The sequence below is a fragment of the Coenobita brevimanus genome, chromosome 4, assembly GCF_032717465.1.
Source record: "Coenobita brevimanus isolate Jiangsu-jjx chromosome 4, ASM3271746v2, whole genome shotgun sequence".
Taxonomy (NCBI): Eukaryota; Metazoa; Arthropoda; class Malacostraca; order Decapoda; family Coenobitidae; genus Coenobita; species Coenobita brevimanus.
The window spans coordinates 27,709,507-27,781,595 of NC_136957.1; the positions used below are offsets into that span (position 1 = coordinate 27,709,507).

A 72,089-nucleotide genomic window follows, 5' to 3' on the forward strand; every position below is an offset into this window, starting at 1 on the left:
ACTGACGCTCCAGTAGTCCGTTGCTCAAATGAAGAAGGTCCCATTGACTCCAGTAGCTCTTGGTAGCAGGGCTTAACCTGGAAACTTCTTCTCAAGATGGTCGCACTGTACTCCGCTGCAGCCACTCCACCATTGGTTGGAATTCTGCATGCTCCATCGGCATCCTTTCCTCTACTGACATCTAGTCCAGAATTTCCTCTGCAGCACCCGTGTGGCTAGTAGCAATCTGCACTGCCCTCTAATACTTCTGCTGCTCTAGCTTGGCATCTACTTCCTCCTTAAGCTGTTGCTGTTCTTCCTTCATTTCCCCCATGAAATAATCAAGCAGTCCTTGCATCCTCATTTGTAATTCCCTCTGTTTTTTTTTTTTTTTTAATGTGAGGAAGAAGGAACCAAAGGCCATGAGTTCGCAATAAGAGTTCCCTCCAAGAGAAAAACAAATTACTAGAAAGAGCCAAATTCAAGATCCATTCATTTCGAGATGCCTGGACACACTGCGTTTGAAAGACTGGAGAAAATAGGCAGCAAGAAATACAGACAGCGGGAGACAGTTCCAGAGTTGACCTGTTGCATAAATGAAGGACTGGGAGTAACGGTTAACTCTTGCATTAGAGAGTTGGACAGAAAAAGGATGAGAGTTTACTGGTAAACGGGTGCAATGCACCCGTCGTAGAGGTGGAGGGATGCAAGCAGACAGTTCAGAGGAGCAGTGACCATTAAAGTAGCGATAGAGAAGAGATAAAGATGCAACAGTACGGCGAAGAGACAGAGGGTGAAGGGAGCCAGTAAGAGGAGTAGAGTTAATGAGACAAAAAGCCTTTGACTCCACCCTATTAAGAAGAGCTGTATGTGGGGAGCCTTCCCACACATGAGAATTGTACTCCACACAGGGGTGGATAAAACCCCTGTATAGAGTCAACAATTGTGCAGGGATAAAGAAAGAATGGACTCGGCTTAGCACACCAAATCTCTTGCAAGCAGATTTTACAAGAGATGTAATATGATCTTTCCAAGATAAGTCCCGAGTAAATGAAACCCCAAGCATGTTCAAGGATGATCCAGGATTAAGCTAAATATTATTATACATTAGTGGGTATACCTGTGGAAGATTTTTACGGGTTCATAGGTGTAAAAACTAAGTCTTAAATGCATTAAAAACAACAAGATTATTTTTACCCCAGTCAGAGATACGAGCCAAGTCAGACATTAGGTGTGCCATAGCCTCATCCCTTGTTTGTTGAAGTAACTGCTGAGATGGGCGTTGCGGGAACCGAATGGAAAGGTGAAGGGTGGAGTTATCAGTGTATGAGTGGATAGGGTTAGATGTACAGCTTAGAAGGTCATTGATGTGTAAAAGAAAGAGAGTTGGTGCTAAGTCAGAGCCCTGAGGAACACCAATGTTGATAGATCTAGGAGAAGAACGATGGCCGTCTACAACAGAGGCTATAGAACGACCAGAAAGCAAGCTAGTGATGAAGGCACAGATAGAAGGATAGAAACCGTAAGGGGGCAGTTTGGAAATTAAAGATTTATGCCAGACTCGATCGAAAGCCTTTGGATTGTCAAGGGCAATGGCAAAGCTTTTGCCAAAGGCTCAAAAGGAGGATGACCAGGAGTGTGAAAGGTAGGTGAGAAGATCAGCAGTGGAGCGTCCCTGACGGAACCCTTACTGACGATCAGAAAGAAGGTTGTGATAGGAAAGATGCCTTATAATTTTTATATTGGGAATAGCCTTGAAAGCTTTTGAAATACAGGACGCTAAAGCAATTGGACGATAGTTGGAGGGTTGGGAGTGGTCACCCTTCTTTGGGACTTGCTGAATGAGACCAAACTTCCAGCATGAAGAAAAGGTACAAGTTGACAGACAAAGGCGATAGAGTTTGCCTAGGCAGGGTGTAAGCACAGAAGCAAAGTTCTTGAGAACAACAGGAGGGACTCCATCAGGCCCATATCCCTTGTTAGTATTGAGGCCAGTGATGGCAGAAATTACATTAGCTGAAGAAATTTTAATGTCAGCCATGAGGAAGTCAGAGATGGGAAGTGATGGAGGAACAGCACTGGAATCGTCTAAGGTGGAACTGGAGGAGAAAGTCTGTGCGAAGAGATCTGCTTTATCAGTAGAAGAAATAGCTTCTGAACCATCAGAGTAGAAAAGAGGAGGGAAGGATGATGAGGTAAACTTGTTAGAAAGGTTTTTGGCAAGGTGCCAGAAGGAACGGGAAGAATTCGAGTTGAAGAGTTAAGAGCATTTAGTACGGATGAAATTATTTTTAGCAGAGTGAAGAACAGACTTAGCACGATTCCGGGCAGAAATGTAAAGATGACATGATTCAGGGGTGGGTTGGCTCCGGTACCTTTTTTAGGCCCTCTTCTTCTTGTGGAGAGCATTAGAACAAGCGTGATTAAACTAAGGCTTTCTTGCTTTAGTCAAAGGATATGAGAAAGGAATGTATGCTTCCATGCCCGAGAGAATAACTTCCATAATGCGCAAGGCACACTCAGATGGCTCCTGGCCATGGAAGCAATAATCATTCCACGGAAAATCTAAGAAGTACTGCGTGAGGGCCTCCCAATCCGTGGCTCCAAAATGCCACAAGCGACGTTTCCCTTGAGGGTCCACAGGCCGTACCAGAGTGATAGGACAGGTTAAGGTGATAAGGTTGTGTTCGGAGGAGCCCAATGAAGAGAAAAGATTAACAGTGTAAGCAGAAGGATTAGTTGTAAGGAAGAGGTCAAGTATGTTGGAGCTCTCTCCAAGGCAGTCTGGGATACGGGTAGGGTGCTGTACAAGCTACTCTAGGTCAATAAGGATAGAAAAGATGTAGGCTTGTTCACCAGGTGGATCAGTGATAGGAGAGAAGAGCCAAAGGTGGTGGTGAACATTGAAATCTCCTAAAATGGAGATCTCAGAGAAAGGAGAAATTGATAGAATGTGTTCCATCGTAGAAGTAAGATAGTCGAAGAAATTTTGATAGTCAGTAGAATTAGGGGATAAGTAAATAGCACAGATATATTTAGTCAGAGAATGACATGAAAGCAGAAGCCAGAGTGTAGAGAATTCAGAAGAATCGAGTTCAGGAACATGAGAGCAAGATAAGTCGTTGCATATACAGTATAAACACAACAGCCACCTTTGGGTTTGAAATGAGTATAGAGAAAATAGAAGGATACAGAAAAGGGTTTGCTGTCAGTTGCCTGAGACAGCTGAGTCTTAGATAGAAAAAGAAGGTGAGGTTTAGAGGAGGAGAAGTGGCACTCAACAGAGTGAAAGTTAGAGGAATGGCTGCGAATGTTGCAGAATGAAGAAGAAGAGAGTCAGACAGTGGTTCCAGGTACCTCGAGTCGTCACCGGGAGAGAGGCGGAAGGTGGGGACATTTATGGTCCCCCCTTCCCTCGGAACTCCGAGGCTGGGTGATAAGACGCCTTTGATGCCTCTTGAAGTTGCTCATATCGTTCTTTTTGTTTTTCACATTGTGCCTCTAGTTGTACCCAATTTGCCTTCAATAGTACACCTCGTGCCTGTACTAGTAGTTATTTTTGTCCTTCATTCAGTGCTTGTAGTTGGACACTTTGTGCTTGTAACTCTTATTTAAGTTCTTTCTTTTCTGCCTGTAATTGTCCACTTTGGGCCTGTATAAGCTTCACAATTGTCTCCAGGGACAATTCCTCATCCTGCCCAGCTTGAGACCTTGTCTGCAAACCATCTCCTTCCACGTCAAAGGTTAGCCTCACTGCACCCTTTAATAATTATCCCACTCCTGACACCAGTGTCAAATCCGCGTCCCCACACTGCCACAGGCTCCAACAGCACTAGTACAGTACAGGAAGGATGTTGCCCAGTGAGTTGTTCTTCCTATGGTCAGCCTTTAGGTGTACAGTACACAAGATCAGCAGAGGCGTTGTAAATAAATACTGGCTTCTAAAGTTCACTGTATTTTCCAAATAATTCCACTTAATGCTTTCCAACTTCACTTGACTGTTCTTACAAGCACTGGAGCTAAACAAACTTTACTAACTGCTATTACACTTAATGCGTGAAAACACATCACTGTTAATACACTTAATGCTTGACAACACTTCACTGTTATTACACTTCATGCTTGACAACATTTCACTGTTATTACACTTAATGCTTGACAACACTTCACTGTTTTCACAAGTACGGTAAATATAGGCTACAAACTGACACTACACTACACTCAAACTGAACTGAAAACCGACTGAACTTGAAATAGTCCTTATCCATCCTTATATAACCTTCCTTGCTTCTCCAGCATTCTAGAACGTGCTGGACTTGCACTTGTCCCTAGCAACACCAGTTACCAACTCGGAGACAATCAAAACACCCTCCTGTCTCACCCATGTATACTTATAATATCTTTCTTCTCAAACAAGGTATTTCCAATCACTATCTCTCGCTCAACCCACATCCCTATCATTTGTTCCCTATTTTCACTTCTTCCAGGCACACCATGCATACCAACTACACCTTCAACTGCTACATTTCCCACTCTAGCATTCAGATCTCCTATCATTTCCATATTCACATTTGCTCCAAAACTCTGCAGACACTCATCAACATCATTCCAGAAAGACTCCCTCTCTTCTGCATCCCTTTCGCTACCAGGCCCATATGCTCTCACAAATACACTTTCACTCACATCAGTCTCGATGACACCTCCTTCCATTCAATCACACACTACTGCATTTCAGGGCTCACTAACAAAGCCATATTCTTGCCCTTCCTTTATCAACACCTGACAATCTTTCATTCACACTTCCAAAATTAGCCTCACCTTTCCCTTTCATCTTTGTGTCACTCAAAGCTAACACATCCAACTTCCTTCTCACAAACATTCTCCCAATCTCCTCCCTTTTAGCCTCAATCGTACTACATCATAGACCCAATCTTCAGGGTACGGGGATAAGTTAATCCCCCATCCCTTTCTATGGCCTGTCTCATTTTAGGAACTAAAAAAAAAAAGGAGAAGGGGCTCCCTAGTCCCCTCACCCTCCCTCATTTAGTCGCCTTTTACGACACACAGGGAATACGGTGGCAGAATTCATCCTCACAACCTGGCTGCAGAGTAGTAGTACCACCTCACAGTGCGGCCAAATTGTGTCCCTTCTGCCACAGTCTAGCTTTCTGAAAATACTTTCTTGGCATGCTGTAAAAAAAAAAAAAAAAAAAAAAAAAAAGTCAAATTTTCTCTCCCTGAAGAACACCCTCTTCAATCTTATTTTTTTCCATATCATTGTCCAGTTTCTCTGTAGCAGTTCCCTCTTTATATAAAATTATTTTTTCGAGAAGTTTTACATTGATCTCATTTATTCCTCGTTCTCGCAAAGAATTTAAAATTGCCATGTGCTCCACTGAGTCGAAACCCTTTCGTAATCAACAAAACCTATGGACAGTGGTTTATTATACTCTGTAGTTTTCTTAATTACCTGATTCATTGTCTGTAGGTGATCAGTAGTCGAATACCCGCTTCGGAATCCTGCTTTTTCACGAGGTTACTTTTCTTACATAATTTTGGTTATTGTGTTCGTAAGGACTTTAGCAAAGAGTTTGTAAATAACTGCTAATTACCTAATGGGTCGATAGTAGCTAAGATCGTGTGTCACCTTTTTGGAAAAGTAAATAATTATTGCATTACACCATGCTTTGGGAATCTTTTTTTTTTTTTTTTTTTTTAAACACTGAGCCGACTTTGTTCTTCTACTCTTGCATCTGACAGTAAATCTGGTACTATTCCATCATCTCCTGGAGTTTTCCCTCTATTCATATTCTTAAGAGATATGTTTACTTCGTCTGGTTTTACCTCAGGCATTTCACTTGTGTCAGCTGAAAAGTTAGCTATTGGTATTATTGTCTTTGATGCATATACTTCTTTGTAAAATTCTTCAACTCTGCTCACCATCTTATCTCTTCATTTAGTGGCTTCACCCTTCTTGTCATTCAGTGGTATAATTTGTTGCTTTACTAGAGCCATTTTCCTTTGAACCTGTTTCAGACTTCTTCCTTTCTTGATTTTATTTTCTGATCCATGTTTCTTTTTCTTTTTTCTTCTTTCTGTCTCTTGTCCATGAGCTTATTCAACTTCGCTCGTTCTATTTAATCTTTCTTTGCTTTTCCTTTCATTTCCTTTTTTTTTTTTTTTTCATTAGCTCGAGTGTCTTTCCTGAAGATTTCTTGGCGCTGGTAGTATTAGCTTTCCCTACTACCTCCGCTGATTCTCTTGGCACTTCTGTTAGTGTATCATTCATGTCATCAATGTCACACTAAGCATAACTTAGAACCTGAAATCTGTTCGTATTTCTAACTGAAAGGCTCCTTTGTTTCTGCTTAATTTTATTAGGCATATACTTAATTTTTTAATCAACTTCTTTCTTTCACTTTTGAAAGTGAATCTGGCTGTGCAACCCACCATTCTATGGTCACTTCCTATGTTTACTTTGCTGATAGCCATGGCATTCATGATCGTGTTATTCTTGTTTATAATGAAGCCGATTTCTTTCTTTGTTTCTCCATTTGGGCTTCTCTAGGTTCATTTTCTCCATGTTCTTTTGTGAAAAAATGTGTTCATTGTCTCCTGTCATACATTTCAGCAATATTTTCCACCATTTCTCCTCTTTCATTCGATTCTCTCACTCGAAATTTTCCCATACATGTTTCTCCATTTTTCTATTTCCCAACTTTTGCATTGAAGTCTCCCATGAGTATAGTATTTGTGGTCTTTTCATCTTCCATAATCTGAGAGATGTCATACAATGTTTCTATTTCTTCATCTGAGCTTTGAGAAGTCGGTGCATATACTTGTATTACTTTCAGGGTGTACTTTTTGCATATTCTAATTATAATTACAATTTATGCTACCGTCTGTCAGACATACTGCTGAATTTAACAATGTTGACTACAAGATTTTTGTTAATTAGAAATCCTACACCACTAACTCTTGCAGTTTGTCTTCCTCTGTTGTAAAATTGGTGGTTGCTGTCTTGGAGCTGGACTAAATTTTCTTCTTTTTTGTGGATCTAACTCCAACCAACAATATCCCAACTAATGTCTTCTAATTCAGCTATTAAGTTATCATTTATTTTTAACGAGGCTCCTTACATTGTACGTATATATCTTTTTGGATTTCGATTTGTTTAATATCCTGGTCTTTAATTTGCCAACACAGTGCCTACTCACTTTCGGTGGCACACTGCTCTTAAGCACAGGAGGCAGTGCGAATGGGCCTTTAATAGAAAATGATCAAACGGGAACGCCCATCAAATCATTTACAATAGAATTCATGTTTGGTTGGGAGGATTATGGCAAATAATCTCAACTCCCTGACAGTTTCTGATGAGTTGTAAAGTTTGCTCCACCTTCTTCAGTATATTCTGTGAAGCCCTATCTATCTGCCTGTCCATCTATCTCTCTGTCTATATATACAGTATAAATATATATATATATATATATATATATATATATATATATATATATATATATATATATATATATATATATATATATATATATATATATATCTGAGCCTCTGTGGTACAGTGGTAAAGTGTGTGTTTTCGTACACTGAAGAACGAGGGTTTGCGCTCCGCCAGGGTAATAAACTTTGGAAGCTTTCTTCAGGCCACGTACTGCATTGGCGGACACAAGGGATGCTGTGGTTGAACCAGTGTCGCATACTCTAAAGTATGCTTGCACCCAGTCAGCTTGCGCAGGCCGATTACACTTGGTTCACAGACTACATACACATCCAAAGCCACACCAACACTACAATTACACTTTCAAGCAATTCTCACCCTACATACAATCTCTATTAGACAGCCTAAGCCACTTGGTAGAAATACATTGGCTGTATTATCCCCACTTCGGTCGGGATGGGCCGGTCCTGCAGTGGACACACAAAAAGGCTGATGAGATGAAATGATATATATATATATATATATATATATATATATATATATATATATATATATATATATATATATATATATATATATATATATATATATACAGTATATATATCACGGAGTGCGGTAGCATTTCATAAGTAGGAATGGCGCAGGGTCAAATTGGCGTCCTGTCCAAAATGGTATAGAAGCATTCGCGCGAAAACGTTTGCAGAATCCAGTTCTAAGCATATGAACCAAAAGACCTTCGCTATTCAAGTGCATAACTACTCGCAAAGTTTTGCCAACCTTCGTAGGAGTCGCAAAGTCGAAGCTCAAAAAATCGATTTTGTCCTTTTTTTCTTCCTTATCAGCCATAACTCCAACACAAAAAGCATATGCCAGCCTACTATACCCCCAAACGCTGCTTGTCAAGTGTATATGTTTCTGTTCATGTTTAGGAAAGCATTCAGGCTACGTTTCGCAAGTTACGGCCTGAAATACGCATTTCGGTCACCCGTAAGTACGCCATTTTGAGCAATATTGGTTAGCTACAGCTCGCCTACAGTACGAAAAAGAAAACACTTGTTTTTTACGGTATGACACTCTCGTTATAGTATTTCAGCATGCTGTGCATGTACTAATCCAAATCTAACACTTGTTTCATGCATAATTATATTTCCACAAAAAAACCGTAAGCTAGAAAACAAAAATTTTCTTCTAAAATCATTAAGAAGATGGAATGGCAAAAGTGTACAGGTAAGAGATGAAAAAAGCACAGAAACAAGAGCGTTCCAAATACATGTTTGTGGCTAAGGTGTGCAGTGTAGCAATGGGTATAGGTCTCCAAATCTGCAAAGGGCAACAGTGCTGAGATAAGAAGTGAAAAAGCCATAGAAACATGAGAGCATTCAGGATAGGAGGAGATTTGGAGACCTATACCCATTATTACATTCCACCGGCCATTCTCCATCATATGTATATCAGTCTTTTCCATCCACCGCATCTATCCTTCATGTAGTCTAAGCCATCTGATTTTTAATAACGTCGTTACTATCACACTAATACGCCCTCCCTCAAGTTTGTTTCTGCTTTATCTCTTCAATTGATTTTGGTCATCCTCGAACCTCTTCATTTACGCCTCCCCTTTATGCATCTACCCTGTTCTCAGTCTTCCTCTCCTTCACTCCTCATATATGCCTTTATTTCATCAGATCTTTCTCAGTTTCTCTCGTTTGGTCCTCATACAGTTATTCTAGCTTCTCTGTCACTTTTTATCTCCAATCTTTTTTGCTGTTCCAAGCTGTCCCCACTCATGTATGTTTTCACCTTATAAAATCTCGTTCTTAGTCTTCCTTTCCTTGTTCACCAATCACACACACACACACACACACACACACACACACACACACACGTATAAATATATATATATATATATATATATATATATATATATATATATATATATATATATATATATATATATATATATATATATATATATATATATATATATATGGAGCCTCCATGCTCCAGTGGTAAAGTGTGCGTTTTCGTACACTGCAGAACTAGGGTTCACGCCCCGCCAGGGTAATAAACTTTGAGAGCGTTCTTTTGGCCACGCACTGCATTGGCGGACATCAGGGGTGCTGTGGTTGAACCAGTGTCGCATACTATAGAGTATGCTTCCACCCAGTCGGCTTGCGCGGGCCGATTACACTTGGTTCACAGACTACACACACATCCGAAGCCACTCCAACACTATAGTACACTTACAAGCACTTCTCACCCTACATACAATCTCTGCCAGACGGCCTAAGCTACTTGGTAGAGATACATTGGCTGTATCGTCCTTGCTTCGGTTGGGATAGGCTGGTCCTGCAGTGGACACTCAAACGGCTGATGAGATGAGATGATATATACTGTATATATATATATATATATATATATATATATATATATATATATATATATATATATATATATATATATAGATAGATAGATAGATAGATAGATATCACTCATGTATGTTTTCTCCTTATAAAATACCTTTCTCAGTCTTTTTTTCCTTATTCACCAATCCTATATATATATATATATATATATATATATATATATATATATATATATATATATATATATATATAGATAGATAGATAGACAGATAGATATATGCATACATACATACGTACATACCTATATCTAGGCTGCTTCCCCCAAGGAAAGGGAGGTAGCCGAAACAGGACGACACACTCCCCATTTACTCATCCATTCAAACACATTCATTTGCATCTTAGCCCCAAAGGGCAGAAGAGACAGATCCTCACGGCACCACACCGCACGAGGGTCAACTGCGCAGTGTAATCAGTGACATCTGCAGCAGGGCCTGACAGCACAGCTGGTTTACCCCTGCCACATCATAATATACTCATCCCCTTACTCGCACCTGACCTGATTAGCTTATCAGACCAAATGCAGGAGAAGATCCCCTTAGGGCCGTGTCATCATTTATTCATTCACAATTTCTCTTCCATTTATTTCTGTCATGCACAGCCACTCTTCCTTGCTCAACAGACATCCCTCTCGCATCCAGCACTCTCTTCACACAGTCCATCCATCCTATTCGTGGTCTCCCTCTCAGCCTTACACATCTCACATCAAATCTAGTTATCTTTTTCACCAATCGCTCATTATCCATTCTCTCCATATGCCCAAACCATCACAACACCCTCTGCTCAACTCGATCAGTCATCTCCTGAACAACTCCAGTTCTCCTTCGCGCTTCATGATTTCGCACTCAATCCAGACACGTCACTCCACACATACTCCTCAGACACCTCATCTCCATTACATTCAAACTTTTCCTCTCTGCTACACCCATATTCCATGTTTCAGCTCCACATAACGCAGTCGGTACCGCAACACCCTCATACAGCCTTCTCTTTACATCCATTCTAAGTAAACAACATCTAACCACGTTTTTCATTCCTCCCAGCACCTTTCCTACTTCATTCATTTTAAACTTCACTTCTGCATCTATTCTTCCATCCACAGCAACATGTGTCCCTAAATGCTTAAAACACTCTATCTCCGCAAGCAACTCACCATTCAAAACTATATTCATCCCCCTACCATCTACCGACCTCGTACACTTCAATACTTTACTCTTATTCTCATTTACTTTCAATTTCCTCCTTTCACATACCCTTCCAAACTCCTTTACCAACTGTCTCAATTTCTCCTCTGAATCAGCCATCAGTGCAGTATCATCTGCAAAGAGCAGCTGCTTCACATTCCACTCTCTACCATCAATATTCACCAGACTCAGACCTCCATCTAAAACTCTTGCATTCACCTCCCTTACAACACCATCCAAATAAATATTAAACAACGAAGGCGACATCACACATCCCTGCCGCAGCCCCACTCTCATGGGACACCAATCACTCACAGTATTTCCCACTCTTTCACACGCACTGCTATTTACATAAAAACATTTCACCCCTTTTAACAACCTACCATCAAGTCCATACAATCTTAAAACAGTCCACAAAGCCTCCCTATCAATTCTATCATACGCTTTCTCTAAATCCATGAATACCTAAAACACATCTTGCCTCTCGCTAAATACTTTTCACACGCTTGTCTCACAGCAAACACCTGATCTATGCATCCCCTCCCTCTCCTAAAGCCACACTGCTCATCACCAATCACTCCCTCTGTACCCTCTCTAACTCTCATAATTATCACTCTACCATACACCTTACCTACAACACTCAATAGACTTATACCTCTAAAGCTAGTACATTCATACCCTTGCCTTTATACAACGGGACCACACAAGCACTTGTCCAGTCAATTGGCACCATACCTTTCACAAAACACACATTCAACAATCTTACTAACCAGTCAACAATAGTCACTCCACCACCCTTCAGGCATTCCACAGCACACCCATCCATACCTGCAACTTTCCCTTTTTTTATCTCCTTTACTGCCTCCTGCATTTCCTCCTTCGTGATCAAAGAATCATTACACATTTATTCCTTGCACCCTTCCATCTGCCACAATCTCAGCCACCCTTTCCTCCTCTACATTTAACAATCTTTCAAAATACTCTGCCCATCTCTTCCTTACTACATCCATCTCAATTAACATCCTTCTATCCTCTGCTCTTACTCGCTCTTCCTTCCCAGACTCTCCTTTTTGCACCCTTTTCACCTCCTTCCAGAACATGTCTTTATTCTGTTGAAAATTCTCAGTCAGCCGCCTACCCCACCTCTCATCTGCTGTCACTTTAGCATCATGCACACACACACACACACACACACACACACACACACATATATATATATATATATATATATATATATATATATATATATATATATATATTGTTCATTACGAAAAGGCTTTTGATTCAGTGGAGCACATAGCAATTATAAATTCACTGCAAGAACAAGGAGTGAATAAGAACATTGTAAAACTGCCAGAAAACATATATAAAGAGGGAACTGCTACAGTTAAATTACATAAGGACTCGGAAAAAATTAAGATTGAGAAGGGCGTGCATCAGGAAGAAACAATTTCACCAAAAATTTTTACGGCATGCCTAGAAAGTATTTTCAGAAAGTTAGACTGGGAAAACAAAGGAGTGAACATAGGTGGAGAAAAGCTAAACCATTTAACCCGGCGCGTGCCGTCTATTTTTAGCCCTCTGAGTCACTCCCAGTGCCAGACATTTTTCAACTTTTTTTTTTTTTTGGCTAAAATGATAGATTTTGATGTGGAAACAAAGACTTTTGCCATTAAAATGCTCACTGAGGCTCGAAAATGAGTTTTATTGAGTCCTGCATACTCGTGTACAGGTATAGCTGCTCTCTCAAGCTCACCACGTACGTGAGAGAAAGCCGTTTTCTATGTAAGCTATACTCAGGTATTTATGCTGGGAAGGTATAGCAATGTTCAGTACACTTTTCTGGGCACTTATTACTTCAGTATCTATCACATTTTGTATGTCTTTCTCACTGTGAATGCATTATCTTACACTTACTTGAAGATAGGTACAACCTGACTTCATTATGTACAGTCCTGGCACTTACAAGAAAGTATTTACAACTTGACTTAGCTACATAGTCCTTATACTTATAAAAAAAATATTTACAACTTATACTTACATGAAAATATTTACAAAATGCCTTCACTATGTACAGCACTGGGTGAGGCACACAGGCAGAGTGAGGCAGAGCGAGCGTGAGGGGGGGAGCGAGTGAGTGTATGGCCTTGACAGCCTGGGGATTGGTAGAGGAACAGTTACCTTACATGTCTGCCAATTTTTACCCGCGAATCTTGAAAAATGTGGTTACAGTGAAGTTTTTTATTTTAGACCATTTTAAAATGGCACTGGCACTGACCGCAGCATTATGTCAGACCATTTTAAAATGGCACTGGCATGTGGCGGGTTAAGATTTGCAGATGACATTGTCCTAATCTCAGAAACAGTGGAGGCATTGCAAGAAATGTTAAATGACCTGAACAGAGAAAGTCTGAAAGTAGGACTGAAGATGAACCGGAGTAAAACTAATGTTTATTCCACAAACACCAAACAGCTTCGTCAGAATAAGCAATGAAATTCTTTAAGAAGTTGAGGGGTACAACTACTTGGGACAAATACTAAAATTATCGAAAGATGATCTATCTATCTATCTATTGCCAGACGCCATAATCCCGTAAGGGGTGGCCATTTGACTTTGAGTTATTTGTTTTATGGGGAGGGGCACTAACCCTCCACTAACCCACTTGTTGACACGTTGGGAGCACATATGGTTTGGTTATATGGTTACCACCCAGCATTGAAAATGGTTTCTTGGCTTACAGGATACCATTTGGCTTGTCACTCAATGTAAAACCACCTGTAAAGGAAAGAAAAACAATAAGAAGTGACAGGAAAGATGGGAGAAATAGGAGGAGAGGAGGGCAGACACAGAAAAAGAATAATAAAGGCTAAGGAAGAATTAGGCAGCACTACATCAAGTGAGCGGATGATGGATGCCACCACATACTTCTATTAAAGATCATGATAGAGAAATAAAAAGACGCATTACAATTGGATGGAAAGCTTTCGGTAAACATAGAGACATTATGAAAAGTAGCTTGCCAGTTTGTATGAAACGAAAAGTATATAACGAATGTATAATTCCATCTACGACATATGGTTGTGAGACCTGGACTCTAATAGAATCAATGAAAAATAAATTAATCTGTTCTCAAGAGAGCAATGGAAAGGTCAATGTTGGGAATATCTTTAAGAGACAGGAAAATATCAACCTGGGTGAGAGAACAGACAAAAGTCAAAGATATCATTGAAGTTATAAAAGAACAGAAATGGAGGTGGGCAGGCCATATAGCAAGAATATGGGATAACCGATGGAGCAAGAGGCTGACTGACTGGACACCAAGAGATTGTATGCATAGCAGAAAAAGGCCAGACAGGAGATGGAGAGATGAGATAGAGAAATTTGCGGGGAAAACGTGGCAAAGATTGGCCCAGTCAAGGAATTCGTGGAAAAGGTTGGGGGAGGGCTTTGTTCAGCAGTGGACTAGTTATGGCTGATGTTGGTGTTGATACATATATCTATATCTATCTATCTATCTATCTATCTATCTATATCTATATCTATATCTATCTATCTATCTATCTATCTATATATATATATATATATACATATATCTATATCTATCTATCTATCTATCTATCTATCTATATCTTCTCATCTCATCTCATCAGCCATTTGTGTGTCCACTGGAGGACCGGCCTATCCCGACAGAAGTGGGTACGATACAGCCAATGTATCTCTACCAAGTGGCTTAGGCTGTCTAGTAGAGATTGTATGTAGGGTGAGAAGTACTTGTAAGTTTAATTGTAGTGTTGGAGTGGCTTCGGATGTGTGTGTAGTCTGTGAACCAAGTGTAATCAACCCACGCAAGCCGACTGGGTGCAAGCATACTTTATAGTATGCGACACTAGTTCAACCACAGCACCCCTTTGTGTCCACTAATGCAGTACATGGCATGAAGAATGCACCCAAAGTTTATTACCCTGGCGGGGCGCTAACCCTCATTCTGCAGTGTATGAAAATGCACACTTTACCACTGTACAACAAAGGCTCCATATATCATCATCATCATCATCATCATCATCATCATCATCATCAGCCATAACTAGTCCACTGCTGAACAAAGGCCTCCCCCAACGATTTCCACGAATTCCTTGACTGAGCCAATCTTTGCCACGTTTTCCCTGCAAATTTCTCTATCTCATCTCTCCATATCCTGTCTGGCCTTTTTCTGCTACGCTTACATTCTCTTGGTCTCCAGTCAGTCAGGCTCTTGCTCCATCGGTTATCCTTTATTCTTGCTATATGGCCTGCCCACCTCCATTTCTGTTTCTTTATAACCCCCACAATATCTTTGACTTTAGTCTGCTCTCTCACCCAAGTTGATCTTTTCCTGTCACTTAAAGATATTCCCAACATTGACCTTTCCATTGCTCTCTGAGAACGGATTAATTTATTTTCCATTGATTTTGTTAGTTTCCAGGTCTCACAACCATACGTCATAGCTGGAATTATGCATTCGTTATATACTTTTCGTTTCATACAAACTGGCAAGCTACTTTTCATAATGTCTCTATGTTTACCAAAAGCTTTCCATCCAATTGTAATGCGTCTTTTTATTTCGCTATCATGATCTTTCGATAATTTTAGTACTTGTCCCAAGTAGTTGTACTCCTCAACTTCTTCAAGAATTTCATCGCTTATTCTGATGATGCTCTTTGGTGTTTCTGGATTAAACATTACTTTAGTTTTATATCGGTTCATCTTCAGTCCTACTTTCAGACTTTCTCTGTTCAGGTCATTTAACATTTCTTTCACTGCCTCCACTGTTTCTGAGATTAGGACAATGTCATCTGCAAATCTTAAATGGTTTAGCTTTTCTCCATCAATGTTCACTCCTTAGTTTTCCAAGTTTAGCTTTCTGAAAATACTTTCTAGGGATGCTATAAATAATTATGGTGAAACTGTATCTCCTAGACGCACACCCTTCTCAATCTTAATTTCTTCCGAGTCCTTATGTAATTTAACTGTAGCAGTTCCCTCTTTATATACCGTATGTTTTCGAGCAGGTTTACGATGTTCTCATTCACTCCTTGTTCTCGCAATGAATTTGTAATTGCTATGTGTTCCACTAAGTCGAAAGCCTTCTCGTAATCAACAAAACTAAGCACGGTGGTTTATTATATTCTATAGTTTTCTCAATTAGCTGGTTCATTGTATGTAGATGATCAATGGTTGAATACCCGCTTCGGAATCCTGCCTGTTCACGAGGTTGGTTTTCCTCCAAAATTGTTGTAATTCTGTTCGTAAGGACTTTAATGAAGTGTTTGTAAATGACTGATAATAAGCTAATGGGTCGATAGTTACTGAGATCTTTTGAGTCACCTTCTTTGTAGAGTAAAATAACTATTGCATTACACCATGTTTTGGGAATTTTCTTCTGTCTTATACAGTGGGTAAATAAGTGAGCAAGCCTATTTTGTAATTCTACTCCGGCATCCAAAAGTAAATCTGTTACTATTCCATCTTCTCCTGGAGCCTTTCCTTGTTTCATATTTTTAAGACAAATATTTACTTCGTCTGGTGTTACCTCAGGTATTTCAATTGTGTCAACTGAAAAGTTAGCTATTGGTACTACTGTCTTTGATGCATACAGTTCTTTGTAAAATTCTTCAACTCTCTTCACCATCTTATCTCTGCATTTAATGATTTCACCTTTTTTTTCTTTCAGTGATGTCATTTGTTGCCTTCCTAGTGCCATTTTGCTTTGAACCTGTTTCAGACTTTTTCCATTTTTGATGGTTTCTTTGATCTGATCCATATGTCTCTTCTTTTTTCTTCTCTTTGTCTTTTGTTGATAAGCTTATTTAATTCTGCTAGTTCTATTTCGTTTTCTTTGTTTTTACTTTCATTTCCTTTCGGTTTTTCATAAGCTCGAGTGTCTTTTCTGAATAATTCTTGGCTTTGGTTATTTTAGGTTTTCCTACTACCTCTGCTGATTCTCTTAGCACTTTTGTTAGTCTGTCATTCAGCTCATCAGTGTCACATTCAACATTACTTAGAGCCTGAAATCTGTTCCTTATTTCCAACTGAAAGGCTGCTTTGTTTTCATTTAGTATTATTGGGCATATCTTTTTATCTTTAATCATCTTCTTTCTTTCATTTCTGAAACTGAATCTGGGTGTGCAACACACCATTCTATGATCACTACCTATATTTACTTTGTTGATAACTGTGACATTTGTGATCGTGTTATTCTTATCTGCTATAATGAAGTCGATTTCATTCTTTGTTTCTCCATTTGGGCTTCTCCAGGTCCACTTTCTTTCTGTTCTTTTGTGGAAGAATGTGTTCATTATTCTCATGTTAAACATTTCAGCAAAATTTACCAGCATTTCTCCTCTTTCATTCTTTTCTCCCACGCCAAATTTTCCCATACATGCTTCTCCATTTATCGACTTCTTAACTTTTGCATTGAAGTCTCCCATGAGTATAGTATATGTTGTCTTTTCTTCTTCCATAATCTGGGAGATGTCATCATAGAATGTTTCTATTTCTTCATCTGGACTTTGAGAAGTTGGTGCATATACTTGTATGACTTTCATGGTATATTTTCTGCATAGTCTGATGACAACAAATGCTGCTCTGTCAGATACACCGCTGAATTTAACAATGTTGTCGCAAGATTTCTGTTAATTAGAAATCCTACACCACTAACTCTTTCATTTTCCTTTCCTCTGTAGTAAAATAGGTGTTTGCTGTCTTCAAGCTGATTTACTTTTTCTTCTTTTCTGCGGATCTCACTCAAACCTACAATATCCCAACTAATGTTTTCCAGTTCAGTCATCAGGTTATCATGTTTGTAATCTTCTGCGAGGCTTCTTACATTGTATGCATAGATCTTCATCGATTTCAGTTTCTTTAACATCCAAGAGTCTAATTTTCCAACACAGTGCCTACTCACTTTCGGTGGCACACTGCCCGTAAGCACAGGAGGCAGTGCGGTTGGACCTTTAGTAGACGATGATCCAACAGGAACGCCCGTCAAATCATTTGCAATAGAACTCATGTTTGGTTGGGAGGATTGTGGCAAATAATCTCACCTCCCTGCCACATAGTTTCTGGTGAGATGTAATTTTTTTGCCACCTTATTCGTTATATTCGGTGGAGCCCTATATATCTATAGGGGGTCCCATGGTCCATGCCGTCTAAGACGGTACCTTGTATATCTACAAGGCCTTCCCCTATCCGTCACCCGGGGACGCGCCAGGTAGCAGTGGGATCCTGCCCCTGGTCCATATATATATATATATATATATATATATATATATATATATATATATATATATATATATATATATATATATATATATATATATATATATATATATATATATATATATATATATATATATATATATATATATATATATATATATATATATATATATATATATATATATATATATATATATATTCGTCCTCATTTTTTATACACCCACATTATTCTGTTACATTTTGCACCGTCTTCCTCCCCTATCTCTCATCAGCTTCAGTTCTTTGTAATTTCTTATTAATCCCTTCAGTCAGATGACAAATTTATTTATATTCATGTGACCATCTCCGGACGAATTTATCTGCCTGCGGGTGGACCACTTTTGGTGGTAAGCTGAACTAATGTCCACCAATTGGAAAGTCTCTCGCAACGTTAATAAAATCGTCTGAATATAATAAAAACAGTAAAAAAATACTTGTTAATAAATTAATGCTGCATACACTATGCGTAATCTTGTTCTCAGTCTGTTTTCAGCCTTTATTAATGGGCTCCTTTACTCTATCCAGCAACATCGTCCTTCGCCTTTTGTTCTTTATCATATCATAAATGCGACTCCATTTCTTTATTTATCAGTAATGGGCTTTTGCCTAATCAGTTCTTGTCGAGTACCGTCTTCCTCTTCGCTCAATTTCCAATACCTCTACGCCATATCCGTGTACCTGATTTTCGTTTTTTTTTTTTTCTCCTTGTCGTCTCAATGGTATCGCTTCACTTGCAGTATTTTTCATTAATAACGGTTTGTTTCATTGGTTTCTCCCATTCTTGGTGTACTTTTCCTCCACGCTCCTTCATGTACTATTTCGATTCATCATTTAAATGATTGTTAGTCTTCCACTCTTCTTCATCTCACAAATATCTCTTACTTTACCTACTTTACATTATAATTACTCAGTCCATTCTTGTCCTCCACATGTCTTTCTTTCTTTCTTCCATTTTCAGTCTTGGATTCTTGAACCTAATTACACCCGCTCTCGGTTGTACTCAGAAAGAGCGCGAGCGTGTGTGTGTATGTGAAAAAAAAAAAAAAGTGTACCTCTATCCAATTGTGTTAGGGTTTAGGGATTGTTTTTTAGGGACTGGTCAAAATTTGGCCTAGCAAGATCAGCTTCAACAGTTTTTTATTCATATTTTACATTTTTTACCAGTCGTGGTGGGAAAGTTGAGAGTAAGGCTAGAACAAAGGCATCAATTTGAGAACAGTCAAAGGTGAAGGTCACTGGGGAAGATCAAGTTAGACCAACTGTGTCTGAGTTGTTGGTTGTTGAGTAACCCTAGTGTGTCTTGTCGAGCAAGCCTACCAACTGCAAGCAAGCAATAGCTCCTGCAAGACAGTGAAGTGCAGTGATACTTCCCTGCAGCAGACAGCTTCTCGGTACAGCGAGGCGTGAGGAAGAATGTGGTTCCTAGTTGAACGCTGCATTTGCTTCTGTTCACACACTAAACAGGGGCACCATAGTAAACTCCATATGGTTACCATTCAGCTCTGTGATGCTTTTCTTTATTACAGGAAACCATTAAGCTTGTCTCTCAGTGTAGAGTCCTTTAAACTGGAAAGAAGAGTAATAAGATGTAGGAAGATTGGGAAAGATAATGAAGAAGGGCAGACACAGGGAAAAGAATGATAAAAGTGAAGGAAGAAGCAGGCATCACTACATCTAGTGAATGGATGATGGCCTCCACAACCTATCATCCTGTGTCTTGGAGTCATAAATATAACTAATGTTATATTGATATATAATCTAATTAAGACCAAACTTGGTAAGATGTGTTAAGGATCATCCAGATGGTTTAACTACTGTTTGAAAACAATTAAGTTTAATGTCCAGGTAACATAGCAAGGCCAATTTAATGTTTTTATCCAATTTAAAACAAACTTTAAGGAAGGATTCAGGATAAGGTGAAAATAAAGGGATTCGATTTTGAAAACAAAATCCAGAGGCAGAAGAAATGGTCAAAAATCAAAGTCACAAGCAGGTCGAGTGAAGCACTCATGATCCAATTTGGACAACATTTGGTGGAAGGATAAAGAGTCAGATATGAATGAAGTAAACTCATTTTTGAGAGCAATCGGTCGAAGGCAAAGGTCTTACAACAATATTTAGCTTTCGGACCTTAGACCAACTGGTGTGCACGGATGTTGCAGTCTCTTTTAATATTCTTCTTTATTTTCCTCTCCTCGGTTTCTAATAATTATCACTTACAGTAACTATTGCACTGTATGTTTATTTTCCATCAAGGACCTCTTACCTAACCTCGCTCGTGGTCGCTCTCGGTCTTTGTCTCTATTACCCAGTTTATGTCACATCTTTCCGTTTACTTTGAGCTAACCTCTTATTTAAGATTACTTTTTTCTTCACTTCATTCTTGCTAACTTTGGGCAGTATTATTCAGCTTATGCCAAGCGAGGTCCATCACAGAGGATGGCTAAGAACGGTGTCCACTACTCCCTTTACTATTCGTGGCCCTTCCTAAGATTAACAGAATGACTTACTTATGACAAGAATACATCAAACATGGTGTCACCATTTCTCTTTCATCATTAATATTTTTTTTCATTCTTTGTTCACCATGCTTTCTGGTGCTGCTTGGGGAGGACTCCGCAATGCGGCACTAATATAATCAGATGGCTGCACTGCCCGGCCATAGCCGACAAATATCCCTCACCTCCCACCTCATCTCTCTAAAAGAGATTGGTGACCTGAACAAGAGCAATTTGGCCTTACAGTTTACCGCCTACACGTCCACACAAGCCTGCGGACAGAGAGAGAGAGAGAGAGAAGCCTTATACTCTGTCGCTTTCCTTTCCGTTTATGGTCAGTTTCATTTTACTTTTCATTGACGGTCTTTTATATAACCCATTCTTCTTGTTTTTGATCTTCCTTGCTAATATGCTTCATTCATGGAATCGAGTGCTTATCCACTTATCTTGATCTCCCAATAGTCCTTTATTCTCCCATTTAATTTTACTTCCTGGATTGCAGTTCTGTTAATGTCAAAGCTAATTAGGACGATAATTAAACGGAAATATATTTTCCTCCTTAAGAAATTTTTTGTTACTTTTAATTTTAAACACTCATTCATTCTCACATATCTTCTCACTTTCACAGTAACTTCCACTGACACATGCTTTAGCAATTTCATTCATTCTCATTCGTATTTATTTTCACTCACTCTGTTTCTCAGTTTCCCATTCTCATTCATATTCATTCTTACTCATTCTGCTCTTCACTTCCTCACTCAGTATCTAACTTAGTCATTCTGTATTCCTCCATACCTTACTGCATTTTAACTCATTCTCTCACACTTCGTGTCGAGTTTCTTTTGCTCCTTATATATATATATATATATATATATATATATATATATATATATATATATATGTTTATGTGTGTGTGTGTGTGTGTGTGTGTGTGTGTGTGTGTGTGTGTGTACTATATTCCCATTTTCACGCATTTTATAGATCATTTTCATATTCTTTCTCAGTTCACACTCTCTCTGTCAGCTTCTATCTTATTTTCGCTCACTCACTCTCACGAATTATCCCTTTCATTTCTCTCTCATTCTCAAACTCTTTTCATTGCTTTATATTCTTTATTGCAAGCGAAATGAGAATGCATGACGGTTTTTACTAAGTGACTTGACCTTGAGAGAGAGAGGGAGAGAGAGAGAGAGAGGGGGGGGAGGGGGTTAGACGTAAATGAGTAATATGAGGGAAATGACATATTAATGGAGGCGACAGGGGGAGAAAAATGTGAGAGATAAAAGGCACTGGGGCAGGACTGACAGGAGGAAATGACCGGAAATGGAGAGTCTGGGAAAATGGAGGTTATACATTATGGTTCATCATCATCATAACCATCATTATTATTTTCACCATCATCATATTAATCATAATAATTAGTACCACCATCATATCATCATCATCATCATCATTATCATTAACACTGTCATCATCATCATCTATACTTGTACCATGATCGTCACCATCATCATCATTGTCATCACCACCACCACCACCACCACCACCACCACCACCACTATCGTCATTGCAAGTATCACCACACAATCATCATCTCAGTAACCATCATCATAATTATAACAACTACAACCAACCACACCCACATCAAATCTCCACTACCGCACCGTCATTATCTTCATCGTGACTAACTACAGCAATGACACCATCATTGTCGCAACCACCACCACCACCAACACTAGCATCATAACAACCACCTACACCAACACCATTATGATCATCAAAACCACCATCATCGACACCATCACCAACACTACCACACCACAACCATTATCATCACAAACTCCACCACCATCATCATAACCACGTCCACCACCAAAATTACAATCGCCAGCATCAATATTTTTGCATACATCGTCGTCGTCGTCGTCGTCGTCCTCCTCCTTTCCTCATCGTCACCATCATCTTCATCATCATCAACAACAGCAGCGGCAGTATCTTCCTCCTCCTCCTGATCATTATCATGAACATCATCATCATCGTCATTAATTTTCCATACCAATTTTCATCTGTACCATCGGAGTCTGATTCTTATAAACTGACTGGAGGTTTCTGAGGTACCGGTATGTGTGATATGTTTACCTGTGACTCCCCGTCTCTCTCTCTCTCTCTCTCTCTCTCTCTCTCTCTCTCTCTCCTGCAGTATAATTATTCCCGGCAAACTGTTCTATTCAGTGAGGCATGTCTTCGGTGAAAGGAGGGAAAGCGGGGAGGATAGTGGTGAGAGCAGTAGGCGAAGGGGAGTTGAGAGGGGAGATAAAAGGAGACGAGGGAGAAGAACTGAAGGAGGGGAAAGGAAGGGGAGAAAGAGTGAAGGTATGTGGAGGAGGAAATGGAGTAGAGGTGGAGAAGAGGAGAGTAGGGAAGCAAGAGGAATATGAGGGGTGGGAGTAGACTGGAGAAAAACAGGGCAAGGGAACATAGGAGAAGAGGAAGGGAGTAGGTTTCCAGAGAAGAGACGAGAGACGAACAGCAGGATTGTAGTGGTGAAGAAAGGAGGGTAGAAACGGAGGGAAGTACAGGAAAGGAGAAAGGGAGAAGGTAGGAGGGATGGTATTGAGAGGAAAAATAGGAAAGAGATAATGGGCAGGAGGTAATGGAAGGAAAGGAAAACGTGGGAAGGAAAGGAGGGGAAAAGTTAGAGAGAGCGGAGGGGAGGGGAAATGAAAGGAGAAATGAAGGACTGGGGGAGAAGGAGGGTAGACAGAGGCAAGGGGGAAGGGGAGAATCAAAGAAATAAGAGACGTGGTGTGAGAGGAACAAAGCGGTGGTGGTATAGAACAGTAAAGTGAAGGGAAGGAAGCATGAGTGGCTCAAAGGGAAGAAGAGTGATGGCGGGGAAGGTGTGAAGAGGAAATGGCGAGATGTAATGAGATACCGAGGAGACAGAAGAAAATAAGGATGACTGAAACATAGAGGGAAAAAAGGAAAAGGGGGAGGGGATGGAGAAGGAAGAGAAGACGGTACGACTGACTGATGAAAGGAAAAGAAGGGAAAGGAAAGAGAAGATGACAAGATCATATAACGTGAAAGGAAAAGGAAATGGAATACAGGAAGGGAAGAAAGAAGAGATGAAAGGAGGGAAATATGAACAGGTTAAGTAAGTGAGACAATCTGTGAGGAAAGCAGGAGGATTTAGGATAACTGGAGAGATGAGAAGCAGTTAGAGAGGAAGAAAAATGAAGAAATAAAAGGGCAGAGAGATGGACTGGGAGAAGATAGGATGCCAGGGAAAGAAAACTCTTAGTAAGTGGAAGGGAGGAGTGGGGGGAGATGGACAAGGGGGTGGAGGAAACATATGGACGGCAAAAAGAGTGGACCGAAATGCTGGATAGACACAAGAGAGAGGCGAGGAAAATTTCAAGGAAGAGAGGTAGAAGCATATGGGGAGTAGGAGCCATGAAGAATAGGGTGATTAAAGAGGAAACAAGAAAGGAAAGGGTTTAGAAGAAACCAAAAGTGAACAGAGGAAAGGAAAGAGAGATACGGAAAAGGGACTGACAGGAGATGGAGGAAAAGAAGAAGGATTAGGAGGCTGAAGAAGATGGGAGGGATAAATGGAAAGAGGGGTAATTAAGATGGGTCAGAGAACAGGAAGAAAATTATTTATGGCAGGAGGAAGAGTATCACCTGGGCCTACAAGGATACCTAACATTACTTCCTGAACAATATAATTATTGTCCATAGAATTGCTCTCCAAATATAGTTTGTAAGGACAGAGGGATGGAGGGAATGAAGGATGACAGGGAGAGAATGAGGGTGATGGATGAAGGAGGGAGGGAGAGAGAGGAGGATGAAGGAAGGAAGAGGGAAGCGGGATGGAGAAGGAGGGATGAAAGTAGAAAGCTTAGGAGAAAGGGAGAGAGAGGGAGGAATGTCAGAAGAAAAGGAAAATTTAAAACACAAGTATGAGGAAGAGGGAATGAAGGGTGAAGGCATATAGTGAAAGAGACAGTGGGTAGAGGAGGGATACAGAGAGTAAGAGAGGGGTTAGTAGGTGTGTTGGGAAAGAAAATGGTGAGGAGGGAGAGGGAATGATGTAGGAATCATGTAAGAGGAGGGATATAGGGGGGGAAGGAAGAAGAGGGAAGGAGAGATGAGGGAGAGAGGGAGGACGAGGTATACGAATATTATGAGGGAGACAGAAAGAGTAAGAAGGGGAGGAAGAAGGAGGGATGTAGAAAAGTAAATATGTAAGCAATAAGCGTGAGAGTGAAATGGGAATGGAGTGTGCTGATATGAGGGGGAGAACATGAGGAAAAATGAGTGCGAAAAGAAGGAACTGTGAGTGGAAGGAATAAAATTAGGAACGAGAAGAAAATCTAGAGTAAAATGGAGAGTGGAATGAAATAAAAGAGAAGGAAAAGCGGGGAAAAACAGAATCAGAGGGAAAAAGGAAGGAGCAGAGAGGAAGAGAAAGCAGAGATGGAGGGGAGAGCGTAAGGTAAGGAAATGGAAGTGGAAGATAGCAAATGGTGCGAGAAGGAGTAAAAACAGAGGGTAAGGGAGACAGACAAGAGAAGGGGAAGAAACATGAGATATGAAAGAAAGTGGGGGGAGGGGAAAGGGAGAGACGAGGAAGGAAAGGAAGAGAAAGATTGAGAAATAAGGAATGTGGAAAAAAGTTTGAGACGGAGAGAAAGAGGCAGAGAGAGAAAAGAGAGACAGCGGGGGGGTGGGGTGGAATAGAGGGAGAGGGAGAGAGAATTAAGAGGCTAAGGAACGAGTGGGGCTCTAATACTTCGTAATCCTGGCAAAATTTCTTCCCTCTCTCCTTCACTCTTCCTCTCCTTCCTATCTCCACGCTTTTTTTACGTTACTTTTTGCATAATGTGTAGTGCTTTAGTTCTTATCAAGGTATTCCCAAGAAAGAAAAATAAGCTAGACCACTGTAACTGTCCTCCAGGCAGTCACTAGTCTCCACCTATTGTTTCTTAAATGACTCTGACCCCACTGGGAAAATATATATATATATATATATATATATATATATATATATTTGTTTCTATCAACAATGGCCCGCAACACATTACCTCGGCAATTCAGATTATTTGCGCAGGTTCCATTGAAATCTCTAGTAGAGAAGACCGCCTTATCTTGTTCACGTCATAATGCTGATATGACACTTCTGACACGCCCTTCCATTGCGCATAAAGGATTTGGAATTGTTTTTATCGATCAGCAATGGCCTGTGCCAGGACATTTTTCCTGGGACCTTCAGATTCCTCACTCAGGCCCGGTTTTCTTGGAATCGTCGCCAGACTTTAAAGTCGGAATGAAAATAATTTCTGCAGGCTATTGATTATACAGCGCTGGTTGGCAACTCTATTTATAAAACAGAAAGGAATATTTAAGGCATATAGGATGAAATCTGGTTAACTTGTCAACGGGAAGATTACGAGGAGATCTGATTGACGTGCTAACAGTTGCCAAAGTACTTTACAGTATTGCAGTTGATGATGCCGAGCTACTGACTAGTTGAGATACACTAAAGAGATTGGCCATACTTTATTAGGCAGGCATTGCAGCTCAAATCTTATTTTCTTCAGCTGAGTTATGAGTAAATATAATTCATGGGTGAGTTTTACTTAGTATAATGTGATGTTTGTGTCACAGTTTAAAGTGTATTAGTGTGGCCAACACTGTGATACTGTAGTGCATTTTAAATAGGCGACAAGCAACCTTAAAATAAAAAATATATAAAAGAAGTCGAAAAAATAACCAAAGAAGACCCTAAACTTTGAATATAAAAATACTTTGAAGCCGCTTCCGAAGAATATTAATTACTTTTTGTAACTGTAAGAGGAATAAACGACAACAAATTTAATTCCAATCCAATCCAAGCCCTCAATCACGAAAAAGATGAAATAGAAAGCAAAGTCCCTAAAACCAAAGTAGAAGAAAAACAACATATTAGGAAAAGAAAAATAAAGTCAATAGAGAAAACTCTTCAATTAAACAAAAATTAATCTTATTTGTTTCTTTTGTAAAGGTATAGGTAATATACCTTTTATCAGCATCAACCTGCCTTAGAACTATACCAATCCTAAACTTTTAAAAAGAGGCAAATATGCCCATAAATGGGGTATGAACCCACCATATTAACCTTAGCTTATCTTTTTACCTATTCACCAGAAGTAATTATACTAAAAGGTTTAAAAGACCCACACTTAAATTTCAGTCATCTGGTGAAATTAAAAGTCTCATCAGAATATGTGACTCATGATAAAAAAAGACTTAACGGAAACTCTTTCCACTACAATTGGCATAAAACTATGATTAGCACCGCAAATTTCTGAACGCTGACCATAGAATAAACCAGGACGAGAAATTAAAAACCTAATTTGATTTAAACGACCAGGAATAGCATCAACTTTCACTCCAGCAGGCACTCTTCAAGAATGAATAACATCTGCAGCCCTTACCAACACGGGAATTTGAGTGTTAAAAGGCAGAACAGCTCGATTATCGACATCCAAAAGTCGGAATCCAGCTTCCCCCAACTCATCAGTAGGAACCATAAACGAATCGAATTCTGAGAAAAATCATAATATTCATAACTTCAATATCACTGATGTCCAATACTCTTTAAAGTTACACTTGGATTATTAACTTCATCCAACAAGTAAAGAAGTAGCAATGAAGGTAAAGCAATGAAAATCAAAATCAAAGCACGAAGAGCAGTTCAAATCACCACAATTCTTTGATTCTCTAATAAAAAAACGGTTAATAAACCTATTAAAAAATAATCTAGATATTATATACCCCACAAGAGTCGTAATAAGAATGAGAATTACTATTGCATGATCATGAAAAAAACTTTAATTGCTCTATAAGAGAAGCCCTATCATGCAATCCTATGTACCCTCAAGTTGCCATTACTAATTCTAAAAGAGAATAATATTCTCATTCATAGGTCCTAAGCCTACTGCATTAATCTGACATTTTAAAATTAGAAACTAAAGGAATTACTGTATATCTATGATTTGTAGGAGGATATACATGCTTTCATTCAATAGAAGTAGGGAAATACATTGAAAACACAACAACACGATAAGACACTAATCTTTCTCAAATAAAAATAATGAACCCCAGCACAGCCACCAAAGAAATTGTAGATCCAAGAGATGATAAAACATTTCAAGCTTCATAAGCATCAGGATAATCAGAATATCGTCGAGGCATCCCATTTAACCCTAAGAAATGCTGAGAGGAAAAAAGTAATATTAACCCCTAAAAACAGTACAAAAATGAATTTTAAGCCATTTAGGATTTAATGCTAGCCCAGTAAACAAAGGATATCAGTGTGCTATTCCTGCAATAATTCCAAAAACATCACCCATTGAAAGCACATAATGGAAATGTACTACAACATAATAAGTGTCATGTAAAATAATATCAATTGAAGAATTAGCTAATACGACTCCTGTTAATCCACCTACTGTAAATAAAAAAATAAATCCTAACCCCCAACACATAGAAGGTCTATAAGTAATTTGTGTTCCATGAAGGGTTCCTAAACACCTAAAAATTTTAATTCCAGTTGGAACTGCAATAAGTATTGTGGCCGACGTAAAATAAGCTCGAGTATCCACGTCCATCCCCACAGTAAACATATGATGAGCTTGCACTACAAAACCGAGATTTCCAATGGCTAGCATAGCATAAATCGTACCTAATCTTCCCAAAACTTTTTTTTTTTTCCCTGATTCTTGGCTAACAATATGTGAAATTATTCCAAACGCAGGTAAAATCAAAATATAAACTTCAGATGCCCAAAAAATCTAAATAAATGCTGATAAAGAACTGGGTCCCCTCCTCCCGCTGGATAAAGAAACAAGCATTCAAATTACGATCTGTCAATAACATAGTAATTGCCCCAGCCAAAACAGGCAAAGAAATTAAGGGTAAAATAGCAGTAATAAATACTGATCAAGCAAACAAGGGCATACGGTCTATCGTCATCCCTCGCGGTCGCATATTAATAACTGTAGTTATAAAATAAATAGCTTCCAATATAGAAGAAATCCCAGCCAAATGTACAGAAAAAATTCCTAAGTCAACAGACGCCCCAGCATGAGCAATAGCTGCCGATAAAGTAGGATACACAGTTCAGCCTGTTCTGACCCCTTTTTATACCATTTCCCTTATTAAAAACAAAGTTAAAGAAGGAGGTAATAATCAAAACCTTGTGTTATTTATACGAGGAAATGCTATATCCGGTGCACCTAATATTAAAGGAGCCAATCAGTTCCTAAACCCACCAATTATAATAGGCATAACTATAAAGAAAATCATAATAAAAGCATAAGCAGTGACTACTACATCATAAATTTGATAATCCCCAATCAACCTTCCTGGCTGACCCAAATCAGCCCGAATTACTAGTCTTATAGAAGTTCCAACCATCCCAGATCAACCTCCTAAAACAAAATATGAAGTTCCAGTATCTTTATGATCTGCTGAAAAGTTCACGTTGCCACAGGCAAATATTTTTGAGAGGGGGTAGTATGATGTTTGTCCTAAAGACTGAAGTGAGCCGGTGCTTCCCCAGAAAATTTGACAACGAAAGCTAACTCTTCCTCATCGAAATCACCAGCAGGTCAAAATGTATTCAGGATAGTACACAGAAGGAAAAAACTGATATGGATTTTTATTGTTTTGTTTGTTTGTTTGTTTGTTTGTTTGTTTTTTGTGACAGCAGGCGATACAGACCTGAATTTTGAGTAATTTGAGCAGGTTCCAAGACACAAACTCCCATTTTAACATGCTCACTGAAAAATCCTTTTTTTTTTTTTTCTTCCTGCTGCAAGAAAGAAACTGGTATTGTTTTCAATTTGTCTGTCTGTGAGTCTGTCTGTGTGTGTATATATCTGTGTGTCTGTTAGGACGATACCTTCACAACCGCTCAAGATATCATCAGAAAATTTTCCAGGAACGTAGGAGGGAAAAATTCGATCACGAGTTCGAAATTGGTGAAAGTAGGTCCAATTCTGTTTGTCTGTTACCATGATAACTTTGCAAATGCTCAAGATATCATTACAAAACTTTAGAGGTATGTAGTAGGGATAAAAACCTCCTACGAGTTAGAAATTGGTGAAAGTAGGTCAAGGTCAAGAGGGGCCTCTAGTTTTACATGATTTTAAAAATATATTCGTTTATACAGATTACGAAGGATCTAGCCACAGCTCGATATCGTATTTCAGTAGTAGGTCCTTTCTCTTACAGATTAATATAGTTAATGATGCTTTCCACTCATCACATCCTACTGATTTTCCATGACTTTCATTCTGTAATGCATGATGATGATTTTCCCTAATTTTCCCGTCCGCTTCGGCTGGACGGGCTGGTGAGCGCCTAATGAACTTGGATTCTTCGGCTGTGCTATTATATTCATTACTGGATTCTTTGGACCAGATATATTTTGGCAATCTAGGGAATGGATATCTGATCCAAAGAATGTGGGTTGAATTAGAGTTGATATGAACAGGTTGAGCATTTGAATTTCGTAAAAAAAAGGCTTCACGGCTCCTTCACGAAACATAGACACATAATCAAAATACCCTTCCACTGCCACCACACCACCCTTGAAGAGGATAGCCTCAGGACATCACACTAAAAACGGCTTGATATTAGTTTCGATATTAGTGCCCAAGTGGTGACGTATGCAGGTGCATGGCAGGATTGCTTGGCCTCAGGGAACGGACCATAAAGAATATGCACAGAGATGGAAACATACAATGTAAGAAGTCAGAACAAACCAACATAGCAAAGAGACTCACAAAAACCAGTAGCCGTGTAGTTTTGGTTTTGTACTTTCCGGCACTTCATTCTCCCCTCACGTTCTCCCATTCTCACTCTTTCCCCTCTTTCATTTTTTTCCAGGGTCCCTCTTACATAGTTCTCTTTCTCTTTCGCCCACCTTCCCTCATTCACTGCTTAGCCGTTTTTTCAAAACGTCCAGTTCTGATTTTTCACTTTTTCTTATTTTTTTTCTCTATCTCCCTCACCTTCTACATTTTCGTCCCTCCTGTCCTCCTCACTTTATCCAGCTCTGAGTATTATTCATCTCTCTTCTTCTCCCTCCAGTCCTCTTAGTATCATTTCCGTTCGTAAATTAATTCTTATTTTCCTTTATTTCCCTCGATTCTTCTCTCAACACATTCTCTCTCTCTCTCTCTCTCTCTCTCTCTCTCTCTCTCTCTCTCTCTCTCTCTCTCTCTCTCTCTCTCTCTCTCTCTTTCACCATCCTCCTCTTCTCTATCCCTGCCCCTCCATCCTCCCATGATCATTAAATATTCCTTAAGTTTATGAAGGAAATTGTCAAGAAATTATGGCTTGTTGTGGCCATCTCGTGATTGCCGTAGTTATGACGTGTTTATAATAATTCTCGCAACGTGGGCGATATTTATTTATTTATTTTTTTTTAATAATTGGAGTAACCCCGTGAAGTTATATAGAATAAATAAATATACTCTGATTAGCTCAGCTGATAATTATGATGATGGTTGTGATGATGATAGTGAATTATAAATCTGAACGATTGATGATGCCTAAATGATGATTGATTTATTATATAAGTGATGATAATGGTACTGATGGTTTTCAGTTGAATTTATTTTGTCTTTCACTTGACTTGTACTTAAGTTTCAGGTGGTCTTGGTATAATGGTAAGCATCGCCTAGTCTCTTATTTGGAATTCTCACAGGAAGACTAAATTATACGTAATACTCAGGAAACAGATGAGACGACATGGTTGTTTACAAAATGTAGGACGAGGATCAAGTCAAGGGAAAGTCATGTGTACGACAAAACATCTCTAGAAATGTTTTTGAGCAGATGAAAAATTAATTTACTATATGTTTAGTTTACTTCCCGATCCACAGCAAACGGAATTTCAGGACAATAGTAAATATGGTGTAAAGTTTAATAGAACCAAGTGACATAAATTTTAATGAAAACATAGCTATACTCATAGTCTCATACCTCATTAACAGGAAAATGTCATCAAGTCATATAAAACTTAATATTCCATGGGTTCTCCTAAACCGACGAGAATAGGGCCTTGGGTTGGCAGCTTATAATCAGACAGAGGATTCTTCATCTCTATCCCTTAATTAAGATTAAACATCCCTATCTTGCATGCTGAGGTGATGAAGAAAGGATCTGCATATTCCTCATCTCTCCATTTATTTCTTTTTTCTTGTTTCGCCTGCATCCATTCACAGCTTTTTCTTTCTCTCACTCCTTTGCCTTTCCATCATTCACTTCCATTTATGTCTCTCTCATTCGTCGTTTCCTCCCCATTGTTCTTTTTCTCTCTCGTTGCACTTGCCCGCTCCTCTCCCCACTCCCCTCCCTTTTCCAACACATAATTCCACACGGTCCTTTCCCACTCTCATCTCTCTCTCCCTCTCTCTCTCTCTCTCTCTCTCTGGCTCAAACATATTGCTCTACCCCTATCATTTCTCATTCTCCTACCTTTCTCCTATTCCCTCCTTTCCCTCCTTTCGCTGGCCTCTTACCCTTTTCCCTCCCTCCCCACTCCCTTCATGCTCTTCCCCTCTCCCCTCTTCACCTCCCTCCTCCTTCTCCCCCCTTCTCCCCTCAGTATGGACAGGAGGATCATTAATAGTTACGGCCTATCTATTCCAACCAAGCCCTGGAATTTGCGTGGGAAAGGTGCAGCTGGGAAGAGAGAGAAGGGGAGAGTTGGGTAAGGAGCGGAGAAGAGGAAAGGGGAGAGGATAAGAAGGAGAGGAAGGAAGGAAGAGATGGAGTGGAAGAGAGGCAAAGTGAAGGGGAAGAGGAGAAGGAAATGAAGGGGACGACAGAATAGAGAAGAAAAGAGTAGGGAAAGAGGATTGGATGTAGGAGAGACGGCAGTGCAGACTATACGGCAAAATGTGTGAAGAGAGATGGTGAAGGAGGAAACGACTAGACAGGGAGCAGAGAAGAGGAGAAGGAAAGAGGAGTGATGGGAAGAAGAAGGAATGCATGGAATAAACAGAGACAAAGAGAAGGAGAAGGAAACAGGAGAAAAGAGAGAAGTGGAGGTATGATGTCATGAGGAGAGATGGGAAGATGAAAGCGAATAACGTTTGAAGAAGATGTGGGGAAGATTATGAAATAGAATAAGACTAAAGAAGAAGAAAATTGGAGTGGGGAAAGGAAAGAAGAGAAGAGAAGAGAAGAGAAAAGGGAGAGGAGGGAGAGGGACGACGGAAAATCTATGAGTGGATATGGGGTAGAAATTGAGGTAAGAAGGAGAGTAGAAGAGAGAGATCATGTGAGAAAGGAGATGAGATGATTGAACGGAAGAGGAGACGAAAGAAAAAGAGTGAGGCGGAGATGAGAGGAGGGAGGAGGAGGAGAGGGTAGAGAAACCCGATGGAGAAATGTGAGAAAAAATGGGATGGGAAAAGTAAGGTGCTCACAAGAGACGGGAGTAAAGGGGAAAGGTGCGAGAAGGGGAAAGGAAAGAAGGGAAGAATTGGAAATGGAGTGAGAAAGGAAAGGGACAGGTAATGAGAGGGTACAGGAAACAAACGGAGAGAAGAGCAGATGAGAGAGCAGAGATGATGACAAGAAGGATGAGGTGTGGAAAGAAAAAGTGAAAAAAAAATAAAAGAGAGGAATAAGAAAGGGACTGGTAAATGAACAGAGAGAGAGAGAGAGAGAGAGAGAGATGAAGTGGAAGATTAATCCCTTCAAACCCTCAACGTTATGGTGTACTCGTTCTGTTGTACCAGAAGGGATATTGAGGTTATATATCAAACACCTACAGTTCGAAAACTGTCTTGAGATGAATAAAATTACTCAGAGATATACAAGAATAAGCTGAAGAAGTAATCGTAGTGAACAGGATAAGTATATTATAAGAAGTTAACAGATAACAAAAACAATTATAAGAGAAGGAAACATTTTAATATTAAAAGAAATTCTGTGTGTGTGTGTGTGTGTGTGTGTGTGTGTGTGTGTGTGTGTGTGTGTGTGTGTGTGTGTGTGTGTGTGTGTGTGTGTGTGTGTGTGTGTGTGTGTGTGTGTGTGTGTGTGTAAAGTCAAACTTTCTCAACTCCTATACAAACTTTTCTCATCTTTCACTGAAAAATAGCCAACACACACACACACACACACACACACACACACACACACACACACACACAATAAAAAGATTATTATACTCCTACATCAGGAGAGAGAGAGAGAGAGAGAGAGAGAGAGAGAGAGAGAGAGAGAGAGAGAGATATGAAAACTAAGAAAAGAAGAAAATTAAGATAATCGCAATGACACGATGTTACACATGCCTGAAATACGTATGATAATAAATCTAAATAAGTGACAGGATTTTGAATGTGACATAAAAACATCAAAAATGATCAGAAAACAATACTTACAGTCAATATTTATAGTCCATTGTGTTCCACGCAATCGGTGTCAGTGTACCCTTCATCAGTGGAAAAGAAGATAATGCTGCTGCTGCTGCTGCTGCACATGATGATGATGATGATTATGATGATTATGATGATAATGAGGAGGAGGAAGAGGAAGATGAAAAAGAAGAAAAAGAAGGTTTTCGACTACTTGTATATGAGGGTTGTTAAGGCAAAGATTATTTTTTAAAATTTTCTTGCTCCTAAAACAAGACCCGCGTCATTGGGTAGCACACACACGTTCCCGGTTGTGCATCGGGGTGAACAGAGACAAAAAGGTGTCAGAACTGCTTGCAACGGACGGAGAAGCCAACATATGGTCTGACTCCTCTCCACCATCGAGAACCTAGGCAAGTAGCATACTATAGTTTTCCTTCTGTCGGATCAGGGAACGATGATAACCTCATGAGGGAGTCGGTTATGTACAATAGTTAACACATCCAATTTGTAACAGGAAACATTTGAGTTTGATTCCAGGGACGCTTAAATTGTTAGTCACACTTTGTTTCCCAGATGTCCTATTTTACCTGGCAGTACAACGAGTGACCTTCATATAACAATGTTGCAAGTTAAGTTCCGGAATATTAGAATTTAGTAGTAACTGCTTTTCTGCTATACTGACCTCTGTGTCATGTAATATTTCGTGTGAATTCAAGTTTCTCTTTGTTCGGCTCTGGAAATATTATGGTACAAATGTAGTACAGGCAAGCGCGTCGCAGCTTCCCTGTTATGATCAGCTTATACAATAAGTAACGACATAACTGTTAAATAAAAGATGCTCGTTATTGTTCCTGTGATATTGTACGCCACCTGCTCAAAGTAATTTTGATACCTTCGATGGTTACTTAAATGCATCTGCGTGAATAAAGTTTATACTGGAAAGGTAGTTGAATTCGTTAAGCCTCAGTTTATAACGTTTCAGTGATGAAGCAGAAAATAATCCTTGAAGTTTTCAATTTATAGCTATTTTTATAAACACATGTTTTTACAAGGCTATAAGGTTTAGAGATAAAAAGAAAGAAGAATAGCGAAGAGGAAAAGGAAGAGGGACACGACCTGAAAGAAAGCAAGAGAATTTGAGGGTCAGGAGAGGGACAAAAAGGGCACGAAAAAAAGAGACAATGGAGGAAATGAGAGAGAAGAGATAAGAGAAAAGAAGGTGAAAGGAAAGAAAGATATATTATTGACGTAAACGGGAACAGTTTCCAAAAACAAGAAATTTCCCGCTGGGGCTTTCAGTTTCCTTGAAGGGGATGGAGGGAGGTGGGTGGGGATGGTGGCAGAAGAGGCGTGGGGAGAAGAGGTGGGGAGCGAGTGGCAGGGAAAGGAATGGGATAGGGTAATGAGTGTAGGAAGGAAACTGGGAGAAAAAGATAGGAGGGAGGAGGAAGAGGGGGAGAGGTAAGGAGGTAGGGAACAAAAAATATGAAGGGGAGAGTGAACGAGAACATGAAGAGTAAGTATGAAGAAAGGGGAAAAGAGTCGAAACTGAACTCGGCCAAGGGAAGGAAGTGGACAGCCAGGAAAAATGTTGAGGGGATGAGGGTGACGGAATGAGGGAAACATTCGTGATGAGAGGGAGAATGGGAGGGGGAGGTGGAAAGACATGGGAAAGTGGTTAAGACGGAAGAGGAAGAGACAGAGATGAGAGGAACTTAGGGAGGAAGTAGGGGAAAGAGAAGAAATAGTTAGAAAGGGAGGAAGAAATGGTGGGAATAGAGGAGAGAAGGGGAAGACGGGTGGGGAGAAAAGTGGGTAGAAAATTATAGGGAAACGAGAGTATAAGGGAGAAGGAAAAGGAGGATAATAGATAAGGGAAGAAGAGGAAGAAGCGTACTAGAGGGGGATAATGGAAAAATGGTTTATGGGGAGGGTCAGAAAGCAAGGGTGAGAGATGACTTGTCAAGGCGAAGAAGGAATAGTAGGGGTAAAATGAGATAAGGATGAAGATAAGGGTGAGGAGGAGTGTTTGAGAATGGTTCGAGGAGAAGGGAGGGAAGAAAGATAAAGTAAAAAATGATGCGAAAGGAAGGGGAATACTAGGAAGAAAGACGACAAGGACGGAACAAGAATATTGGTGACACTAAAAGACCTTATTCGCTAACGTACTTTCTTTGCTGTGTATGTCTAACTCAGCAAAAGTTCATAACAGTCCCGTTTCCTGAGGCCCAGCAGTCTGACATGCCGCATTCACACGTCACTGTACATGGTTAATACCCATTATCCACTAGTACATGGTAAAACTGGCTCACTGAGGACAGGCGTATTGGTATTAGTGAGGGTGTTTTCATGACATGGTGATAGTTCTTCCAGATCAACCTGGGATCGAACCATGGTGCTTTCGAACAGCCAACTACGTCTTTAATCACCGTAATCAATTTACTTTAGATCCTCTCTCTCTCTCTCTCTCTCTCTCTCTCTCTCGCTGATTTAGTCGTTGGAAGGTACCAGTGGTAGTGACGCCGGCTTAGCTATACCCATACTGTAGGTTCGATCATTACAAAGTGACTGCACGACTGGAGTTCTTCTTTTCTTCTCTCTCTCTCTCTCTCTCTCTCTCTCTCTCTCTCTCTCTCTCTCTCTCTCTCTCTCTCTCTCTCTCGCTTCATTTTCCCCATTTTCTTCCTGCAGCCTTGCTGTCTCCCTGTCGTCATTCTCCCTCTTTTCTTTCATTCTTTTCTTTCTTTCTCCCTACCAACTCATTCCTTTCACGCCTTCTACCTTCTTCTTTCTTCTTTCCTCTTTCATTCCATTATCTTCTCTCCTATGTTTCCACCTTTTATTGTACCTTTTTTTTTCCTTTTATATCCCCATGTACTTGCACTCTTTTTCACCCGTTTTCTTACTTCCCTCTTACTTCAGTTTTCTCCTTTTTTCCCTCCTCGTGTTCCTTCCACTTCTTCCCTCCCTCCTCTTTGTTCCCCTCCACTTTACCTCTTCTTTCTCCCCTAGTTCTTTCCATTTTCCTTCGAGTGTTCTCGCCCAGTCTTCCTTTCCTCCACAGATTTTCCCTTAATGAATTTAGGACACGAACCAATTCCATCCACACATTCCATCACAGGCCAACCACACCTACCACTACCACCATCCCTTCCCCCAGAACTAACGTAACTGACAGTTATCTTCAGCACTATTATTGCCACAACTACCACGCTTACCGCCAAATTTACTACAAACTCCACCACTAATACAACCGCCATAAGTACAATTCTCACCAAAAAGTACTTCATATACCACAGCTACCACCATTAGCCCTGTCGCAGAACTGCCACCTCATACAACAAAAGTTCATCATCTACTCCAACGACAACAAATAGTAGCCTATGACTTGCACAAATACAGTCCCTAACAAATAACTAATACTGTTACTAATATTAGTATCGTAACTAAACTAGCAGTCATTACCACAGCTGCCAATATTGCTACAACTACCACTACAACTACAACTAGCAGAGCAACTTCACCCACCACAACAAATAAAATGACCACAACAACTTCCAACACTACCAGTGCTGCCTGCATAATCACCACCACTCCTGCAACTCTTATTTTATTTTTTCATGTGCTCGACTCTGGGCATACGCTTCACAGCCTGCTCCCGAGGCCCAGTAGTCCTCCTACACAATATATACCTCTACATGTCACCACTTCGGCGCTAACAACCACCGTTCATATTCAATAAATCCTAGGACTGTCTCATACAGGACTGGTGTATTGGTATTAGCGGAGGTATTTTTACGACATGTCGGCGGGTCTACTGGTAGATCGGTGAAGTCTGGTTTGCATGAAATTCAAATCCTTAAACTGTTCCCTGCCCCAGCGGGGCTTGGAACCTGGGTCCGTTAGGACAGCAGGCCACCTCTCTACCGATTGAGCCACCGCCTCCCCCGATTGAGCCACAGCCACCCCCATTAGTGGCAAGGCTAGCCGTCTGGTCATGGGGAAGAGGGTGGGGGGGTCGATGTAGGGGGGTGGGGAAGGAGCGTGGTGCATGAATGCAATATACAACCTTTGTTTATACAGTATATATATATATATATATATATATATATATATATATATATATATATATATATATATATATATATATATATATATATATATATATATATATTGCCAGATGCCTTCATCTCGTAAGGGATAGTCACAAACAAATCGCCTCCATGTCGCCCTGTCCGCGTCCGTTTCACTGCCCTGCTCCCAGCTCACACCCCCCTCTCTCATATACCTCTCCACTCCAACCTTCCATCTTACCTTTGGCCTCCCCCTCCCACCCCCCTCCACCTCACTCACATACACTCTCCTCATCAGTCTCTCACTCTCCTTCCTCCCCACATGGTCAAACTACCTCATTATGTTTCTGCTAACGCTTCTTATCACATCCACATCCACACCACAACGCTCCTTCACTTCCTTACATGTCAGTCTGTCTCTCATGTGACTCCACATGCTCCTCTCAAATAACTCATTTCCACTACTCTCACTCTTGCCTTCTGTCCCTCTAACAAGGTCCAAATTTCACTTCCATACGTTAGAGTTGATATCACAATACGTTCATTTAGTAGCATTTTCACTTCCATGCTCACTTCCCTGTTTCTTATCACTGGTTTCATATGTAAATAAATAAATAAATAAATAAATCTATCTATCTATCTGTCTGTCTGTCTATCTATCTATCTATCCATTTACATATATATATATATATATATATATATATATATATATATATATATATATATATATATATATATATAACTAGATTGTTACTATTACTATGCTGCTGCTACTACTGCTACTAAACAAAATGTTGCCCGAAACTTTTAAAAATTATTTCAGCACTTGCCAATAAATGCTATTTATGACTGTTGTTCGTATTATAGTATACAACTTGTCCGAAATCTTTTACAATTAAAAAATATGTAAATATTGTGATCAAAGATTATTTTACAGATAAAATGGAAGACATTTTAATATTGTAAAAAAAATATCACACACTATATATGCCTCTCACTCAGATTGATCATTATGCAACAGTTATTAATTTATCCAATTTTCTAATATTCTTAAACAATATTAAATATTACAGATTCAACATACCCTTCAATTAACATAGAATACATTACAAAAATATGTAAATGTTGAAATTATGCAGTTTACAAAGCACAGAAAATAAATTACATTTATTCATCCTTTTTTTGTGCGTCATAGAATGGCTAAATTATTCTTTTTATCATTGTGATTGATCGGAAACGTGATTACAAACCCATCCATGTTAATACTTTCGGTTCATGTTAGTTCAGTGTGTGTGGGGGGGGGGAAGTGTTTGCGGGGGCCTACACCCCCTCATTCTCGTCCAGAGCTTCGCTACTGCTGTCATTACCACCACCAAAGCATTACGACAACTGTCAGTATTACGACGACTACCACTTTGTCTAACGCAAGAAAGCCTTGGTTTAATCACGCTTGTTCTAATGCTGTCCGCAACAAGGAGAGGGCCTACAAAAGGTACCGGAGCCAACCCACCCCTGAATCACATCATCTTTACGTTTCTGCCCGGAATCGTGCTAAGTCTGTTCTTCCTTCTGCTAAAAATAATTTCATCCGTACTAAATGCTCTTAACTCTCAAACTCAAATTGTTCCTGCTCATTCTGGCACCTTGCCAAAAGCCTTTCTAACAACTTTACCTCATCATCCTTCCCTCCTCTTTTCTATTCTGACGGTTCTGTAGCTATTTCTTCTACTGATAAAGCAGATCTCTTTGCTTAGACTTTCTCCTCCAATTCCACCTTAGACGATTCCGGTACTGTTCCTCCATCACTTCCCCCCTCTGACTTCCTCATGGCTGACATTAAAATTCCTTCAGCTGATATATTTTCTGCCATCACTGACCTCAATACTAACAAGGCATATGGGCCTGATGGAGTCCCTCCTGTTGTTCTCAAGAACTGTGCTTCTGTGCTTACACCCTGCCTAGGTAAACTCTTTCGCCTTTGTCTGTCAACTTGTACCTTTCCTTCTTGCTAGAAGTTTGCTCTCATTCAGCAGGTCCCAGAGAAGGGAGACCATTCCTAACCCTCTAACTATCATCCAATTGCTTTAACATCCTGTATTTCAAAAGTTTTCGAGTCAATTCTTAGTGGAAAAATTTTAAGGCATCTTTCCTATCACAACCTTTTTTCTGATAGTCAGTATGGGTTCCGTCAGGTACGCTTCAGTGGCGATCATCTCACCTACCTTTCAGACTCCTGGTCATCCTCCTTTCGGGACTTTGGCGAAAGTTTTGCCTTTGCACTTGACATCTCAAAGGCTTTCGATCGAGTCTGGCATAAATATTTAATTTCCAAACTGTCCTCTTACGATTTCTATCCTTCTATCTGAGCCTTCGTCGCTAGCTTCCTTTCTGGTCATTCTATAGCCGCTGTTGTAAACGGCCATCGTTCTTCTAGATCTATCAACAGTGGTGTTTCTCAGGGCTCTGTCCTATCACCAACTCTCTTCCTTTTATTTATCAATGACCTTATAACCTGTACATCTAACCGTATCCACTCATACGCTGATGACTTCACCCTTCACCTTTCCATTCGGTTCCCGCAACCCCCATCTCAGCAGTTACTTCAACAAACAAGGGGTGAGGCTATGGCACACCTAATGTCTGACTTGGCTCGTATCTCTGACTAGGGTAAAAATAATCTGGTTGTTTTTAATGCATCTAAGACTAATTTCTTACACCTATTAGCCCGACAAAATCTTCCACAGGTATACCCACTAATGTTTAATAATATTCAGCTTAATCCTGCATCATCCTTGAACATGCTTGGGGTTTCATTTACTCGGGATTTATCTTGGAAAGATCGTATTATATCTCTTGTAAAATCTGCTTCCAAGAGATTAGGTGTGCTAAGCCGACTCCGTTCCTTCTTTACCCCTGCACAATTGTTGACTCTATACAGGGGTTTTATCCGCCCCTGTGTGGAGTACAACTCTCATGTGTGGGGAGGCTCCCCACATACAGCTCTTCTCAATAGTGTGGAGTCAAAGGCTTTTCGTTACATTAACTCTCCTCCTCTTACTGATTCCCATCAACCTCTGTCTCTTCGCCGCACTGTTGCATCTTTATCTCTTTTCTATCGTTACTTCAATGGTCACTGCTCCTCTGAACTGCCTGCATGCATTCCTCCAACCCTACGATGGGTGCGTAGCACCCATCTAGCAGCAAACTCTCATCCCTTTTCTGTCCGACTCTCTAATGCAAGAGTTAACCGTTACTCCCAGTCCTTCATTTATGCAACAGGTCAACTCTGGAACTGTCTCCCTCTGTCTGCATTTCCTGCTTCCTATGATCTCCAGTCTTTCAAATGCAGTGTGTCCAGGCATCTCGAAATGATCAGATCTTGAGTTTGGCTCTCTCTTGCATTTTGTTTTTCTCTTGGAGGGAACTGTTATTGCAGGGTCATGGCCTTTGGTTCCTTCTTCCTCTCATTAAAAAGTTAAAAATTACTTCAATTACCATTGCCTCCAAAAGTAACTCAACCAATACATCTATCTATCTATTGCCAGACGTCTTTATCCCTTAAGGGGTGGCCACAAACAACGCCTCCATGTCGCCCTGTCCCCCTCCATATCACTGCCCTGCTCCCAGCTCACGTCCCCCTCTCTCATATATCTCTCCACTCCATCCCTCCATCTCATCCTTGGCCTCTCCCTCCCTCTCCCCTTCTCTACCTCACTCACATACACTCTCCTCGTCATTCTCTCACTCTCCATCCTCTCCATATGGCTAAACCACCTAATTATGTTTCTCCTAACGCTTCCCATCACATCCACATCCACACCACAATGTTCTTTCACTTCCTCATTTGTCACTCTGTCTCTCCATGTGACTCCACATGCTCCTCTCAAATAATGCTACGACCAAAACTACCACCATCATCACCACCACTGTCAAAACTAGCACAACAACTAACACCATCAATACCAAAACTAGCATAACAACTACCACCACCACCAGCACTACCACTACGTCCCCAGCAACTACAACTCTCAGTACAAACACAACTCGCAGCACTACCGTCGCCACAGCCTTCACCACTAGACCACAGTTACCATCACTACCATCATCACCACCTTCACCACTGCCACAACTGCCACCAGTACCACCACAAACATTACCATTGACACAACCACCATTATCTCCACCACTGCTATTACTGCCACTAACACAACAACAACCACTAACAACTTTCATCACAAAACACCGCAGCCATCTTTACTACCAAGACACCACAACCTCCACCACCGCCACCACAACCAGCACTATTACCACTACCACCACCACTACCACCTCGACGCCAGGCCATTCCGATATGACCTCGCTTTCATGCTTGGCGGGGTAAGGAAATTGTCCACCTAACCTTCCCCTCAGTCGTTTTGTCTCCCTTCCTCCAATCCCGTTCTCTCTCTCTCTCTCTCTCTCTCTCTCTCTCTCTCTCTCTCTCTCTCTCTCAATTACAGGACAAAACATATGCGTGTACAAAAAGCCAAACATCAGGATGCATCACATAAAGTTTTATCGTAGCTTACTGTAAACCTGGACAATCTTGGATGAACATCCAAAGTATATGCCTGGGTAATACAAACTATTGAAAGTAAAGAATCCCATATATTCCGTGGCTTTAAACTTCGCAATATATTATGGATGATAGAAAGTGAGTCATATAAATTATTATACTTCACTGGAGAGAACTTCGAGCAAAGTCAAGCCAGGAACATAGAGTTACAAATACCCCGGCTGGAGAACCCTAGTGTTACTGTAACCGTAACATAGTATGTTTTTATATGAATGTTCCAGTCATACTGCATTTGAATAGTGCTACTTCATAATAGTTCAGAAAGAAACTATTCAGCTGTGAGAAATTCTCTAAAAGAAATATATGTTTGTAATGGCAGAAAAAAATACCGCCTATCACTACGTAATCATTTCTGAGCCTACTGAATGGATATCATTTCATGCCCCTCCCTCCTCTACTCCCGGAAAATAACAAGAGACCGGTAAGCAAGGTGGCATAACAAAGACATTACTCATTCAGTATCTGGTAAGAATAGTCTTTGTAGCTGAAAACCAGCTAATAATCCGACTACAGTAAAATTATATAGTGATGCAAGGCAGTGTAAGCAATTAATTCGTCACGACGAGTTAATGAAAAATAAACCTGCACAGGAAAAATGCTATGAACTCTCAAGTATTTTACATTTATGTAAGAAACATGAAACAATTGAAAACTGGTAATAATCCACTGGTAAGTCAAAATGAGAAACTAACATCGGATAACCATGAAATATATTAATTTTCTACCTAGAAGAGATTTTCAAGTCATCCTTTACCACTGACAGTACAGAAATATCTAATATTCTTGTAAATTATCTGCAGCACAGATTACATCTCTGTTACATATAGTCATATGATATGACATTTAATGAAACTGAACATCAACAAAAATCATAATACTGAAAAATTACTCTATTAAATTCTCAACTAAATTAATAATCTTCTCTCTTAATATTTTTAAGTGACACTGCGAAAAAGAAAGGTCACTGAAGAACAGATGTTACCAGACACATTTTCTCTTTTTAAGAAAGATGACCGGAAGTCGGAACACAACAGAGAAAATTAACCCAATGTCCCTATTATCCAAGTTGCTGCAGATAAGGCAACCTGATGGCAGAGGCCAGGGTGACTTGAAGATGATTTATTTATGGCCATGCCCTCCAGAATTAGGGAATCTGGCTGTACTGTAGAGACAGGTCATGCTTCACAAATTTGCTCGAGATTTAAAATAACTCAATCACTGCCAAATCAGAGCTTAACCTATTGATACAGGATACAGGTACAACACCAATTTTCTGGCACCCTTGGTTCCAAAGCCTTGCCGGATAAACCGTTTTGCCTGAAAACTGAGGCCACATGCCACATACTGTACAATAATTCAGTAGGGACCAGAGATCGCTTTAATAGTTCAGCAATACACTCTGTCCCATTATCCTTCAGTGTAATGACACTCATGTTCTAGTCTAAATTCTTAATGGAACAATGGAGCCTGGTTTGTTATCAAGCTACCTGACAAGTCAACTTCATCTTTTTTTTTTAATGTGAGAAAGAAGGAACCAAAGGCCATGAGCCCGCAATAAGAGTTCCCTCCAAGAGAAAAACAAAATACAAGAGAGAGACAAATTCAAGATCCATTCATTTCGAGATGTCTGGACACACTGCGTTTGAAAGACTGGAGATCATAGGCAGCAGGAAATACAGACAGAGGGAGACAGTTCCAGAGTTGACCTGTTGCATAAATGAAGGACTGGGAGTAACGGTTAACTCTTGCATTAGAGAGTTGAACAGAAAAGGGATGAGAGTTTGCTGCTAGACGGGTGCTACACACCCATCGTAGAGGTGGAGGAATGCATGCAGACAGTTCGAAGGAGCAGTGACCATTAAAGTAGCGATAGAAAAGAGATAAAGACGCAACAGGGCGGTGTAGAGACAGAGGTTGAAGGGAGTCAGTAAGAGGAGAGTTAATGAGACAAAAAGCCTTTGACTCCACCCTATTGAGAAGAGCTGTATGTGGGGAGCCTCTCCACACATGAGAATTGTACTCCACACAGGGGCGAATAAAACCCCAGTATAGAGTCAACAATTGTGCAGGGGTAAAGAAAGAATGGAGTCGGCTTAGCACACCCAATCTCTTGGAAGCAGATTTTACAAGAGATGTCTGCATAGAATTTCAATATTTTTCCCAACTGTTTCTCTCTACCATGAGCAGTTGATGAATACCATATATGACACTCAACTTCCGCATGGGAACACCATGGTCCATTTTTTCCTGCTTTATTGTTCTTTGTATTTAGTATATTAAAAACATCTTACAGTGTCAGATCGCCCCAAATACTGTTATTACATCACTGTAACCAGAGATGTGAATCAAAAAACACATGAAGATGTAGGCACCCAATGCAGTAGGTCTCTGGGTAGGCACCTAACGGTTACCATGGTAACATCGTGCCTCGTGGTCCAGGTCATTAGATCTTGCTCGAGGCGACTGGCTTCCACATGCAGCCAACCAAAAAGCGTAATAACATTTAATGCACTCCACACTCACTTGTAAAGTGTCTAACTAGATTCTAGGGTTGGATATAACCTTTTGATTTGACTGTAGTAGTAATAAAGAATAAACTGAAGTGGCAATATAGTATTTAACCCCTTAACCACGGGGCATCACTTTTGTGACTCTTGGGAGCAAGGGATCATACAGCGGGGCGTCACTTTTGTGATTCTGTGTTATTTTGAATTCGCCCAGGCTTTCAAGTGGTGGCTTGTATCATCTATCAGTACTGCCAATGTCCAACACTAGTCAGCACTCCTAATCTCATCTGTGCTCCCATCCATTGTTGACAATTTAGCCATTTCTCCCTGTTCTTGACTCCCCTCCCTACCTCCCCTCCATTACCCTCTCCTCTCGCCTGCCCGCCCGTGCTATGTTAAGTAAATCTTCCCTGAATTTTCCACTGATTTCATCCATTGAAATAAGTCCTATGCCCTATTCTTATACCAAACAATACAAACAAAAAAGAAATAAGGTAAGTGAGAGTGCCATACACCTGGAATTGGCTAATTATCACCTGACAACACCTCACGTGCACTCGTTCGCTAATTTTCGCTGTTTATTTCCCCTTGAAATATGCATAGTCTATTCTCATAATAAAAACATATATAAGGAGGGAAGGGAGAAGCCTATGATATTTACATTCACTTGGAACTACCTAATTAATAATGTATTGTCTAGATTTCCTGCAAATCATTTCATAGCTATATATTAGCAGCTCTCACGAGGCTGACGTTGGCAGTAATGCATTCTCCCTAATTAGGCCACCCTGGCCCACCAGTATCAGTTTACTGTCGTCTTTCAAGGTGAAAGTATGTCGGATTCGCGCCCGCTAACTTCCGCCGCTCTTTAGCCCCATGCAAAGGGCCCTGTGACCTCTATCCCCTACTAAACCTCGTGTGGAAAGAGGTAAAGGGCTGACAATTGATATAGAGTGACTACGATCTTTCTGGTTAGTAAAACAGTGCAAGTGGAATTGTAAATAATGTGTAAATAATGTGTAAACAGCAAGTGAAAGCAATGAATGTAAATAAAAGTGAACAGTGGAAAATAGTTTTATAAGTTACTGCAAGTGACAGTGCCTAACAGTGTAAATAAAATACAAATGTAAACAATGTAAATAAAATAGAGAACATAAATAGAAATGTAAATGCGTAGTATTATAAGAATACAAGTATATATACTAGGAGTGATGAAGGTGAAAGTTTCACTCTAGCATGTATGAATACTATGAGTTATGAGAGTAAACGTGAAAGTGACATTCACTCTCAATGCTAGTAAACAGGACGAGAAAGTGAATGCTACGTATTTTACTGAAAGAAATTGAATGCCTACGGTGACAATAAACTACTATTACTGAAGGAAACTTTTGGATAAAGACTGTAGATATATATATAAGTGTTATATAGTAATAGAAATATAAACTGTGAGTGTTTTTATGAATAATGACAGAATACCAGCAGTGAACGATGTCAAGTGGGAAGGTCATACGCCCTCGTAATTTTCCTTGCTTTCACAGTGTTTTTTTTTTTTGGAGTATGGGTTCCAAACTATTTGAGAATCACAGAATAGTGTTTCTAGTGATAATACCAGGCTGTGGTAATCATATTATGGGTTGTCGGGAAGTGTAAAGTGAAGACTTCGTTACCCAACTTCAGAGGTCTCCACAAGTCCTACGGTACTCGACGAAGGCTCAACAAACACCCCAGGAGAAAGCTGAAGGTATTTGCCATAAGCATATATGATTATAATATTCTAGGTCTAATAACTGATTTTTGGCAAATATTTTTAGAGAGTCTGTTGGAGCGCGAACATGGCCGCGGGAGCCGCAAGTCAAAGCAAAACAAGTCCGTGGTTAAGGGGTTAAGGATAAACTTACCTAAAAGAATGGTCAATTTTATGAGGTGTCATATTCACAAGAATAGAAAATGGTGGCTAGGACTGGAAATTTGTGAGAATTTTGTATTCACAGAAGAAATACATTGATAACAATGCTGGCTCACAAAGTTAGGAGAAATATGAGACAAAGGAGTCGTCCGATTCACAATCGAGAGTAGCAAAGTCGGGGTTAGTATTCGGATCTTAGGCAAAAAAGTGAGTGTATACTTGTGGACCCTGAACCATTTATTTATTATTACCAGTTATTGCTTTGCTTGCTTATTGAGAGGCTTCGTCATTGCGTTAATCTGAAAGACCAATTAACCACGATGAAGGGGTTTCACTGTACTCAAATAGACAATGCTTGCACAAGCTTTCAAGGAGCAGGCTGTGAAAAAAAAAAAGTTTATGAATGATATGCTCGTTTCAAGAAAGGCAACATAGTCCAAAACTCTCCATGTCCTGACTGTGATCTTTAAAACAAATGAAAACATCAAGAAAATTCAACAGGCAAGCTTGGAAGATCATCGTCGCACAACTGACGAACTAGTGGAGGCCATTGGCTTTTCTTGGAGTCTAGTCCAATGGATTATGGCACAGGATCTTGGCATGGACTGAGTCTCTGCAAAATTCATCTCCAGACTTCTAACAGAATATCACAAAGCAAATCGTGTGAACGTATGTCAGGGCTTGAAAGAACAGTTGAGAAATAACCCAGAAATTCTTTCAAATGTCATTATGGATGACGAGACCTGGGTTTACGGATTTGACTCTGAAACCAAGCAGCAGTCCTGTCAGTGGAAGACACCAACATCAAGAATGAAAAAAAGTGCGTCAGGTCAAATCCAACAAGATATTAATCTTGATTTTTGACACCGAGGGGGTTGTCCATAAAGAAATCGTCTTTTGTGGACAGACTGTAAACCAGCAGTTTTACATTACAATGCTGAGGCGTCTACGGGAAAGCATCAGGCGCAAACGTCCAGAGTAGTGGCACACCCAGAAATGGTTCTTGCATCACCACAATTCCTTATAACAAAATGGGTTGTCAGTTCAGCAGTTTTTGGCCAAAAACAATGTCGTTGTTGCTCAACATTCCCCATGCTCATCAGATTCGTTTCCTGGGATTTTTTTTTTCTTTTTTTGTTGTTGCCCAAGATAAAGTTACTATAGAAAGGCAGAAGATTTGGCAAGTTAGAAGAATTCCAGGAACAAAGAAAAAAAAAAACGCAGGAATCTCTGGATATGTTGACATAGACGACTATAGGAAATGTTCCCAGGAATAGGGAAGGCACTGGAACAAGTGTATAGCGTCTCAAGAGGAGTGTTTTGAAGGGAACTAAAATGGATTGTAATGACGTTTTTTCTTCATAACTCCAGGAATCTTGGGTCCCCCTCGTGTGTGTGTGTGTATATATATATATATATATATATCTATATATATATATATATATATATATATATATATATATATATATATATATATATATATATATATGTGTGTGTGTGTGTGTGTGTGTGTGTGTGTGTGCATAGAGTTACATGTGCTTTTACTACTTCAGCCTTGTTTTTAAGGTTTCTGGCACTGTGCCACCTTTACATATTCATACAGTCTGTGCAATGTGCTTTTCAAACGTGTTTCATTAATGTTGTAAAGCCTCTGTGTCAGGATGTTTGTAAAGCCTCTGTGTCAGGATGTTATGAAGTTTAGTAAAATACTCAACTCAGAAGAGCCAGAGTAATGAAGGGGCTAATGAAGGCTCAGACTAACCCTTTCCCATTGGAAAAGTCTCAGATAAGTCTGGAGACGATAACAAGAAGAAGCACTTAGACATGACAACACCCATGCCTACTGATCAGTCCAAAGCCAAACATCTGACTTTCCTGCGACCATATCCTTCAGCTGATTGTTTTTGGATTTAAAGAGTCTTTTCCTTGCGTGACCCTCAACTCTCCCACTGTTTGGTCCAAACTGGATTTAAAATGTTTTTAATTGATCTTATGCTGTGGCCTTGAGTTTTGACCTATTGTTCTCTAAATGGAATTGCTTCATTTCTGGCTTACTTTAAACTCTTCCACCAACTTTGATCCAGTTAAAAAAAAAAAATGAATTAAGTGATCGAAACTTCGACCTGCTGTGACCTTTACCTTCGACCGATTATCTTCAAAATTAAATCGCTTCACCCTTTGCTGACTCCCATCCTGCAGTAAGTTAGTGAAAATTGGATCAAACTGTAAAAATTGCCTTGGCTCAACCCGTGGCCTATGTCCTTTTCGGCCAATATGTATCACATGTCATACTCATGGAGATTGATGCAAGGCTATGGGCTAAAGATGAAGAACATGTAGAAATTAGGAGTTTTCAGCCGACTGTGTGCTTGATGTTTCGAGGATTGCTTTAGGTACAGGGAATATCGAGAACTGATGTTAAATGTTTATACAGATACTAAACCTGTTTGTTGGGAGTTAGCAAGGATTGCTTTTGTTAAGACTAATGGGCGTATCGGAGCCATCCCTACGAGTACGTTCCGTAGTATCTCAAAATTGAGTGTCTACCGACATCTCTGATAACAATCGACTCTGGACAACGAGGAAGGCCGATTCCAACTTCAGTACTCCACCCAACATACACTGACACAATTAACCTAATATGAACTGTTCTAATATAAAACAACTTTTCCTTACAAAATCTTGTATCAAACTATTGTTATGAGTCCATATTATATTTACAAATCATAATAGATAGATAGATAAATAGACAGATAGACAGCTCTATGTGAGCCTGGGAATGGGAAATGATCTTGCAAGTTAAACTGAGGAAAAGCTGATGACAGATTAGGAAGTAGCAATGTCAGGAGATGATGCAGGTAGTTTGTCAGCGAAATAGCAGGAGAACAAAGCCTAGTGACATACACACATACTCACACACAGGTTTCTGGAACTTTCCAACCACAGTGTAACACACGTGACACGACCACTGTTTCACCAGAATTTAGGAAAGAGAGCTCAGGAGGAGAGAGGCCATAGAATCGGCAGGTAGTAGGGAGAAAGGCTTAGCAACTTGGAAGAGAGAGAGAGAGCGAGACAGGGAGGTAGCTAGCGGGACTCTACTTATACTTCACTCGCGTGTGAGAGACTTTGTTTAATATTTCCAAGACAAATAAAAATAGTCCCATACTATTCTTTACCTCTCCTGTCATTGCATGACAAATAGGAACCAAGATTATCTACTTACAAACAACTCAAGTATAACAACCGCTCGTCCACAAGTCTAATAGATAACTTCTCTACAAGTAACTACAAAGTCTTTTATGATATTTGGTAGCAGCGAAAGAACGCACCTCGTCTTCAAAACAACAATGAATTTCTACAAAAGCAGGCGACACTCTATAAGATTAACTTCAGTTCTTCAGTGAATTCCTACAAAATCCAGCCTACAATGCAAATAGCCTACAAGTCTACAAAACAACTCTATAATCTTCACGTAACTTCAAGCAGCAGCAAGAAGAATAAAAAACAAAGCAAGTAAAGAAAAGGAAATATTAAAGCGACAAGCTAACATACCCCTACCACTCTCTTCCGCCTACCTCCATTGCTGACGCAGAGGTCAAGACACGCAGCAAAACACCAGAGCCACATTAATAACGCGACTTACTCACCTTTCTTCACCCAGCTTAAGCATCGCTACTCAGTATTCACCACAGCTACCAGTGTGGGAAGCCGACGTCACCATGTTCTGAGATGACATCACAACGCGAGTTTGCCACGCCAAGCAACGTGTGACTGGCACCAGGCACTTCTCGCCCACTACTCATTACTCATTATTCACATAGCTCCTACTCCTACTCATTTATTTCCACAGTACTGAGTTGGAAATTCGACGTTCTATGCTGAGGTTTGCCTGGGACAGCTGTTAACCACCACAAGCACCAGGCCATGGAATTTCCTGAGTAATATCGTCCATCAACACAGCACTAGAATTATCAGGAGATCTTCAATCAACCCTGCATTTTTCTTCCGAGATCGACTTTTGTATCGACACACCTCTACGATCTGTATCAAGTGGGTAAAATTATACTTACTCATTTCTTCTCAGTGCTAAAATTAGCTAAATTCAACTTTTTTTACTTATTTCCATATATACACTTATACACTCACTATCTATCATTTATTTCAACTTATTTACTGATCTATTTTGTTAGGACATAAATAAACAAAAGGCGTATTTCATAACACCATATCTTAATGACAGGAATATTTTCGCCACCACCCACGTTAATACCAGATGACACACAATTAGCCACAACAACAGACTCACAATTAAGAGAGCACCAAGGCAACCCACCCCTTGTACAAACCTCACCACAAACTAAAGACCAAGAAACAAATACGGCAGTTTCAGATGATGAGTGGGAAACCTCCTCTGATGTAGCAAGTGAGGACTTTGTCGCTGACTTGCACACGTATGCCAATATACTTAACAGGGTTCACCGGTCCGGTCGTACATATTCCACCATTCCCTCACACAACGATAAACAAGTCCAAGATAAATTAACAGAGCAAACAGTGAAAATGAATCAAGAAACAAATACCTATGATCTAACAACCACACCTCATGTGTTTGTGTACCATGAGGATAAAACTGCCCCAAAATTTTCTGGCACAGAAAAAGATCGCATTGATGTCATTTCATTAGTCAGTCAGTGCGAACAAATGTTCATCAAGTGCCACATACTAGATGAACAAGAGAAAATTGCTATTTTTTCATCTTGCATAAGCCAGGAAAGATGTCCAGCAAGCAATTTATTGCGATCAGATAAGCTCCATGAAGCTAGGACATATGATGAATTTAAAACTGAATTTTTGAAGAAATTTTCTGGAGGTATGAACTTCTTGCCAGGTATAATTCCAGAATTACATAAAATTGTAGATCTTGTAAGGGAGCACACTACAAACCATGTGCTCAGTGAAATAACTGCTGATGTCTCCACAATCAAAAGAACATTGTTAGTTACTTTGGAAAACTCAAATTGGATAACAGATGATGGAAAGATGTCCCCAGACCTCGTCGTGGACATCATTGGTTATGTAGCTGCCTTGTGTAAATTACCTGATATGACCCTTAAGATCGCCAAGACGATCGTGTACACCCCAGGCATGTGCTTACTAGACTTAATGAACGAGGTAGAGATGCAGTGCAGTAAAGCAGGTATGGTTGATACACCTGCACATTCTAGTAGAATGAGGGTACCTGAGACAGTATCAGCTGTGAAAACATCTACACCGACCCCATACAGAGAACAAAATCGATCGTGACCCGAAAGCAGGCAGACCAAACAACCAAACATGACGAGGCCTCGATCACAGACTCCAGGCTACAGGCAGTCTCATAAGTTTTCGTGCAGCCCGAGCAGGTCTCGCGCCATAAACAACACTACTTATGGGAAATCACATCGTAGGTCACAGTCAAGGGATAGGTCCATTCTATGTCATTATTGTGCAAAACCAGGACACACAAGGTATGAATGCTTTATCAAAGCAAAAGAGGACAAACAAAAGACACAAGGATTTGGTCCTTACTGTAGGCATCATAGATACCAAGGGCACTGGACCAGTGATTGCAAAACAGTAGAAAAAATTGTTTCTATGTTCAAATCGGGGGAAGACCAAGTCATGACAAAAAACGAACAAACGTAAAGAAAAACAAGTCTAAAATTCACATAGGAGGCATGTTGGGAAATGAGTGTATCTTGATACCAGCTGTATGTGAGGATCAAAACGTTTCCTTATTTTTAGATACAGGCTCTCCAGTGAACTTAATTACACATGAAGAAATAAATAGAATTCTTAAAAATAAAAAGAAAGTAACTTTTCTGGATGAAGCTGATTTAGATTTATACACGGTAGATGGAAAACAAATTACAGTGAAAGGTAAGATAAAATTAAATATCAGTTTCACAGAGACTACAAGACCATTCTCTGCATTTTTCTATATCGTTGAAAACTTAGCAATTAAAGCTCATATGTTAATGGGCTTAAGATCCATGAGAGCTGAGAACATAACTATACTCCCACAAATGAATGGAATACACTTTGACAATGAATTCATAGAGGAAATACCTTCAGAACCCTCACCGATTGGTAGAAGAGAGCCAAAAAGAATTGGTAACATTAAAGGCTTAAACAAACATACACAAACAGATGAGTGTATAGATACACTCCCTTCACCAACCCCATCCTCCAGAATTTGTGACCCAGATAACAGTACTTATTTATCAATTTTTCCAGCCCATCTCACTAATGATTTAGTTATACCACCTAATTCCTACATGAAAGTTACCATAAAGAGCAAATTACGGATAGTACTGTTCTTGTCATAGAAGAATTATGTAAAGTAAAGGGATTGTCAGTAGAAAACGCATTATGTCATATGAACGACGAAGGGCACACTCAGATATTCATTATTAATCACATGAATGGGGAAGTTCAGTTGAAAAAGGGGACTTGCATAGTTAATATTCAAAAATGTCCTGCCTCTGTGAAGGAAACAGTTATAGCTGGAGTGACAAGTGAGATAAAATCTACAGATAGAGAAAGAATAAAAGAGAATTTAATTCACTCAGGTGAATCTGATGAAGAAAATGATTTGTTAACCCTGCTGGAAACACACAGGGACACCGTAGCATTGCCCGGAGAACAATTAGAGTGTACTACCTTGATTAATTACATGATTAATGTACACCCAGAAACACCACCAATTTTCGTAGCAGCTTACCGCATACCACACTCCCAACGTACACTTGCAAATCAGTATGTCGATGAAATATTAAAATTTGGAATTATTGAGCCTTCAGTCTCCCCGTGGAATGCCCCATTATTCTTCGTGCCCAAACGAAATGGAGAAATGCGTGCGGTAGTAGATTACCGTAAACTAAATAATCACACAATCCCAGACAGATTTCCCATGCAATTGCTAAGCGACGTTCTACAGAATATTGATCCTGAGAATAACATATTCTCAACCATCGATCTCCTAATCGGCTATTATCAAATCCCGGTATCGAAGGAGTCACGTAAATACACTGCCTTTTCCACAAACAGAGGCCATTATCAATATACAAGAATACCAATGGGACTGAGGACAGCCCCAGGCACATTCCAGCGTCTTATGAATTACGTATTGTCCGGAATTTTAGGACAAGGAATATTTGTTTATCTTGACGATATTATAATCGCAACGAAGAATATTAAGGATCATCTCAGGAAATTAGACTTATTCTTACAAAAGCTTAGTGATGCTGGTTTAAAAATTAAACTTTCTAAATGCAAATTTTGCTTTAAGGAAATAAATTTCTTAGGCCACAAATTAAGTTCTGATGGTATTCACACCACTGATGACAAAATACAGGCAGTGAGAGATTTTCCTGTACCCACTACGACTGACGAAGTTAGACAATTTTTACGGCTGGCTGGGTACTATAGGTCATTCATACCACAGTTCTCTCATATAGCCTTTCCTCTATTCCAACTACTCAAAAAAGATGCTGTATTCCAATGGGAAGAAGAACAAAAAAGGGCATTTAACAATCTACAAATTAAACTAACAAATGCACCTTGTTTAGCATATCCAGATTACACAAAAATCATTTCTTATTTGTACAGACGCATCAGTTAAAGGATTAGTGGCTGTACTGATGCAGGAAGATAAAAGAGGAAAAAATCAACCAATTGCATTTGCCAGCAGACAAACAAGAGGTGCAGAGAAAAATTATTGCACTACAGACTTAGAGGCACTTGCAGTGGTTTTTGCATTACAAAGGTTTCGAGATTTGGTATATGGTTACGAAATCCACTTATTCACCGACCATAAACCACTGGTGGGTTTGTTTAACCCGCCCCGTCCCGACCACTTTTTGACCACTGGTACCCCCCAATCCCGACCATTTTTCGACCCTTTTTTTTTTTGCCAAAATTTTCGCTTTTGGTGAGAAACATCGAAATTTCATAGAGAAATCGCTCACCTGAGGTTTAAAATACTCATTACAGGTAGGAGAGCCTCCTTACCTTACTGGGTTTTCTATCAGGCTGGCACCAAAGAAAACGAGTCCTATGGGAGGATAACTATTTCACACCACTCATAAACGGTATTTATTTATTTACTGTTACGAATTTATATGTAGTACAAGAGTATATTGGTTTTCAAGCAGTAATATAGGCATTATAAGCATAGTTTCACTCACTAATACCTGACTTTTTTTTGCCACATTACCTGATCATCATTTCTAACTGTTTCTTCCTCTAATGCTATGTAAAGTTTGTCCTCCACATTGTCATTGATTGGGGAATCACTCTGGCCCTGAATTTCGTACCGTGGCATTACATGGCTATACTGGCCAGGTCACTGATAACAGGTGAATTGCTGAGAAAAGGGCATGCAGGGGGGGGGAGGAGGTCATGCTGGGTAAGGCATTGTCTCTGCCTGGCATCTTGTTGAGGCAGGTGTCCCGTGTATACGTACCAAAAATGACTCGCGAAAATTGAAAATTGTGGAAATTATGAACCTTGCAATTGCAGGACGTTGCAGTACGTCCTCAGGATTAGCTGTGACAAAACGTGAGGACGTGGAAGTACGTCCTTGGGACGGTGCGGGTTAAAGAAAAACTCCTTTCTGGGAGGAGAGCATGATGGAAATGTACAGATGAAAACTACAATGTACAAATTCATTATATACAAGGAAAAATGAACATAGTAGCTGACACATTATCTAGGAACCCGAACACAATTCAGGTCGCGGCGTTAGATCTCAAAGGAAATATCCCAAACCACGATGATATAGCAAAGGCACAAAGAGTTGACCCAATATGGTCTAAAGTTATATACAAGTTAGAAAGTGGAGATGACTTACAATTACCCAAACTGCATGTCCCACTCAAACAATTCACAATGGTCAATAATACATTATACAAGATTAACTCTAAACAACCAAAACGCCAAAGAAACACTAACCAGTTGGTAGTACCTAATGACATGATACCCCAAGTATTACGTACGATACACGATAGCCCACATGCAGGACATCCTGGAAAGGATAAGACATTCAACCAAGCCCAGCTGTTATATTACTGGCCTTCATTACGAAAAGATATAAACAATCATATAGACAGCTCTGGAACTGTCTCCCTCTGTCTGTATTTCCTGCTGCCTATGATCTCCAGTCTTTCAAACGCAGTGTGTCCAGGCATCTCAAAACGATTGGATCTTGAATTTGGCTCTATATTGTATTTTGTTTTTCTCTTGGAGGGAACTGTTACTGCGGGCTCATGGCCTTTGGTTCCTTCTTCCTCGCATAAAAAAAAAGAAAAAAAGATGCGAATCATGTGCGAAACACAAAGGATACCCAATCACACCTGCACCGATGGGTAATTACCCTGTACCACATCAGCCATGGGACGTTGTCGCTGTTGATTTACTCACGAAGCCATTCTCATACAATAATAACCTATACTTATTCGTAGTAACGGATCATTTTTCCCGTTATGTCATTTTAGCTCCAATTAAAGATAAGACAGCAGAGACAGTAGCAAAGGCAATAACAGATAATGTAATATGTCGCTTTACTACTCCAAAGGTACTAATAAGTGATAATGAAGGAGAATTTAATTCTGAGATCTTACAAGAAATATGTAAACAATACAACATCAAAAAGGTTAACGTTTTAGCCTATCACCCAGCATCGAATGGGTTGGTAGAGAGACTAAATAAAAAAGTATTAGATGTGCTACGACACGTTCTCAGTGAAAATTATGCAAGCTGGGATGATTGGATTCCCAGAGTAGAAGCCTCAATTAATGGATCTATAAATAAATCAATAGGTGACACACCACATTTCATTATATAGGGAACAGATAAAAAACTACCATATGAGCTCCTAGAAGGTGACAGTATGCCCATATACAATTACGATGATTACTCTAAACTCCGTTTACGTGAATTCCAGGACATTCACAAAAGAGTCAAAAAACAATTAACGATGTCCAAGGAAGAAATGACGGAGGCATTTAACAAGAAGGCAAGAGATTCACCTATCAGCTTAGGAGACATTGTTTACGGTATCATTCATACGAGAGACAATTATTTATCCCCAAAATTTGAGGGCCCATACAGAGTAATTAACATAAAAGCAAACAAAGTTTTAATTAAGTCACTGTCAAGTGGCGAAGAGAAACAAGTTCATATTGACCATTTAAAACGAGTTTCAAGGGAATTATCCCATAATTATTCAGCCTCGGATACAACCGAACAGGCGAACGTACCTCAAGAAACCAAGCAAGAAAACAACAATGATTACAAATAGAAATTAAGGTCATATACCAAACAATCGAACATAGGTGCAACTGTTCCAATAAAATCTGCAGTACGTCATTTACGATAATTAAATATCGATTTAAACTCCTTCTATAAATGAAATAACAATCAACCGTAACGCATATCATCACTATCATCGACCACAGCATGACCATATTCGGAAATTAATAGATTTTTCTTTTTCGGTAGGTTACGATGAAGGAACTTATGCTATGGATTCTCCTCTACATAGCAAGAGGATATGTGCACTTAGACCCCAAACACATAGTACGACAAGGATGCCTTATAGCTCCAACGGCCACGACTACAATCGTCAAGGACGTCATGAGTACTGAAATAAGTCTAGATTACTTGTATGAATTACCTACTTATCTAGACAATCTTGCGAAGCCGATGCGAACTCTGGACTTCATGTTAGGAAATTATGTTTCACAAGCACATAACACAAAGGAAGTGAATGAAATGGCAAAGTTAGCGAAATGGAAACTAGAATAGGCAAAGTCAACTATGCTCATCATGATCCAAGATCTCCCATCTTATGGAACGGAGGTACTGAGCGACAGGAACATCACACGTACTCGTCAAAAGCGCGGTTTGTTCAACCTGAGTGGCGCAGTTCTTGGGAACATCTTTGGATTGGCTACAGAGGATGACCTTAAAGAAAAAACAACAATTTAATAAGATAGCTCAAATACTAACATACCAAGATAAATTCATCACAGGACAGAACTCAGCAATGAAGACAATTGTGAAAAATCTGAAAAAGGCAGAAAACATAGCTCTCGAGAGTGTAGATAAAATAAATGAAATGGAAGGAAACATTACACTTTTCCAACACTTCTCCATCATCACAGAACATATTGACACGATTCTACTACAATTAAACAGCACTAGAGATCGTTTCAGGGCACTTATGCAAGGAATTTCGAATGCTGGTGATGGCAAGATCACAATTGACTTACTCCCAGTTCATGAGCTACGTCAGATAATTAGTCAAGGCATACATAAACATAAATTGAAGCCGTTGTTCCGCAGTAGAGAATTCATGCAATATTATCCATATTTAGAAGCAACACTAACACCAACATCAGTAGTAGTTGATGTACTATTCATAACTGAAGACCTGTTCACAGTATACCAAATACATCCCTTCCCCTATAAAAATAACAACACTTTGGTCATCATCAACATCAACACAGACACCGAACTCATCATGGTCTCCAAGAGACGGGACACTGTCACTTTCGCAAGTTAATCAACGATTGAACGAAAGTGCCGCACATCCTTACATGCTGTTCATCTTTGTCCTGCGTACATTTTCACGTTTCAGCCTACTGATACAGTCCCTTGTGAAATGGCTAACATCAGAAATGACAATATTCATAATCATTGCAACTTCACTTTTGATCCAGATAAACTTGTACACCATCAACGCATCGGACACTCACAGTCTTTTTATTTCACTCATAACACATCAGTTTACATAGTCTGTCCAGATATACCACCATCTCATACTTCAGCCTCAGGATTATACATAGCACCAGACTACTGTGTGGTATTTACACCAGCCATGTCTACTTTATCCACCATCAATCACTATGCGATTCCCAATGATACACACAAACATTTCCACCCACTGCCTGATATGGACTTAAACATGAGCACAAGTATTAAGTTGACTTCACCTAAATCTGAAACTATGCAACTGATCAATGAAACAATGAAGCCCTGAGAAGATTTGAGTTTGCGTATGTTCAACCCATATTATGTGTAAAACCCAGCACCTACTGTCTTTATAATCTTCTGCATTGTACGAGGGTATTTGCAGTACTGCTGTTCGCAATGCACAGAATGCATACAAGAACTGCAAATTTGGAGTCAGTATTTAGTGGGGGGAGAGTTAACATCCAAGTTAACCCCCCTGAATGAAGTGTACATATTTTGTATATAGTATTAAATATATATATATATATATATATATATATATATATATATATATATATATATATATATATATATATATATATATATATATATATATATATATATATATATATATATATATATATATATATATATATATATATATATATATATATATATATATATATATATATATATATATATATAATACAAAGAAGAATGACCCATGTATGGCATACAAGTACCATTATCTTTAAATGAAATATTAATAACTCTTACCATAATCTTAATTTTAAACTATTTTTTTTTCTTGTATGGATGCATTTCACTACAATAACCCAAGTACATACTGTATTACAGTTAGATAGTTTACTTTTAATGCATTTATTCAAATATGTATACAACTTGTTTAAAATGTAATATTACTGGATAATTGCTATTTACTATGAATGTTATATGTATACAATATTATAATCAATATTATGTACTAATAGATTAGCATATGTCAATGATAATTGCTGTCGGAAGACCTTCAGCGGCGTGGGCCAAGCGATGTTATGAGTCCATATTATATTTACAAATCATAATAGATAGATAGATAAATAGACAGATAGACAGCTCTATGCGAGCCTGGGAATGGGAAATGATCTTGCAAGTTAAAATTAGGAAAAGCTGACGACAGATTAGGAAGCAGCAATGTCAGGAGATGATGCAGGTAGTTTGTCAGCGAAATAGCAGGAGAACAAACCCTAGTGACATACACACATACTCACACACAGGTTTCTGGAACTTTCCAACCACAGTGTAACACACGTGACACGACCCCTGTTTCACCAGAATTTAGGAAAGATAGCTCAGAAGGAGAGACGCCATAGAATCGGCAGGTAGTAGGGAGAAAGGCTTAGCAACTTGGAAGAGAGAGAGAGAGAGAGAGAGCGAGACAGGGAGGTAGCTAGCGGGACTCTACTTATACTTCACTCGTGTGTGAGAGACTTTGTTTAATATTTCCAAGACAAATAAAAATAGTCCCATACTATTCTTTACCTCTCCTGTCATTGCATGACAAATAGGAACCAAGATTATCTACTTACAAACAACTCAAGTATAACAACCGCTCGTCCACAAGTCTAATAGATAACTTCTCTACAAGTAACTACAAAGTCTTTTATGACACTGTAGCTCATTTGGTCGAATAGGGTCTACCCCAACTAGATGTAACAACTTAATCTGCCTGTAACCTAACCTAACTTCCAGTCCTAACTCAACATCGTCCATATACTAACCAAAACCTCCCCTGACCAAACCACATCGAGTCAGCCTATCAAAATATAGTCTAAATATCTAACCTGTCCTAACCAACACAAGTAACTGTGCAAAACTATCTAAATCTAACACAGCATAGCGACAATATAATCTATCCCAACTTCATCAAATATTGCAACTACATCTAAACTAATACAAGAAATGCAACCTAACCTAACCTAACAACCTATTAATAAAAAATTTTATCAAACTTAACCTATCGCCGTCACAGGATCTTGATCAATGGAAGACTGGAAGTCGTACAGTCTACACATTTTAGTAGACCAATTACATCTTGGGGCAGAAGTTAAGATGGGAGAGAAGGAAAGGTGGGAGAAAATGGAAGGGAAGAAGAGATTGGAGAGAAGAGGGTGTGAGAGAAGAGGAGGTAGAGGAGAAGGAAAAGAACGGAAGAGGAGAGGAGGAAACTGGAGACAGAAGGCGGGGGAAGAGGTTAGGAGAGGAAATGAGAGGAGGCGAAAGTAAAAAGAGGTTAAGTGCAGAGGGGAAGAAAGACTGAAGGAGAAGAAGGAGAGCGAAGGGGAGAAAGAAGAAAGGCGGGAGGAGGAGAGAGAAGAGGAAGGAGAAGAGAGAACAGAAAGGACAGGAGAGGAGGAAAGGGGATAATGAGAGGAGGGGGGAAGAGAGGAAAAGAGAGGAGGAAGAAAACGAGAAGAGTGAGGTCAAGAGAAAAGAGAAGGGTTCATGACAGCAAAGAAAGGAGTAAGAGAGGAGGAAAAAATGGGTAGGGAAAGATGAAAAGAGGTGAAAAAGAAAAAAGAGAAATAGGGAGAGAAAACGAGAGGAGGCAGACGAAAGAAAATAAGCGAGGAGGAGGAGAAGGGAGAGACAGAAAAATTAAAACGACAAAAAAGAAGTAGATAAAAGGAAATTTAAAAGAAAAAAGTAGAGAAATAAAAAGAGGATTTGAACCAATAAGAATGAAAAGAGGGATAGAATAATCCTGAAAGAAAAGAGGTTGACAGAAATAAAGGAAGAAGATTATAAAAGAATGTAGGACAAGCAACGAAAGGGAAGAGGTATGTGTTGATAAGGAAGAAGGAAAGAAATGATAAATGACAAAAGTGAAGCCAAAAAAAAAAAAAAAAAAAAAGAGAGAGAAATGAGTAAGTGAAGAATGGAAACAAGAACGAAGAAGTAAAAAGGAAAACAGAGAAATGTAAAATAAAAAGAAAACATGGATGAATTAAATGAAGATAGAAGACAGGAAGGACGGAATACTGGAAAACAAGAAAGAAGACAATATGGAAAAGACTGCTTTAGAAAATGAGAATGTAGGACAATAAACAGAAGAGACAGAATGGGAGGAAAATGTAGAGAAGAGGAGGATCAAGGAGATGGGGAACTGAAGAGAATGGAGAATGGAAAGAAGTGATAATATGAAATGGAAAAGAAATGTACGAACAAAGTGAAAAGCATGACAGAGGGGAAGAAATAAGAGAAAGAGAAAGGAGGAAAGGAGAGAGGACGAGGGAAACAACAGAATACGGAAAACATGAAAGAAAGAGATGAAGTGGGAAGAAGCAAAAAGAGGCGAGGACTGGAGAAATTTTACCAATGACCGAAAAAGCGAAAGAAGTGAGGTTAGAGAAGGAAGGAGGACGAGTGAACCATCAAGAAGAAAATAAAGGAATGAGAATAGGGAAAGGAGAAGGGGAGTACAATGGAGTACAAAAGAAAGCAAACAGCAACAGACCTTATGGTCCTATCGAGGCTATTTGTTACAGAGTAGACTATAACTACAAGATCGAACTCCAAAAGCCGAAGGAAAAGGATAGTAAAGCAAGAAGGTTCCTCCCACCTCCAAACCCTCCAGTTAAAACGGGTAAGAAAAAGTGAGTAAAACCACCATGTAACATGGAAAAACTGACATGGAAATTTCATAGGAAAGACTGAAATGGAAAAGTTACTTTATATAATACTTTATCTATAAGCTACCTGTATGAATAACATGAAAGAGAAAGCAGCAAAGCAAAATGAATAATTGAATAATAAATAACGCATGACAACATCTACGGGCACGCTGAGCCAACGGGGCGCCCGCGGACACAGAGTGGAAATTGCACAGTGCACAGTGTGGATGTTCAGGGGTGGTGCGGCAGCCTTGCCTGGCGCTATTAAGGTAGGCAGCAGTCAATTATGCTCAAGCTCCGTTCATCCCACTGAGACTAGCAGCTTTCCCACACGGGACAAGCACACAAATTACTTCCTGAAGCAGTGACCCCTGGTACATTAAAAAAAATCCCGATGGTGGTCACATAACTAACAGGGACCCTCAGTGATCCACAGCCCATCACAGGTCGAAAGTATGAGTAGTGACCATTAACTCAGGGCTATCTGTGCATATCCTAGTCTGTGCATATACTATATTTGCATTCATAAGTTGATCCAGGCTCTAAAAAATAAAACAATAAGTAAAAAATTATACATACACAAGAGTTTTAATCAGGAGAAAACATATCAAGCTGCGAGTCAGTCGATAAATACTTATCAAGGCGACCTCTAAAGGTATTGTATGTACTGTATTAGAATTTACTACATTGGAGGGCAATTTATTCCATATATTTACAACTCTATTGAAGAAGAAATGCTTAGCTTCATGCGACTGGAATTGTTTGCCAATTATTTTATGCCCATTGCCTCTAGTATAATTCGAGTGATCAACTGTGAAGTATTTATCAACAGCCATGTTATCATGTCCTTTGAATATTTTGAATACTTGAATTAGATCTCCTCGTAACCTATGTTTAGTCTGGGTAAATAAATTCAGGGTTTCTAAACGTTCCTTGTACGGTTTATTTCTCAATCTAGGTATCATCTTTGTCATCCTTCGCTGCACTGTTTCAAGCTTTTCCATATCCTTTTTATACTATGGTGATCAAAACTGAACGCAATACTTCAAGTGCGGGCGTACTAAGGAATTATACAAAGTGAGGAAAATATTATCAGATTTATATTCAAATTCTCTGCCTATGAATCCAACCAATTTATCTGCTTTTTTTTTTACAGCTTCTGTACATTGTTTGCTTGGTTTCAAATAGTTTGTTATTATAACTCCTAAGTCTTTTTCATGGTTTACCCTATCAAGTTGGACATTATTCATGCCATAACTAGCTCTTACATTTTTACTGCCAATGTTTAGCACTTTGCATTTATTAAAACTGAAATCCTTTTGCCAAATTTGGCCCCAGTTAAACAGTCAGTTAAGATCTCTCTGAATTGCCAGCCTTTGTAGTGCTGTATCTGCTCTGTTACCTATTTTAGTATCGTCAGCAAATTTTGAAATTTTACAACATAATCCTTCATCAGTATCATTGATATATATTAAGAAAAAAATAGGACCTAACACTGAACCCTGCGGCACTCCACTTGTAACGTATATCCAGTCTGACTCTTTTCCGTTTATTACAAGTCTTTGCTTTCGACCGGTAAGCCACTCTTCTACCCACCCGAGAACACTGCCACTGAAACCATGTACCTTTAGCTTCTGAAGGAGTCTTTTGTGTGGAACTTAGTCAAAAGCCTTTTGAAAATCGAGGTACACAACATCAACAGATTTAGTGTCATCTTACATGCTCAGTATATCATTGAAAAAGTCCAGCAGATTCGTAAGGCAAGAGCGATTATTATGAAAACAATGTTGAGAATCTTTGATGAGATTGTTTGATTTTAAGTGTTTCACAAACTAATCTCTGATAATAGTTTCAAGCAATTTGCAAATCACCTAGGTTAAATTAATTGGGCTGTAGTTTTCTGGCTGTGCTCTGTTGCCTTTTTTGAATATTGGGGTTATGTTAGCAAGTTTCCATTCATGTGGCACCTTACTGCTTTTAAGTGATAAGTTAAAAAGTTAAGATAAAGGCTTTGCAACTTCATTTTGTAGTTCCTTCAAAACGCGTGGGGATATTTTGTCTGGTCCCGGTGTTTTATTCTCTTTTAATTTGATAATTGCAAGTAGTACAACGTGATCACTAACTGTAATGTCAGTCATTATGTTGTCCTCTTCTATAGGAAAGGGGGAAACAGCAGGAATCGTATGTATATTTTCTGTAGTAAATACTGATGCAAAGAAAGTATTGAGAATTTTTTCCATCATAGTTTCATCATCAGTGTGCTCTCCATTATCTGTGATTAAAGGACGAATTGTTGGAGTTATTACCTTTTTGCTTCTTATGTAACTGAAAAATTCTATGGGATTTGATTTACTGATACTTGCAATGTGTGCCTCAAGGTTTTTCTTACTGCATTTAATTAATTTTTTTGCTTTTCGTCGAAGGGCATCGTATTTATTTTTATCATTTTGACTCCTTGTGGTATTATAATTTTTATATGCAAGATTTTTTGCTTCTAGACAATGCTTAATGTCGGAGTTCCACCATTTGGGTTTAGGATTTTTGGCAGGCCTTCTGTTGCGCATTGGAATACATAACCTGACAGCACTGTCGAGGGCTTCTGTAAAATAATTCCATGCGCCATTGATATCTAAAGTTTCGGCAATAGGATGTCAGTTACCTGCACCAACAATAGACTTTAATTTCTTAATTTCGCCCTCTTAAAGTCAGGCACTTTCTCGCAAGTGGCCCTGACATTGTCTTCACTGATTTTAATGTTCAATGTAACTGTTTGATGATCACTTGTACTAAATTCTTCTCCTACAGTAACATTACTCACTACGTTTTCTGATGTGGCTAAAAAAAAAAAAAATGGAGTTCCCCCGAGCTAAGCCCTGTATTGGACTATATAGCCCTGCTAGGGTTACAGGAGCGAGCTACCACTCCCAGCACGGCAGCCTGGGCGAGGCTCGAACTCGCAATCCCCCGATCACGAGTCCAGTGCGCTACCACTGTGCTACTGCGCCCCCCTCTGATGTGGCTAAGACAAGATCTAGGATGTTAGATTCACGTGTCGGATAATTTACAAATTGATACTGCAAGTTTGTATATACCGGTAGGTCTAACCCAGTGTGTGAGGATAGCGCTTCTCCTCATTTTGGAACTGGTAAATTTAAATCACCAAATATTACAGTGCTTTGCATACAAGATATTTCAGCTATCTGATTGCAGATTTCATTATCAATGTTGAGTGGCTGACCGGGTGGACGATAAATTAACCCAAATGTGATTTTATGACACGATTCATTCCTAAGCTGAATATAAATAGTGTCAATGTTTTCAATACATGGTTTGGTATAATTATGACTGGATGAAATCCTGATTTAATATATAACAACACACCGCCCCCAGTTCGATTCTTCCTTTCACTACTGAAAATGTGATAGCCTGGTAAATTAAACTCTGCTAGAAAATCTCTTTGCTCAGTATTTAGCCACGATTGTGTTATACCAATTACGTCATAATCTTCAGTAAAGACAAGGGCCTCTAAATCAGAAAATTTATTATGCAGACTACGCACATTCACAAGAAGAGCTTTAATGTGTTTTCATTTCCGATGTGTGAAGCTTCCATTACTTACTGATTCATCGGATCGTATGACATCTACGTTTGCCTCCCTTGATGTTTGTTTTTTCTCCAGAAAAAACTTACTGCATCACTAAGCAAACGACCGAGACAGGCAGAACCAGTGGCATTCAAGTGTATTGCATCATTCGCAAAAGGTGTTCGCTGCTCGTAAAACTGGTTCCATGTATCAATGAACTCAACTCCTTCCTGTAGGCAAAGTGATCTGACCCTATTATTTAGACTAAATACTTGACTGAAGAAGGCATTCCCTGTACCAATCCTTGGGAGTATTCCTGAAATTAAGATGTTAGTTTTCTCCTTGTAGCATCAAGTCATCCTCCTGGACTTCTCTATCAGCTCCTTCGATCGGGTCCGTACATCATTTGTACCTGTATGAATGATAACTAGGCTGTTATTTTCTGCATTCTCAAAAACATCATCCGCAGCCTCCATTATGTCATCTACTCCTGCACCTGGGACTTAAAAACGCTTTTGTTTAGAGGGTGCCCTGCTGCAAAATTTAACCAACTGACCACGGATGATGGAGTCCCGCACAACCCGTGCCTCATGGGGCTCTTCCTCTACCTCTGCGAGATCTGAAACTTGTATGTTGTTACTGGAATGATGTTCCTTTTCCTTGCAAATCTTGCGCCATTCCGCACTGGCTGGAACTCATTCTGTACGGTGGGGGGAGAAGTAACTACAGCAGGAGGAGGATGGTCAGCCTGGACTGCAGTTGGCCTAGCAGTGACATTATTCTCCGCAGTGTGTCCGACATTACTCGCAATGAATTCCTCCAGCACATTAACTTTTCGGGTCAGGCTGTTAATTTGGTTGTAGCCTTGGTCAGCTTGACTTCTAGGCTCTGACGTAATTTGCACATCCTGGAAACAAAGATGCGGTCCGTATAAAAGTATCCGGTGAAATTACCAGAACAGGTTATGCAAATAATGTTCGGCAGCATTCTGAAATGCAAGGTAACTGCGAGGATTTATCAGAGAAAAAGAATCCGATAATACTGAGTAGTACCTGGAAGAGATATTGGAACAAGAATAAGTTACATACAAAGCCAGCTAGAACAGTGACAATTTATGCAATGGTTACAGATTTTACTGGTGGGGGTCTTGTTGCTGTTTAGAACTGTACAGGAATAGCTACCTTACTAGTTAGTATTACACCTGTTACAAAGAATGGAAATCTAACCGTTACCTGGAATGAAGAACTAAAATTATACAACCTGAAATACAACAACAATGAAGTCACAACAGTCTTACAATAAACAAATAAGTTTAATATCACCTGAAAAGTTACAATATAATTTATGAAAATAGATATATCTTACCTGTAAGGATAACTGTAAACCTGGGATATAAACTGTTTTCACTGTTGAAAAAAAAAAAAAAAAAAAAAAAAAAACTAAGGGAATAGTACATACAACACTGTGCACAGGGGAATGCTTAACACTAAATACACCAATTATATTGTACCAGACTGCAGTTGTTTACATTACCAACACAACGGCGCCAACCACAGTCACAGAAGATTGCCACAAACTGCTTAAATCGTCACAAAAACCGTTCCCACACTACTGTTAATACACAACAATTACACTGAACTGCTGTATCACCCGAAAATAAAGCTCATTTCGAACAAAGACAAGTCAAAACATTACAAAATTCCACTCAGCCTACAGCATCAACTCGAACAAAGAAATCAAAACAAAACAAAGTTCCACTCAGTTCCGAATGGTTATACTGGGTTATAAACTGTTCTTACTGGCGAAACAACATACAGTTAACACTCACTCATTCGTAGCTCTAAATTTCCACAGGGTAATACTATTCACTTCCACGAGAACAATAATCACCCACCGCAGTCACCCTGTTTGGTGCCAAACGTGGATAAACAAACACAAAACCATACAGAGCTTTTCACACTTAAAACATAGCAAAAACTCTAGCATACACTGGACTTTCACACCTTTCACTGGAATAATACTTCCAAGACACTTGTGAACATAGATGCACTCTTTGCGCACAGAATAATCTCTCATATTCACTCATATCGTGTGAAAACTGGTGAGTGAGAGCGGATACGTCCGTCCGCAGCGGGGACAACGGAGAAGGGAAGAAGAGAAAGAAGCAGGACGGAAAGAAGAAGGAAGTGCAAGAGGAGATAGGAAGATGAGGAGGAAGATAAACACTAAAGAAAAGGATAGAGAGGATGAAAGAGAAAAGAGAGAGAGGAAGAAGAAAAAAAGAGGGAGATATGAGGGGAGAACAAAACAAATTAGATAATGAATTAGAGCAGAAGAAGGAAAGGATGGCAAGAAAAAAAGGAGGAAGAGAAAATAAGATAAAATGGAAATATAGGGGAGAGGAGAGGCGAGAAGAGTAAGATTGGCTGGATGGAGCAAAGAGAGAGAAAAATAAAGGGAGGAGAGGAAGAAAAGAAATAAAATATGGAAGAGAAAACTAAAAAAAAAAAAAAATAATGAGAGGAAGATAGAACAGCCGGCTAAAGGGAAAGAAGAGAGAGAAAAGGATATGGGAGGAAAAAACAGGAGACAAGAAGAAAAAAATGAAGGAAGGAAAAAGATGAGAGTGAAGAAGAGAAAGAAGGGGTAGGAAAAAGGGAAAGAAGACGATAGAGGAAAAGATAGAAGAATGAGAAATTAGGTGAGCAAAAAAGGAAAGAACTAGAGGGAAATGAAGATGCAAGAAAGTGATGCTACATTTAAGGGAAAGAAAGAGGAGGAAAAAAAAGGGGGGGGGGGAGAGATAGGATAAAAAAGTACAAAGGAGAGAGATGAAAAAGAAAAGACTTGAAAAATGAAAATATGAGAGAGAAGAATGAAATAAAAAAAGAAAATAGCTTACTATTTTTGAAGAAAAACAAAGATCAGGTGACAAAAAGGAAAGGGATGGAGGAAAAAGGGAGACAGAAGAAGAAAAAAGAAAAAAAATAATCTAATAAGGTGAGAGGGAATGAAGGAGAGCAAAAGGGGAGAGCAAAAGAGGAAAGACTAGAGCAGAAACTACAGGAAGAATAAAGATGAAGTTGAGGATAGAGGGGAAAGGGATAACTGAGGAAGCAGAGAATGGTGAAAAGGAAGAGAATAGAAATAAGAACTGTTTGAGGACGAGAATGAAAAGTGCAGAAAGTACATACTAAGAATGAGTGGAAGCAAAGTATGCCAGAACGATTTGGAAAAAATAAGAAAGGAATGGGAGGAAAATAGAAAAAGACTGGGAAAGAAATGACAAATCAGGAATTGGACGGGAGGGGGAGCTGAAAAGATGGTCAAGAAAATCAGAAATTGAAGAATATGAGAGAATGTGAGGGAGTAAAGAGAGGAGAAAGAGACAAGGAACTGGGTGAAGAAGAGAATAATTGAAAGAAGATGAAAATGTGTTAGGAAAACAGAAAGGAAGAAAGAACATAAGAGAATTCGGGAAAAAGAGAAGAGACGAGTAGAAGGGAAATTGGGAAGTTAAATATGGAAATGATGGAAGAAGGAAAAACAAAAACAAATAAATATATGGAAGATACATAGGGATGGAGGAAGTTCAGAAGGAAAATAAATAGGGGACGAAGTACAGCTCTTCATGATCTTGATAACTCCAGTCTCATATTCTAGATATCACCACAATGTTTTACCGAGCATAGAATTAGAACTATATGGTATAGTACGCTAAATAACATAATTATTACTTCTCTCGCTATCAGGGCAACCAAAGAGTTCTGTTTCTAGTAACGTCAAACGATTTCATTCATCAGAAAGTTAAAGATAGGAGTATGAGAGGGTTAACATGTTATACACGAACACAAATAAGAGAGAGAGAGAGAGAGAGAGAGAGAGAATAGCATTCTTCCTTTTCTCACCTTCTGATTCAGTCCGATATTCATTGCATTATCTCTTCCCATTCCTTCTCTTACCCTTCTTACCCCTCCTATCCTCTTGCCTATTCTATCCCTCTTTGCCTTTCTTCTCCCCTTCCATCTCTTCTCTCTGTCTCCTTTCCGACGCCCCAGTTCTGTCTCATTCTATTTGACTACTTAAACCTGATAGGTATGAGTTCATGTAGCATGTTGCGCAATGTAAGTAAGTATGTATGCATATATTTGGTTTTATATGTCAGATTATCTCATTTCCAATGCTCTCACTGTTGACTTGTGCCCTTCCATTAAGGTCCAAGTTTCATTTCAGTATGTTAGAGTGGGGATCACAGTACTCTCATGGAGAGACTCTTTTTTTTATTATTATTATTATTATTATATCCATTTTCATTTTCCTATTACATATCACTGCTTTCAGTGAACTAGCAATTTTTTTGCCCTGTTGTTCCTTTGCAAATACTTAATACTCCATCACACTTGCTCATCACACTACCTAAGTACTTGCTAAGTACTCGTACACATTCTCTCTTTCTTCACCATTCTTCCTCATTGTGCATACTGTGGCTTCATTTCTTTCGATGACCCTAACTTTACTCTTATCTACCATAAGTTTTTGACTGCATTTCCCATATATACTTCCAAACGCATTAACCATGCATGGCAGCTCATATTCATCTTTACTTAACCTGTGGACTGCGGCAGGGGAGTTGCAAAAAAAGCTGTGATGCAGCCATTTTGCAACCATTGCAAATTTTCAAATATACATCATTGTCCTGGAAATGGTATTAGACACCTACCCAAGAAATATTTATGCTCATCATCATCATCATCATCATTATTATCATCATCATCACCATCATCCCGACCTTTTTTCCAACTCAAGGAGGGGTGAAGTAAAACCGAGAAGGCAAAAAATAAATATAAGAAATAAGACAAAGTATTCAACTTAGCTATATTTTTCAAGACTTTTAGTGGTTTATCGTAGGAATATAAACATATTTACCGCCTGTCTGATAACAAATGAATAACCACGAGATTGAAGTGATTGTTTAAGACAGGAGAACTAAGTAAATGGGTAAAGACTGATGACACAAATTTAATAACACTGATCTATATATGTCTTGTCTGATCACATAGCCTACTTGACTTGGAATCAGGTGTCAATACAGCACCTGGTTGTTCATGATCTTATAATATGCGCGGGTCAACATCCACACGTAAAAAGAAGGACTGTGAGATATCAGTGTTAAACTACTCCTTTGGCTGGACTCACTGCAATCCAGAGTGCCCAGCTCTGATTTGACTTTCTCTCTCTCCCCAGGAGTGGGAACGTGACGTAAATCACATATAAAATGCCTTACCTCTCCATTAGTGATATATGCAGATCACACTGTCTGATAGCACTATTTATCTCTATAAGAGAGTGATCATATTAAATCATTACAAATTTACACTTTATTCTTGTTACTCCCAGACGATTTTATGTAGCTTACAAGAGACCTTCAAGAGGACATAATTATATATAACTTACATTAACACTTCCAGTGCAAGAGGTCATTCTTAAGCTGAACAACATCGTGGAGGAGTAAAAATAATAAAACTAGAAATGCATCACGTCGCTGAAAGGGTTAATACTTAGTTCAGGTTAATTTAGTTTTAACTTACACCGAAAACACAACATGATCTACTAACAATGAATGTATGGAGTGTGACGTGCAGTAAATGAAACATTCATACTAATACCAACACCTCCCTCTTCTCTTCTC

At 39.4% G+C, this 72,089-nt stretch overlaps 1 pseudogene; it reads right to left on the reverse strand.

The window, feature by feature from the left end:
* Positions 1–27,821: 27,821 nt before the first annotated feature.
* LOC145396249 (cytochrome c oxidase subunit 1 pseudogene) lies at positions 27,822–36,655 on the reverse strand (annotated as a pseudogene).
* Positions 36,656–72,089: the final 35,434 nt, after the last annotated feature.